This window comes from Cryptomeria japonica, chromosome 4, assembly GCF_030272615.1.
Source record: "Cryptomeria japonica chromosome 4, Sugi_1.0, whole genome shotgun sequence".
NCBI classification, from domain to species: Eukaryota; Viridiplantae; Streptophyta; class Pinopsida; order Cupressales; family Cupressaceae; genus Cryptomeria; species Cryptomeria japonica.
The window spans coordinates 780,747,286-780,819,374 of record NC_081408.1 but is presented as its reverse complement, the minus strand read 5'-3'; the positions used below and the strand labels follow the sequence as shown (position 1 = coordinate 780,819,374).

The window sequence follows — 72,089 nt, the reverse complement described above, 5'->3', positions numbered from 1 at the left end:
AGGAGCAGTGTATGTCTTGAACTACTTGAACCCCAGTGAAGTCTGTTCAAATTGTTCATGCGTGTTCACTTAGGTGGGTCCCATGGGCTAAAGTATATGATGGGGTACTTATTGCCAAATATGAGGAAGGTCAAACCATATCTTGCGTGACATCAATTGTTTGAGTTTCCGAGGGAAGTAATCATTTCGGGAACTGGCGGTTAATTCAAAAATGTCGCCATGCATTCAATGTGTGCATGCGATGTCCAATCCACATGCTCAGCACATTCAAACTGATGATTGGAATTAATGCACTTAATAAGTACGTATCATTGCTTCTTGTTATAAGGTATGAAGGAATTAATCTTCTGAACATTTGTTCTTCATTGCTGCAGAGTCATTTTTCTTGGATAGAACGTTTGTTTGTTGGTAGTCGCCAGATTGCTCTCAACTGTGAAGGTGAGTTTGTTTTTTTCCCCTCCCAGTGATTTTTACCTGCTTTTCCTCTCTCATGGTAGAATTTGCTAAGAAAATAAAGCTGGTCATTTACGAATTATGAAGTCCATGTTGCACCCTTTTGGGAATTTTTTTAGTCTTGCATGTTCAGAGCCTATAGTTAGTGACACGGACTTAAAAGGAGAAAATATTGAAGCTTTAAAAGAAAGGTTGTTCAAGGGAATTGATGGTTCTTTGGTCTGGAAATCCTGAGTAGTGGTCTTATAGAGGCAACAGCCTTTCCCCCAGCTATCCCTTGCCCAGAATTGGTTAGAGAATGCATCACTAGATATGATCCAATTACTGAGACTATCAGGATAGATAATGGCAAAATCCTCCTTGCCATTAACCGTGAAGTAATTTCCTTTGTTTTCAGATTACCCAACTACCAGTTTTTGAACTTTTCTCCCACCCAATCCATCACAGAGTTCAACTCTGATAGGGTCGGGCATCGGAACAGTGTAGCAAAATATTGGTTGAAGGTTCCCCAAAGGGGTGGTTCCAGATTGCCCAAGAATCCCAATAAGAACCATATGCTTCCTCATATTCATGATGTCATGTTGTTGTTGCACCGAGTCAGAGGCTCAGCAGAAGCCTACAGTTTTGACAACTGGGTTTATTGCTATGTGCAACTGGTATTAGAAGGAAAGCAATACCTCAATTGGGCAAAGTTGATTGTTGATTCCATGAGGGATCAGCTGAGTATGGCCAAACAGTTTAAACAAAATTTCTTCATGTCCTCATACCCAATATATTGTTTGGCTTGTGTTAAGGAGATAGTAGGAATACCTAGGCAGCTCTCTGAGGGAGAGGTCTCTATATATGATTTTTATCCAATGTTACAAAAAGATAACACCCTGCAAGACTTCAGAAGGGTACATAATGCCTTTCTGGGAGATTTGTACTTCGAATTAAAGAACATGAAAACAAAGAGGATATCTGAGGATGCACAGGCTTTGGTGAGGAGATTTGGTAGCTTCTTCATTCAGTTCCCTCACTTTTGCTATATAAGAATAGGCGGTTTTGAGGAAGAGCCCTTTAGGCTTCCTCGGTTTTGTTCAGATTGCTTTGTTTTAGTAGAGGTTTGTAGGCAGTTGGCTACTATAATTAAGAAGCCACAGCGCAGGCATAGATGGGAGGATCACTTCCCTATTCAGTTGGGGACTTTATCCTATAGTTCAATGTTAGACGCTTTAAGCATTAGAGCGGATTTGAAAAACTTTAATTTCTCACTGTACCATGAAAGAAAAGGTTTTGATAATAAGGGTTTCTCCTGAAGTCTTGGTCTAATGCCATATCTCCCAATTTAGCAATTAGAGGACTTCTGGGAGGATTGCAATGATGAACTCGAGGTGTTCAAAAGGGAGAAAATGAGAATGGTGTTGGAGCAAGTCATTTCGCTGCAGGTAAAACTTGACATAAATGGGCTTGAGGAGGATTACCTAGAGCTATTTGAATCAAGATACTTAGCTCAGGTTGAAGCCAAAGTATCTTGTATTAACTAGGATGAGGAAGAAGAAGACAATATTCAGCTAAAAATAGAAAGGGTGTTGGAGAGAACTGCAGAGTGGGTCAGAAGGAAAAGAGCAGCAAAATTAGGCACCAAGTCTAAATCCGTGAGAAATAGTGAGGTTACTCTACGTTCACCAAAGTCTCTTTCTAATCTTCCTTCTATGCTTCTTCATGTAGGTAAGGATAAAAATCCATCTCATATTAATCACAAGCCTAACCCATCTCTGGACTTCCTTGCTCCTCGACATACCAGGTCATGAAGTGTCGCGCAGAAAAGAATAGACCAGACCAAAGAGGTGAAAGATAAAATTCTTGATGCTCATATATTTGAAGTTGAGGATCTTGATAGCGATATCGTTAATGCCATGGACTCCCATGCGGTTACTCTAGCCATGACGCCGCCTTCTAAAGCGATCGAGGAGACAGCCAGTGCAAGTGAAACTTCGAGGTGGCTAACCACTTCAGTGAACAAAAAGCAGAGCTTAATTCCTATGACTATTCCAATTCAGGATATGGTAGTTAAATACACAGAGAAGGGCCCCAAGCCAAAAAGGTTCAAAATGACTACTCGACTGGATAATGATGAGGGAACTGGAAAGTGGGTTGCCAAGATTGCCTCATACAAGCCCAAGGATGAAGATAAAGAAGTCAGTACGGAGTATTTTGAGATCACCAAGGTAGAACTTGGGAACATGAGTAGGGATTCAGATAACCATTTATTCCAAGTGTCGGCTAAGAAAATGTTAACTAGGTCAAAAAAAGATGGATGGGAGAAGAAAGAGTTAAAGCGACACATAAACATCCTTGCTCAGTTCATTGACAGTATTGGTTGCTTTGGAGAACTTCCCATATCCCGTGCTATGAAAAACTTCGATCCTACTTCACCAGAAAATAAAAGGCTAATGAGTCAGGTTCAACGAGCTAAAAGTATTGCAAAGGTTGTCGAGGGATGGATCGAAGGAGTAATCAAAGATGGATAAAAATATATCACAAGCTCCCAGAAGTTATGTGATGAGATACAGGTACTTATTGCAGAAATTTAGAACCAAACTTCACCATGGGAGAAAGAGGAACATAAATGGGAGAATGTTTCGCCTATGCTCACCAAGATTGAAGAGTATGGAGTCATCCGGTTTTTGACAGAGCATTCCATCAAGTTGGTAAATGATGAATGCCAACTCTTCATTTTGAAGAAGACCATAATGTGGCGGGTACTCACCTTCAAATTCGTGATCTCCGATGCTAAAACTTTTGTGTATGAACTTCAGGACCTCCAATGCAGTCTAGTTAACGACAACAAAGTGGTTAATCTGGACCATGATTGGCAGTTGGGGATTTGTGGGCTAAACACATAGGATGCGATAAAGACTTTCAAGATATGCATGGAGAAAATCAAAGCCAAAGGAAATTTCACCCCAGAGGATATAACACAAGTTGCCTGGATTGAGTCCATGGTATTTGTTGGTAATGATCAGTTACCGAAGCATACTGAAAAGATGGTGAGGCATAGATGGAATAAGGAGGTTGCCAAGGCAAAACTCAACGCTATGAAGAATCCAAACCAATCCATAATACAAGAACTTGCAACCGCCCACGATGCCCAGAGAAGCGGAGGAGAAAATGGTGATGGAAAGGAAGTGTGACGCATTGATTGGGACTCTGTTTTTATGTATTTTTCATGTTTATGCAAATGACTTCGGGACATCTGTCCCAAACATACTTTGTTGGTTTTCATAACTGATTTGAGGAGGTCAAGTTTTCAGGGAGACCTCCTCTATTCGAAAAACTATAAATTAAATTAAGATAGGCAGAATAGAGTTAGATTTTGATTAGAATTTTGTGGTTTTACTTAGTTTTCTTTCTGGTTTTTAGAAGTTCTATTTTGGTTGAAGGAAGTCATCAGACTTTGGAAATTTGAAATTGAAAAGGATTTATGAATGTATTGTTGTGTCTTTGCTACATGAGATATATTTATATACAAAAGATCGCATTGTTTTTGGCAGAAGGAAAACCTTTCAGTTTTGAATCTATGTAGTGATATATCTTTGCATATGTTGATTTAATCAAACAACAATGATCACCTTTCCGATGCAGAACGTTGTTATCATTCTGAGACTCCTTCCTATGAGATTTCAAAAGATATGTGTTTGAGAAGAAGTTTAATATTCTCATCTGTTTTTATTTATGGATTGTTAAACTGGTGATTCGAACTTTGTTTCAATCATTTTCATTTCTCATGTTGAAGTATTTGTAAAGAATAAATTGTCTCTGAAAAATGTATAAATCTTTGGCCTCTCATCTAAGAATGAAGTAGGTAGCCTTACTTGCTTTCAGGTTAAAAGCATACCAATTGAAATTAATTAGATTATTCCCTGAATAACTAATGGAGGGAGTCATACCTACCAAAAATTTAGAGGGAAGGGGTATATGTTACACTTACCCAATTGTGTAGTGAACTTTGTCTTTTAAAGAAGGTGATAGAGTGTGAAATTTACTAATTTGAAGAAAGGCAAAATTCGTTCACTAACAATGTGGAAAACCCAAATAGGTAAAAACCACGGTGAGATGGGACTCACAAGATAATATCTGAACTCTTCTGAAGTTCGCCCTGTTAGGAGCCAAGCCTGTTAAAGCTTTTAAAAAAGTCCTGTTAAGAATTGATCCTGTTAGGAATCACTCAGTTAAGGGATTGACTACAAATGCCTTGTTAGAAGAAAATACCCTATAAGGAGTGTTAGTGAACGGATTTTGCCTTTCTTAAAAATGATCAATTTCAAACTCTATCACCTTCTTTAAAAGATAAGTGTTCAACTAAACAGTTGGGTAAGTGTTATATAAACCACTTCCCTCTGAATTTTTCATAGGTACAGCTCTCTATCTTAGTTATTCAGGGAATAATTTAATTAATTTTTGATTGGTATGCTTTTAACCTGAAAGCATCTAAGGCTGTCTACTTCATTCTTGGATGAGAGGCCAATATTTCATACATATTTCAGAGAAAAAGAATTAAATTTCCAACTGTTCCAACACAAGAGATGGAAGTAACTGAAAAACAAAGTTCTAGAAAACCATTCTAACAATTCAGATAAGAAAAGAACAGATAAGAGAAACCAAATCTATCTTCAAGCACAAATCTCTTTTTTTAAAACAAAACCCATAGGAAGGAGTCCCAGAAAAATAATAATTTTCTACACTAGAAAGGTGATTACTGTTGTTTGATTAGATCGATATATGCAAAGATATGCGACTACACAGATTCAAAATCTACAGATTTTCCTTCTCCCAAAAATAGTATATATATTGTCACATAATATATATATATATTATGTGACAAAGGCACAACAATACATCTATAAATCCTTTTCTATTCCAGATTTTAAAGTCTGATCCTTCCTTCCACAAAACAAGACTTTTACAAAACAGAGGAAAATAAAACAAAAAACTAACTAAAATTCTTCATAAAATCTAACCCATATTTCATCTATCTTCCTTTAATTTATAGTTTTTAGAACAGGGGAGGTCTCCCTGAAAACTCGACCTCCCCCAAATCAGTTATGAAACTAACAAGATATAATTGGGACAGATGTCCCAAAGTCTTTGCATAAAAATGAAAATCACATAAACAAAAACAGGGTCTGGATCAACACATTATGTCGCTTTCCCGTCATCATCTTCTTCTCCACTTTCCTGGGCGTCGTGGGCAGTTGTGAGTTTCTAGATTATAGATTGGTTCGGAACCTTCATTGCATTGAGCTTTGCCTTCGCCACGCCACTTCCTTGTTCCACCGGTGCTTCACCATCTTTTCGGCATGTTTTGGTAGCTGATCATTACCAATTAAGGTCATGGACTCAATCCGAGCAAGCCGTGTTATATCCTCAGGAGTGAAATTACCCTTGGCTTTGATTTTCTCCATGTATATTCGAAAGACTTTTTTCGCATCCTGCATGTTCAGCCCGCAAATCCCCAACTGCCAATCGTGGTCAAGGTTAACCACCTTGTTGTCATTAACTATACTACATTGGAGGTCTTGGAGTTCATACACAAAAGTCTTAGCATCAGAGATCACAAATTTGAAGGTAAGCACCCGCCACATTATGGTCTTCTTCAGCACGAAGAGCTAACATTCATCTGTTACCAGTTTGATTGAGTGTTCCGTCAGAAACCTGGCAGCCCCATGTTCTTCTATTTTAGCGAACAAAGGCAAGACATTCTCCCATTTGTGTTCCTCTTTTTCCCAAGGCAAAAGCTGATTTTGAACTTTTGCGATGAGACTCTGTATCTCATCACATAACTTCCGAGAGTCAATGATATACTTCTCTCCGTCCTTGACTATTCCTTCAATCCATCTCTCCACGGCCTCTGCAATGCTTTTGGCCCGTTGAACCTGGCTCATTAACTTTTTATTTTCTAGTGAAGTCGGATCAAAGTTTTCCGTAGCATGAGATATAGGGAGTTCCCCAAAACAACCAATGTTGTCGATGAACTAGGCAAGAATATTTATGTGTCGCTTTAGCTCTCTCTTTTCCCGCCCATCTTTCTCCAATCTGGTGAGCATTTTCTTTGTCGATACCTGGAAGAAATGATTGTCTGAGTCCCTACTCATATTTCCTAGCTCTACCTTAGTGATCTCAAAATCATCTATAGTGGCTTCCTTGTTTTCATCCTTGGGCTTGTACGAGGCAATTTCAATGACCCATTTTCTGGTTCCATCATCATTATCTAGGTGAGCAGCTATTTTGAACTTTTTCAGCTTGGGGCCCTTCTCTGTGTACTTCATGACCATCTCCTGAATTGGAATAGTCACGGGAAGGAAATACCACTTTTTGTTTACCGAAGTGGTTAACCACTTGGGAGTTGCACTGGAACTGGTTGTTCCTTCTGCCACTTTGGAAGGTGGTGTCATAGCTACGGTTACCACATGGGAATCCAGGGCATTGGCAACATTGCTATCCAAGTCTTCAACTTCAAATATTTAAGCATCAAGAATCGTAGCCTTCACCTCTGTATCCTTAGCTTGATCCATCCTTCTCTAAGAAGCACTTCATGACCGGGTATGTCAAGGAGTACAAAAATCCAAAGCTGAATTAGACTTGTGTCTAACCTGAGGCGGCTTTTTATCTTTACCTGCATGAACAAGCATAGAAGCATTATTAGAAAAATTCTTTGGTGAACGCAAAGGAACCTCATTACTTCTCACAGAATTAGACTTGACTCCTAATTTCACTGCTTTCTTCCTAGCAACCCACGCCACGGTTCTCTCCAAAACTCCTTTGGTTCTTAGTTGTATATCATCTTCCTCTTCCTCATCCCAATTGATTGAAGGAACCTCAGTTTCTGCACGGGCTAAGTATCCAGGTTCAAACAGTTCTAGATAGTCCTCTTCGAGCCCCTTAATGTCCAGATTTACCTGTAGTGAAATAACTTGCTCTAACACCATCCTCATGTTTCCCCTTTTGAAAACTTTGATTTCATCACTACAATCTTCCCATAAGTCCTCTAATTGTGGCATTGGGAGATATGGCATTAGACCAAGACTTCAGGAAAAACCCTTATTATCAAAACCTTTCCTTTCAGGATACAGGGAAAAATTGAAGTTCTTGAGATCCACTCCAATACTCAAGGCGTCGGACATTGAACTGCAGGACAACACACCTAATTGGATGGGAAAATGATCCTCCCATTTATCCCTGGGTTGCGCCTTTTTAATCACAGAGGTCTGTTGCCTACATATCTCTGCTAAAACAAAGCAATCTGAACAAAAATGAGGGAGCTTGAAGGGTTCCTCTTCAAAGCCACCTATTCTTATATAGCAGAAATGAGGAAACTGGACAAAGAAACTGCCAAACCTCTTTATCAATGTCTATGCATCCTCGGAGATTCTTTTGATTTTCATATTTCTCAATTCATAGCACAAATCACCCAGAAAAGCATTGTGTACCCTTCTAAAATCCTGCAAGGCATTATCCTTTTGTAGCATGGGGTAAAAATCATACACGGAAACATCCTCCTTAGTGAGTTGTCTTGGTATTCCAACTAACTCCTTAACACATGCCAAACAGTATACAAGATACGAAGACATGAAGAAATTATGCTTAAACTGTTTAGCCATACTCAGTTTCTCCCTCATTGAATCGGCAATCAGTTCTACCCAATCAAGGTATTGCTTCCCCTCTAGTACTAGCTGCACATAGCAATAAATCCAGTTGTTGAAACTATAGGCCTCTGCAAAGCCTCAAACTCGGTGCAACAAAAGCATGACATCGTGAATGTGAGGCAGCATGTGATTCTTATTGGGATTCTTGGGCAATCTGGAACCACCTCTTTAAGGAACCTTAAACCAATATTTTGCTACGTTATTTTGGTGTCTGGTTCTGTCTGCATTGAACTCGGTGATTGACTGAGCAAGGGAAAAGTTGGAGAACTAGTAGTCAGGTATCTTGAAGACAGAGGAAATTACTTCGCAATTTATAGCAAGAAGGGTTTCACCATTATCTCTTCTAATGGTCTTAGAGACTGGATCATACCTAGCGATAAATTCCCTAACCAATTCTGGGCAAGGGATAGCTAGGGGAAAGGCTGCCACCTCTATGAGACCGCTACTTAAAATCTCCACACCAAAAGATCTATCAATCCCCTTGAACACTCTTTCTTTTAAAACTTCAAGATTTTCCCCTTTAAGGTCGATATCGCTATGGGTTCTGTACATGCAAGGCTAAAAACATTCCCAAACAAGTGCAGTGTGGACTTCATAATTCAAAGTGATAAGCCTTAATTTGTTGCAGAAACCCTACTATGAGAGAAGAAATACAGGTAAAAATTACTGGAGAGAACAAGAAATGGACTCACCTTCACAGTTGAGCAACCAAACGACTATCGGCGACTTCTATCCAGGAAAAATAACATTGTAGCGGCGAGGAACAAATTTTTAGAGAAATAATCCTTCATACCTTATAGCAAGGGAAATGATACGGAACTATTAAGTGCAATAATTCCAATTGTCAGTTTGAGTGCGTTAAGTTTGTGGATTGGACATCACACGCATGCATCTTCCTTGAGTTAGGGAATCTATCAATGTCTTTGAGTTGTTATTCCGCTTGGAGTTCATCATCTCCTATCATAGCATGCCCTCTCTTTGACAACTTATCCTTGTGTCTATCCATCATAGCACAAGTCAAACCCCACATTGCAAATATTTTTTAGGCCTAGAGTATCCTTAGTCCTTTCATCAAACATCCTCATATCTCATTTAGGGTTTAGTTGCACATCACTTTCTTATCATATAGATCGCATTTTGCATCAATCCTTTAGCACATTCCCATCTCAATCATGTCACATAGATTGCATCTTTGCATTGATCCTTAGTTGCATCCTAATCTCACTCATATCATATAGTTTTCCCTTTACACTTTAGGGTTTGCATCATACCTAGAGTCTCATACATTGTCCTAGGTCAAAGATCAGAACTATCATAAATCTCCATGGCTACGTTGGCCCAACAAATTCAAGATCTTAAGAGAGAAATATATGACATTCAAGTTCAACAAAATGAATCAGTGACCCCTTTTGAGAAACAAATTCATGATATCAATAGTGACAAACTTCAAGGAATGCTAAAACGACTATATAAGGTGGAACAACAAATAATTGAAAATCAAAAGCCAAATCTCAAAAAAGATCACATGAGTCCTTCACCAAGAAAACAAGACGTTTCTTCCAAATATCCCTTAGATAGACAGTTTTCACCTTTGGGACAATCTATTGAGTCAGCTTTGAAAGAGCTTCTTGAGCATAATCTTATCATATTGCCTAACAAGACTACATGGGGATGTGAATTTTTGAGCAATTGCTGTGAATATCATAGAAATAACAAACATAAGACTTCAGATTGCATGGAATTAAAACATAAGATTCAAGACCTCCTTGACAATGGTATCATTGAAATTGAAGATCCTAATGATTCACCTAAGGAGAACCTAGATGTCATTACCAAACATGATCAAAATAATACACCTATGTCTAGCAAGGCTCCATATGTGGCCTCCATCTCTTCCATGATACCTTCATGTCCTAAAACTTCTCAGTAACAATCCATACCATCACCCTCTAACAATGAACCTAATGGTGAAACTTCTCATGTTGACTCTCAAGGGCTATCAATAGTACAAATCCCTGCTAATCCTTTTTTTCATACAAATCCTTTATACGATTTAGATATCTTAGATCCTATGCCATCATACACTTCGATTCCAATCATACCCACTCTAGAAGGCCCCATCCAAAATGCTTCCCCATTATGCAAAAACATGAACACCTTCCAAGAATCGCATATCAAAATTACTACCCCTTCCTTAGAAGTGGCTCCATATCAAGAGGATAATCTGAAAAATGAAGAAAAAAGTTCTATCGTAAATCAAGATCAAGACACCAAAACTCTCCAATCCCATCCAATGGTTGAAAAAGATCCTACCTCCCTAGAATCCCATGATGATCCCCTTGTACCTTTCTATTTCTTCCAAGATGATCCCCTTCCATCTCAAGAGAGAAGCATCCTTCCAAATCCTATTCCTAATCCACTTCCTAAGCAAGATCATGATGCCTCTTCCACCTTTTCAAATGGTCCTACTCAAAATGAAGTGTCAAACACCCTTCCTACTCTATCCAATGGTCCTCTTCCATGTCAAGATCAAAGTATCCCTTTATTCCCTTGTCATAATTCTCCATGTTTGCCTCAATATTCCATCATGCCCATTAAGACCTCTCATGATCTTATCATCCCTTCCAAGCCACCTCCACCTCAAAATGGACTTGCCTCTAGCATCAAAAGTAAGAAGAAACCCTTTGTTAAAAAGATCTTCCAAAGCATGCATTATCAAAGAAAAGGGTTAGACATTCATGAACATGGTATATTAGAACCCCCTGCTATAAAAGAAAATCGTTATTATACTGGCTACAATGCTCACTCTCAAGATGTTAGTAACCCTCATAAATCCTACATTTCTCCAGTTAAATCCAAATACATGCCTTCCCCTTCCCCCCTTCCATCTATTTTAGGTCCCTATATCCCTCCATCCCTTATGCAAGATCAACAAAGGTACACATCTTCAAGCACCTTCCATCCATCCAAAATACCTTCATATCATTCCTATCCATCTACACATTATTTTCCTTCTTCAAGGAATTCGGATGCCAAGCATACAAGTCACAAGTCAAACAATCCACATGCATTTAAGGATCAACATGTCCCATCTAATCGACATGTAAAAACAAATAAAAATGCGATCCAAAAAGAAAAAGAGATACACAAAAGGCCACAAAGGCCCATTAAGAAAAAGAAAGAAATTTCAAAAACCATATGGGTTCCTAAGGTGCTTGTAGAAGCAATGCATTCCAAGGGACTACAAAAGAAAGAAATTTCCAAAAGGCCACAAAGGCCCATAAATAACGAAGAAAAGTCAAAATGTGTATGGCTTCCCAAGTCTTATATCAAGGAAATGCATTCTAAAGTATCACAAAAAAATGAAAAATCAAGAACCATGTGGATTCCCAAGTCGCTCATACAGGACTTGCACACTAAAGAAAAATCAAAATTGGCATTCAAGTTTGCCACCCCAACTTCTCCCACATCCACTATCCTAAAACCTATTTCACCTCCTACATCCATTTTGGCTCCTTGTGTCCTAAAATCCACCTCAACCTTTCCATCAAAATCACAAACTCCAAAATCCACTATTCCTCCCCTAGCCCACCACCCCTCAAGGTGCGTGCCAATGTTGATCTTGCCAGCATTTCCGTTCAGCCATGCACAATTCTTCCAACATCCCATCCATTATCCAACACCTATGTTCTATCCTTCCATCCCTCTTATCCAATCCTTTGCATAAATCCTTATAACCTTTTTGTCTTATCATCCATTTCATCTCCCTTTACCATCACCCTATCGACATCTTTGAGCATACCTTCAATAGCCATGGATCATTATAGAACATCTTTCAGGGATATTATCTAGAGAAAAACTTGATTCCTGAATCATATCTCCTATCAAGTATCCATCATCTTCTAATAGTTCGAAAAAAGTCAAAAAAAAACATGAAAGAAAGAAGTCAAAATGAGAAAAAAAGAAAAAAATGAATAATAAGAGAAAAAGAAAAAAAAAGTCAAAAAAAAAAAAAGAAAAGAAAAGGAAAAAAGTGAAAAATAAAAATAAAAAGTAAAGAGAAAAAAAAATTCGTCAATTGGTGAAAACCTGGCAAATAGGCACCTTGGGCAAGTACCATGATGAAAACCTGGCAAACAGGCGTCATGTGTAATTCATTATTTTCTTGCACTATTCACTGGGGGCAAGTTCCATCTGGGTGCATCCATCTATTATCCCTCATCCTCCATTATCCTTCATTCACTCTATATCCATCCATATCCCTTTTTCCACCTTTGATCTTGACAAGGTTAAGGATCTTTACAGGCTTTTATGTGTCCTATTTATTGCACTTGATCCACAGCCTTAAGCTCCTATCCATTATTTTGTCCATTGCTTGCTTCCATCCATCATTACCCCCTTTTGATCTTTCTTATCATATCTGCCTCCTAGCCAAATCTATCCCTTGATCTTGATGCGAACTAAGGACATAAAATGTAACAAACCTCTTGACATGGTCATTTCTTTGGACTGTATGACATTAGTTACACCATACCCTTGCTTTATATTTCTATATCCGGTCCTTGAGCTTGGATTAACATGCTACCCTATTCTGAGATAGTCCTTAACAACCACATAAGCTTTCTTCATCATTCACTTATCCATTTATATCCCATTTGTTCATTCACTCGCTCAAAATCCCTTTTAGCTTGCTAGACACTAAGGGCAAACATTCGAAAAAATCATAAAAATCATAAAATCTCTTGAAAAAATCTTAAAAATCATAAAATGTCTTGAAAAAATCATAAAAATCATAAAATCTCTTGAAAAAATCTTTAAAATCATAAAATCTCTTGAAAAAATCTTAAAAATCATAAAATGTCTTTAAAAAATCTTAAAAATCATAAAATGTCTTGAAAAAAATCTTAAAAATCATAAAATGTCTTGAAAAAAATCTTAAAAATCATAAAATGTCCTCAAAAAAATCTTAAAAATCATAAAATGTCCTTAAAAAATCTTTAAAATTATAAAATCTCCTGAAAAAAACCCTTTAAAAAACTAAAAACATTCATAAAACCCTAAAAATCATAAAACTCCAAAAACATGCAATAAACATTGTGATGACACAAACACTTCGGACAAGCATGCAACTTTGGAACTTCAACGGACTCATGACAGGACGAGACTTAAATTGAGCAACAGGACAACATCTGATCAACTTATGCACCCGAACCCATCAACTATGAACAAAAAAAAAAAAAAATCATTCGACATGAAACATATTGTTTGCTTATTTTCTCTTGGTTGTTTCTGATTTTCCTTTTTGGTGACATGTCTTTTAGCTTTTCTGGGATGTCTCTAACTAGAGATTTTATCTCCAGGATGTCTTTGACTAGAAAGGCGAGGATGGGGCATGTTCACTTGTTTGCTACTTGCGGGATGTTCCTTAGAAATATGATGACACGTCTTAGGACATGATCACTTAAGATCATTGAGGACATATTGGTCTGATACACACTAAGGCATTCCTTTACTGTCTGATATGTTTTTTTTCATGCAATTGGTGTGACTGATTCATTTGGATCTAATTGATATCCAAATATTTTTTGCCTTTTGCTATAATAAGCTCAATGATGATACAAGCACTTTAAAAAGCACAAGAATTCCCATTTCTTTCATATCCTCTTTCTCATCATTCTTCATAATCATCACTTTTCTCTTCTCATCCTCCTTCTCAACTATCTTTTTCATCATTTCTTTCATCATCTTCTTCCTTCTTCTTATTGCAGCAAGATCAATTAAACACTTTATCCAACTGATGCATGTCTTTGAATCTTTAATGTCTTTATCAACCACCTTGCTTCTTGCAATCTCAATGCCCTGGATCAATAAATCAATCATTGGATCAACTTCTCTTGCGCTAGCATCAATCCCTATCAGCTTAATCAGCTCAATCAGCTTAATCAGCTTATCAATTCGGCTATACTATTCATTTCCATCAATTGTTCAGTTACGCCTCATCAACTGTGCATTTTTATCAAATGTACATCTCAATCTAATCACTTGCACAATATCAATCATCCAATCTTCTCTCTCGTGATCTATCGAGAGATCAATCTCCATCATTATGTTTGATCATTCTCTCGAAGGGGCATAACCAATCAATCATCATCTTTACCAGGACACCTCTGGGGCATATATCAGTTGATCATTTTCTTTGAAACAACGCAACACATTGCATTGTCTCAAAGAGGGGCAAAATGTAGACACATAAAAATTTCTATTAATTTGTCTGCATTTAATTTTAAATTTCTCCGAACATCGAGCGAGTACTTATTATTACATTATTATTTCTCAATAATTCATTATTCATAATTCCCATCTTTTATTATATTATTATTAATATCATACCATTTATCCATTAAATTTATTAAATAAAACATTATATCATATTTATGCATTTACCTTATACACATTTCTCTATTTATTTAATAAAACCCTTAAATATCCCCTCCTACCACTTACCATTTCCCACTTACCATTTCCCATTTACCACTCATCTTCCCTATACCACTCATCTTGCATTATCCCACAATCATCCCACAACATGAACTCACCCAGAGAAATTCTATTTAAACAAGCCCCTCTCTCTTATTTGGGCATCTCATCTTTATGCGTCGAACTTATGTCAGTTTGCATTCCATTATCTTGACATCTTATCCGCTTTATTTGTATTCTCAAATCTTCATTTCCTCATAGCTTTTTGCATAAGTGCTTCTGAGAGCAAATATATCAAATGTGAAATCTTGAGGAATAGGAGTGCAATGGAGTGAATTTTTGTTGCATGCATGTGTGTTTTAGCTTAGATATTTGCATTTGCATGTGTGTGTTTTGTAGGTACTTCATTGTTGGATGTTGGAAGATTGAGTCTTATATTCAATCCATTTCCTCCATCTACACAAATAAATACGCCAAAACAATTGACCTTGTCTTCATACAATGACCTTACGTGTCACCATCATTACCACTCAACATCAGATCATAAACCAACATAACCAATTCAACAACCTTAATCAGTTAGGGTTTAAAAAAACCAACTAGTAGGGTTTACCGGTTACATAACATAGAAAGGGTTTAACCTTTTACTCCGATTACCAGTTCAACTCGCAAATTTACATACCGGTTTACAATATCCTTCACAAAGTTCTTCCTACCGATTACAAGACAATATCAATAATAACAACAATATCAGCAATATCATTACCGGTTCAATTGACATCATTGACAACATAACATATCATTAATGCAATCTTCATGCAAATGCCAACAATCTCCCCCTTTGGCATTGATTGCAATACAAAATATCAACACCATTGCTTTGCTACTATGATTGTGAATAGGAATCTTGGTTTACATTACCAAGTATTTACATGCTCTCTCTATCTTCAGTCTATCACTGGTTTTGCTTCCCATAATCACATAATTCTTCTCCCCCTTTGACAACAATGCCAAACTGAAAGTAAAACATTTAATGTTAAATTTTCACTGTGCATCAACAACATACTGCAACTTGATGCTCCCCTGTGGATACATCCACTTCTACACCAAGCCTTGTAAAATTTTCCAAGTGATTCAAGGACTGATGCAGGAAACATCATGTTCAACTAACTTCATGAAGAGGGACAACCCCTACCTGACTTCTAAGATACTCAAAAGTAGTCTTAGGCAGAGGTTTGGTAAAAATATTTGCAAGCTGCTCCTTGGTAGAAACATGCTCTAAGATAACATCTTTGCTCTGAACTTTTTCCCTCAAGAAATGATACTTCAATTCAATGTTCTTGGTTCGTGTGTGCAAAATAGGATTCTTGGAAATATTTATGGCACTTAAATTATCACATAAAATCTTTATAAGTTCTGAAATTTTCATCTTAAAACCTTCCAAAATGTGTCTCATCCAAATAACATGTGTGCAATTCATATAAGTTGCAAGATACTCAACTTCAACAGTAGATTGTGAAGTACAACTCTCTTTTTTACTACTCCATGAAACAAGCCTTCCTCCAAGAAAAAATGCTCCACCGGTTGTGCTTTTTCGGTCATCAACATTTCCTACCCAATCAGCATCTATGTATGCCTTCAAATAAAAGTTTCCTCCATATGGATACCATAATCCATAGTCAATAGTACCTTTAAGGTATCTAAAGATTCTCTTGGTTGCTATCAGGTGTGTCTCCTTAGGATTCTTCTAGAATCTAGCAACTATGCCAACCACATGGGCTATATTCGGTCTGTTGTGAACAACATAGTGCAATTTTCCAACCATTGACCTGTATTCCTTCTCATCAACAGACTTAGATTCATCTTCCTTGGACAAATTACAATCTGTAACCATTGGTGTCCCAACTGGTATACAGTCACTCATACCAAATGTCATCAAAACATCTTTCACATATTTAGACTATGTAATGAAAATACCATTCTTCATTTGTTGTATCTGCAAGCCTATGAAAAAATTTATTTTCTCTACTAGACACATTTCAAACTACTTATTCATTTCATCTACAAAATTGTTGCTCATGACATCATTACCTCCAAATATAATATCATCAACAAATACTTCACTAGCCAGTATTTCATCTCCTTCAAACTTGAGATACATGTTACTATCATCACTGGTTCTCAGAAAGCCAATCTTCATTAGATGTGTATGAAGCCTTTCATACCATTCTCTAGGTGCCTTCTTTAATCCATATAAAGCCTTATGCAATCTGCATACCATGTCTTTCTCATCAGTCAAAGCATAACCATCTGGCTGCTCTATGTATACCTCTTCTTCCAATATCCCATTAAAAAATCCAGACTTAACATCCATCTGATATACCTTGAACTTTTATGGGCTGCAAATGCAAGTAAAGTTCTGACACCTTCTAGTCTTGCTACAAGTGCAAAATTTTTGTCATAATCTTCTCCTTCTTCTTGTGCATAACCCTTGCAAACTAATCTTGCCTTCTTGTGAACTACAACACCATCTTAATTCAACTTGTTCATGTATACCCATTCAGTACCTATAACATTTTTATTTACTGGTCGAGGTACTAGGGTCCAAGGGTTGTTCTTCTCAATTTGATCCAATTCCTCCTCCATAGCTTTAACCCAATAATCATCACCAAATGCCTCCTTAGTAGTTCTTCGTTCAATGGTGAAGATCATGCAAGAGTTCTCTCTAATTCTTCTTTAGGTTAGCACTCCAGCATCCTTATCTCCAATAATCTGCTCAGGATTGTGATTTGGTCTCACATATCTAGGAATAACATGATCATTATCTTCAAGTTCAGCTTCTTTGTTGTCATCATCTTCTTTTGAATTTATTTGTTCTGGTTGGACAAGTGCATCAGAATTTGCTTTGCCGGTTTCAAATTTCACAGTTGTTGGTTCAAAAAACAAAATGCAAGGATCTTCATCCTTTTTCTCTGAACTAGTTCCTTCTGAGACTTCAGAAAATTCATCTACTCGAACATCAGCACTCTCAACAATTCTCTGTGTCCGGTTGTTAAAACATTTGTAGGTCTTACTCTTGGTGGAAAAGCCAAGAAATATGTCTTCATCTACTCGAACATCAACACTCTCAACAATTCTCTGTGTCTGGTTGTTAAAACATTTGTAGGTCTTACTCTTGGTGGAAAAGCCAAGAAATATGTCTTCATCACTCTTAGCCTCAAATTTGCTAATGTAATCTCCTCTCTTAATAAAACATTTGCTTCCAAATATCTTAAAATAGCTAACATCAAGTGATCTTCCATACCAATATTCATAAGGAGCCTTTTCCTTTCCTCTCTTTACCAGAACCCAATTCATTGTGTAGAAAGTTGTACTGACAGCTTCTTTCAAAAAAAAAATTGCTACACCTCCTTGTATCAACATTGTCCTAACAGTTTCAACAACTGACCGGTTGTTTCTTTCTGTGATACCATTTTGTTGTGGTGTCCTTGGTGCAGAAAGTTGTTGTTTGATACCATTCTCTTCACAGTACCTAATGAATTCCTCAGAATTAAATTCACCACCTTGATCTATCCTCAGACATTTTATCTTTTTATCTTTCTCTTTCTCAGCTAAGGCCCTGAATGGCTTGAACTTACCAAAAGTTTCGGTCTTATCCTTCAAGAAGGTGAATCAATAAATAGAAAAACTAATACAAACTTCCCAAACTCAAACTCAAACATACAAAGTAAACTTATCAATGAAATACCACTGTCAATATCAATACTCATAAGAATACCGGTTGACTGTTACAACAACTTAACAGTAAACAACATTTAACTTGTAAACATCCAAATGCTTTATCATATGCCAAAGCTTCATTTCTCAATGCTTCCAGTTATCATGCCTTATCAAAAATAGTTAAGTAGTTAATCAAATCAACCGTAAGATCGTAACCACAAAAATATTCATCACATGACACAAGTATTTATACGTGGAAAACCAAAATAGGTAAAAACCACGGTGAGATGGGACTCACAAGATAATATCTGAACTCTTCTGAAGTTCACCTATTAGGAGCCAAGCTTGTTAAAGCTTTTACACAAGTCCTTTTAAGAATTGATCTTGTTAGGAATCACCCAATTAAGGGATTAACTACAAATACCTTGTTAGAAGCAAATACCCTATAAGGAGTAACCTTAGTAAAGAATTTGAAAATCCAATCTAATGGACCACCTTGTTAAAGGATTTAATAAGTAACCAAGCTTGTTAGAGCTTGCCTGATTAGGGGATTTCAATTTTGTTGTAACTGTTAGAAAACAACAGGAGTTTCTTGATCTGTCTGAATAGCACTACACTTGCTTGATTAGGGGATTTCAATTTTGTTGTAACTGTTATAGCACTACCAATCTTCTATCTGCCTTTACTCAAACTGCAGACTCATTCTCCAGTTCGAAAACCACACACTCAACTGATTGTTGCCAACTCTTGCCAACACTAAACAAAACAACTACATCAACCTTAAATACAAATCAATTAGGTAGATAACACAACAAAAATCTAATCCTCTCATCAAGATTACAAATAAGTCGGTACAAGCATGATCGTTGGATTTCATAGCAATCTCTACACATCAATCAAGAAAACCTCAACTGCTCCTTGACTATCGCTTGATCGAGCTCAATAACTCATCACACGCTTTGCATTGGATGCAATACACTTTGCTCGCTCATTCTCTACACAAACAAACAAATAAATATGCCAAAACAATTGACCTTATCTTCATACAATGACCTTACGTGTCACCATCATTACCGCTCAACATTAGATCATAAACCAACATAGCCAATTCAACAACCTTAATCAGTTAGGGTTTAACAAAAACAACTGGTAGGGTTTACCGATTACATAACATAGAAAGGGTTTAACCTTTTAATCTGATTAGTGGTTCAACTCACAAATTTACATATCAGTTTATAATATCCTTCACAAAGTTCTTCCTACCAGTTACAAGACAATATCAGCAATATCATTACCGGTTCAATTGACATCAATGACAACATAACATATCATTAATCCAATCTTTATGCAAATGTCAACAATGTGCATAATGTGAATTATAGCTCTATGAGATAAGGAAGAAGAGGTAAGGGCAAGTGTTTGGAGGCTCACACTAGATCTAGCGATGAAACAAATGAATGCCTTGAGTACATGAAATCAAGGTTATGCACTAAACCGACAGAGAAGGCATGTTGGGATGTCGGTACAGATGAAGAGTGATGGGTTTGTCATCTCGACAAACCGGTTGAGATGATATTTAGTCTGATGATGAAGAAGGCAAAGTGGAGCAGCTGAAAATAAAGTTTGAAACTGGCATGCAGATGCCTTAGATGGAAACCACTGAAGGTTGATGACATGATGTCATCAAGATGGCTATCGGTAAGCATGAGAACCGGTAAGGAAGCGAAGAGGCTAAGAGTTGTGACTCTAACTGATAAGAATGATCATGCTATGGATAGAAATGTCTAGTGACTAGTTAAGGAGTTCCACCAGCAGTTCAACAAAGTGCACACATGAGGAGTTAACCGGTAAAGTGTAAGATATCGGCAGGGATTGTAAACCGGCAGAAAATAAGAACCAGTTGAGTGTTTGGTCAGTGATTCTGTCTGAACCGACACCGATCCAAGTTGGTAGTTGGTCGAAAAAGGTGCCACATGGAGTGAAGGTGGCGGACTTGCATACAGCGATAGATGGAGTGTGCACCGACGAGGTAGCTGCAGAGTCGGTCGACATTAATGGTAGATCCTGTAAATCATGGGATGTGTTGCAGAGTCGTTGAAGAGGTTTGAGGCTTGAGGTCTGGAGGACAACAAAGAGCCAAATCAAAGAGATTGAGGAGATCAAAGCAGATGAAGGAAACTGCAAGACCAATCTTGGTGATTGACCAAGAAATCAACTGACGGGGTAAAAAGCATATTGCCAAAGATAGAAGGTGTGATCAAGAAGGCATGACAATGGCGGTGATGAGAAAATAGTTGTCTAGGGGATCAGATCGGATAAGATCTGATTGGATTTGGTTTTCGTCGAGGTTGATGAGGAAACCCTAACCACCCATGTTTTTGAATTGGATTTTGGCAAGAAAACCAGGTTATAAATAAGGAAGCCAACATCATTGAAGGGAACTACTAGAGGAGAGAATAGTGAGCCTCTACGAAGTGATTAAGTGTTGCATGAGAGAGTTAGATTAGTCAAAGTGAAAATAGCAGAAGAGGATAGTGACTAAGGGAGTGAAGGTTAAACCGATAATAGGGTTTAACAGAGGGTTAACAGGTATGATTTGAGCAATCGGTATAGCAGCTAGAGTGCATCAAAGGAGATAATTGGTGGGTGCTTGTACTAGTAGGAAGTTAGTTGAGAGGACTGAAGAGAATAGCAGTGAGGAGGAGATCCACTAGAGCAAAAAAAGGGTAGAGGTGAACCAGTAGAGTTTACCGGCAATGCAACAGTAGATGAGAGTAGTAGAAGAGTGAACCGGTGTACCAGAGAAGGTGTCTCACAGGAAGAATGAGGTATATGAAATGGTTACAAGATTCACTTGTAACAGTATGACTAATTTTTTATTTGAAGCTATCATTGTGATCACTGAGTTGTAGCTCGGTGCAGGGCTTGTAGCTCCTTTGGGTTGTAGACCATAAACAAGTTAGGGGTTGGTGCTCCTTGGATTGGTGCCCTAAAATTAGGGGTTGGTGCTCCTTGGGTTGGTGCCCTAAATCAGGGGTTGATGCTCCTTGGGTTGGTGCCCTAAACATTGTAACAGAGTTTCATTGTAAGGCTGGATTGGAGCAGTAGTCTCCAGCAGCATTGTTCACCAAGGTTTTTCCCATCTTGGGTTTTCCTCATATATACTAGTGTTATGTGATGTCCCTTTGTGTTAATGCATTTGTGTTTAGTCTCCTCACTAACCGGTAAGTCTGCATTCAACTAGATATGTTAATTGGTATACTTTCATAGGGATAGTTAAAGGGACAAGTTTGAGAACCACTCATTCGCCCCCCTCTCAGTGGTGCATTGTGTCTAACATCGACTTTGCAAAATCAGTGGTAAAATATGTGTGTCCTCCATCCAAGGCTCACACTCAATGTATGGTATTCATCGAATCTAGAACCCATCACCAATACTCCATCTTACCCAACTTCGGCTAAGTAAGGATACCTGCGTATAAATATACAAAAGGTTGTCCATCACCGCGAACTCTATGATGAATAGGTCGGGTAACAGCAATGTGCTCCCAGCACCAAACCTGTAATAGTGTGCATCCAGTAGATAGACTAGCATTGTCATCACTAAAAACCTGATGAAGATCATGATATAAATAGGTGAGCATATAAACACTCCAAGCATAGTGAGTTTGATGTTGCATCATGCTCTATAGGATCCCACCCCAATCAATAGAAAAATCATGTTATCTTCTATCTAGACAGATAAATCCACTAATCAACCCTGCAAGAATCATTGGAAGAGTCTTGTAATACATAATCATATCCTCCCATCGATTCTCTCCTCTATCAATGCTCTCATCACCAAACACGGCTCTATAGGCCTCTGTCCCTCCAAGATCCTGATAGTCATACTAGACTAGCTCACAAGTAACAGGGATGTGCAAGATCATGTAGACATCTTCGAGCGTCACACTAATCTCACCAGTGGGAAGGTGAGAAGTGTTGTGCTTGCTATTCCATCTCTCAGCTAATGCAGTCAAGAGACACCTGTTATGTGTGATATCAGACATATACATGAGATGGTGTAATCCACATGCATCTATGTGTCTAATCTCAGCCTTTGTCAACTCTGGAACTAGCACATGACCGGGAATTTCTCCTGACACTGGAGAACATCGAGTTTCTCATGTTTAACAAGAGAATTTGATCTCTATCAATCATCTATCTATCAAATCTAAAAGATCATTAAGCTATTAATCAATCAATCAAGCGATCAATCACATGAACAATTGATCAAATCTTTTCTACCAAGCAAATTAGCTATCAAAACAAACCTAAAACCATCAATCATGGTTTACTATCAATCAATGAGTTCAATCAACTCTATCATACTCTTCATTAGAAACTGAATCGGCCTCTTAGAGCTATCAAATCATTCCATCAATCTATCAATCAATCAAGTATCATATCGATCAAATTTATCAAATTCTCTATCAAACAGACATCAAATGAATACCTATCTATCAAATTCACACATCAAAATGTCTAAATTAAATCATCTGACTGAATTTTAACATAGTCAAATTCAAACAAGATCATCTTAACCAAATGCACTATTCTATTAAGCACAGGTGCTAAAACACACAAATGCGTGAACCCACATAAAGAAGGTGCTAACAAATGAAGCAAAAGTGTGAAAACAGTCATTTGCGCTAGCATACAGCATGAATGCGAAAGTTAAGGAGCAGATGCGCTAAACATGCATATGCGCAGACATACTAAACAAAAGCGAGAACCAACAAAACACATGCACTAAACTTTTAAAAGCGAGAGCATTCCTAACATAAGCGCTAACCTATGATGCATATGCGCTAAACCAAAGAGCCGAAAATCAAAAAAAAATGTAAACTAGCCCTAACACATGCCGAAAAATCATGAAAATTCGTACAGAAAGTTACATACAAGCTCAGGGTAAGTTTCTCACCAGTGGGTCGTACTCAGGAGGTCTCTGAAAACATTGAACATGCTCAAAACGATGATTCTAGAACGGAATAACCATTTCACCAGTTCAGCACATCAATTTCTTTTCACTCCAAAGGCTAACAAGAATGCAAATGAGGATAAAATTAACCTAAGTTAATTTTATGTTTACCTTTTGAAGGGGTAATTAATGTTTTTCAGTGGGGCAATTTTATTTATTTTTTCCAAAAAATGAATTTAATTGAGGGATCTTTTCAATCAATTATCATGAGATTAATCTCTTATCCAAAAAAAATTTACAATTTCACGATCAATCTCCCGATGGAGCACACAATTGGGATTTTTATCTCCATCAAGCGCATTATCAAGACTTGATTTAATCTTTGAAACAATGTTGTCTCAACATCATTTCAAAGAGGGGCAAAATGTATACACATAAAATTGGCTATGAGCAATTAAATAAATATTTTATATTTATTTAATAATTTTTCAGCTATTATATAGTTAATTTGAAAAGATTAATTTATTTAATTCATTTCATGTGCTATTAATTAATTCAATTGAAATATTTTATTAATTAATTCATTATATCGTTTTCTTCTAATCAATTAATTAAATATCTAAATATTTAATTATTCCTCTATCTACTATCCTATAGTCTTATTAATTAATTAATTTCTTAATTATTTAATCCCTTTGCGAACTCATCCATCATGTGGCTAAAATAATTCAACAAAATTAAATTAAATTAAATCATTTATTAGCCATTTATCTCCAACTTCCAAAATAAATGAAATATTGTGTACGTACACATATTTCCTAACCTTCTTCTATATTCTCTCCAACATCCCTATATTTTAGGAGCACTTGAGTCCACTTATCCTCTCATTCCTACATTTGTCGGCAATTGACGCTATTGGTTGGTTTTACTATGTTGTCATTGATGGCAACGTGATTTTGGGTTCCGGCTTCATAAAAGCTTTGAGGGACTCCCTCTTCCTTCCAATGAAGTTGATCAACTCTTGCACTCTATCAAAAATAGGCAATTGTTCTTTAGAAACAACCATGATTCCCTAATTTGGACCCCATCTAAATCAGGTCAATACATGGCCAAGGAAGGCTATAAACTCCTAGCGAATCAGTTTGAGAAAAATGACCTTGGAATTCATCATAAACTTTTCTGGAGTAGCGGACTCATCCCAAAAGCAGGAGTCTTTGCTTGGTTAGCCACAAGAAAGAAAATTCTCACTGCGGAAAGATTCAAGAAAATGGGCTTTGAAGGCCCTTCAAGATGCGTTTTGTGTAAGACACAAGAGGAATCAGTTGGCCAACTTCTTCTAAATTGTCCTTTCTCAGTCAAATGTTAGAGGTGGCTTTGTGCTACGCTGGGGTGGATCACTGCCCTACCTAATGATATTGTTTCCCTTTTCCAAGGATGGCCAATTAGACCTAAAGATGGTATTCTTAGCCCCTTATGGGAAATTAGTCCCTCAAGCCTCATATGGGAGTTATGGAAAGAGTGAAATATGATAATTTTTGACAATAAAGCCAAGAAGGTAGAGACAGTTATCAATTCTATTGAAAGCTCCATGGTTGAAAATATTTATTGCAAATTGGTTTTTAATCCCAATTCCAATAGGCAGTTTACAGACTAGGATGGCAAGATCATATTTAGATGGAATGGCATTAAAATTCCTCCTTTCACTCATAAGAAGGCCGAAGAAAGAAGCACTATTGTTTGGTATCCACAAAAAAACGAGCTGGTTAAAACTCAATTTTGATGGTGCATCAAAAGGCAATCCAGGTCCATCTAGCATAGGCTGCATTATTAGGGATCACATTGGATCTTTTATAGGCAAATTAGCTATTCCTATTTCCCCAAATACTAATAATGTGGTAGAATTCAAAGCCCTTCTCATGGGCCTTATTGAGTGCTCCAAAAGAGGCATTAGGGACATTGAAATTGAAGGTGATTCAGCCATAGTGATTGATGCAATCAGATCTGAGAGCACTCCTAATTGGCGTCTAAAGGATTTATTGGAAAAATTCTATCGACACTAGTTGAGTTTGATAACTATTTAGTTAAGCATATTTATAGAGAAGCCAATTCGGAGGCAGATTTGCTTTCCAACTTAGCAACTGAAGGGTTTGAATTAAGATGGTGGGTAAATGAATCCAATCTAATATCGTAATTAAAATTACTAATTGGAGTCAAAACAGCAAGTAGAATCAATCATTGCCTACTATAACCTACTCTTGTTTGTAGCTTATATTTGGAATTTGAAATATGCACGGTAATCCATGCCATTTAAGAGAAGTAAAGTGGCCAATTGGTTAAAATTGGCTTTGAGATATATGACAAGAAGACACTCTTATATATGGATGTCTCGGTTGGTCAAAGAATTGATGTCTCGATTAGTCCAAGAATTGACAATTGAGGTTTGCCCCCTCCCCATTAGGAATCAACTTCAAGGATTGTGTAGTCCTTTCCACTCAAGAGTACTTGGCGGAGTTTTCTCTTCCTTCTTTAAATTTAAAAAAGAGAGAAAACATGAGTCAAATAAATTTGTTGGCGGTCCTATTCTTCATATCCACTTCAAGATGGTAATTTCTATCTTTGGCAGACCCTTTGTGGGCTATTTCCTTCCAATTCAACTAGCTCTCTTACACTAAATTGGCATGATGACCTATCTTCATCCTCGAGATTTTCTGAGACCCGCGAGTATGTTTCTTGGATTTCCATCTCTCAACGGCACTTGCATTTAAGGCCTCTGACTATTCCACTTGCTTTGGAAGGCAAAAAGCGAAGAAGTATGAGTTAATGCTCCCTCTACAGCAGTCTTGATTGATGTTTAAGCTAATCCCACATAAAGTTGGCCAACCCAAATTGAGGATGACGAGGCTTATCTAAGGGTTAAGAAAATTAATATTCATGTGCTCACAGGATGGGAATGTCTTATCAAACAACTCATCACTAAAGGCAACAGACATTTCCTAAGCAAGATGATTGCTTTCTTTAATGAAGGCATTTCATTCTTTTCAATATACCCTCTACTCCCTGCCCTGATTTTTGCCTAATTTATTCTTCTTTAAGTTGTTTGGCCTTCTTGTGTTGATAGCAAGGTTTCTCCTTTTTAGACTCGACAATGGCGAAATCTTCCATGATTATCGTCAAGCTATTCCCATACCCCATTTCATGCTTCAAGGTGGATATTTTGATTTCCTTATCCAGCCCTCTTCGTCAATGTTGCTTTAAGAAAATCACGAACTTGAAAATCGAGCGACTTCTCTACATGGTTAACCCCCTAGTTATTTTGGCAACAAAAATGGTTTTGGGACAGGGCCATCTAGTCAAGGAATACTATAGGGATAATACGTAAATTTCTTCACAATTTGTTGCTTCAATCCTTGATGCAGGGTTCTCAAAAGCTCTCACCTCCGCCCTTGCTACTGAATTGTTTGAGCCCGAATAGCTAGGAGGGCTTGATAAGGTCCTATTTTACGCCCTGCCTGGCTCTAGTGTCTCGAGGCTGACTGACATAGTGTTCCGAGGCCTACTGACATTGAAGCTGCTCACGAATCTGGAGACACTGTTATTTTTTATCCCCTCCTATTGGATCTCAAAGGGGCCTGCTAGAAGAAAGCATAGACAAAATGTAGCCACAACAGTAGAATTCTTGAAGTGAAGAGTTCTATCGGACCAGTCTGGAGACCTAAATAAGGAGTAAGATTTCATGGAGTATGTCACTGTTAATGGCTTCCTCCCAACTGAAAAAACAAATGTTCCTCCCCTCCCAAGTGGAGAATATCCCCTCCTATTGGATCTCAAAGGGGCCTGCTAGAAGAAAGCATAGACAAAATGTAGCCACAACAGTAGAATTCTTGAAGTGAAGAGTTCTATCGGACCAGTCTGGAGACCTAAATAAGGAGTAAGATTTCATGGAGTATGTCACTGTTAATGGCTTCCTCCCAACTGAAAAAACAAATGTTCCTCCCCTCCCAAGTGGAGAATCTCAGATTGACATGCCAAGTGCTAGTGACAACAGTGATAGCAGTGGTCCGAGCTGTGGTAGGGATCGTGCAAGTGGTCGTGGCTGCAGAAGGGGTTGAGGTCATGCTTCAAGGGTCTAAATCATGCTGCTGATTCTTTCCAAAAACGGAGAGATATGCATCCCTTTGCTTTTTTTGTCATTAAACTTCGTAAAGACAAAAACTTGCGTCTGAAGAGATCGATAGAAGTTTTTTTTAGTTTGCTCATGGTTGTTCAAACTGTTTCAATTTTTTGTGGTTGAGCCACCATCCCGATCAGCAAGGATCTTTTTTTATTTAATTTTGTTAAAAATAATAACTTTTATTAATATAAAAATTTTGGCTCTGCCTTTATCGATCAAAAAAAATGCAGCACCAGAGTTATTGTCTACATTACTAGGTTGTTTCACTTCATTGGAAAAACTATTCTTCTCATTACAATGCTTGCTGAAAACCTTAAAGAATACCCAACTGGAGAGACTGGCAAAAGTCATGAACGAACCAACTCTTTAATAAACATTATAAACTTAAGCACGTCATTCTCTCGTCTAAAAACAACATTTATGAAAACTTCAATTGGTAGTAGCATTTATATAATCTCAAAACAATTATGCAAACAATCACATGGTACAGCCAAGCTACCAGTCCGCAGCAACGAGCTGGGCACAGTACAAAAATTGAAATGATACTAAGAAATATCAATTGATCAGGGGGCATGTCTTGCAACATCAAAGAGTACAACCAGACTACCAGATCGCATCAATTAGCTGGGCACACCACAAACGTTGAAAAAATACCAAGAAATATTGACCAGGGGCATGTCTTGCAACATCCACTGAAACTACCTTTGAATAAATCTTACAACTCTGAAGTTGAGCAATCTTCTTTATCGCTTATTGTTAACCAATAATACTTGGAACATTCACATTCTTTGTCTTTGCTTGCAACCAATCACTTCGAACATTTCCTTTAAGGAAAAATAAACTCATTTGAAGGTGGTCAATGACACTGAACAATGCTACCAACCTAATAGTTAAACTCAAGCAATGGAAGCCTAATGGGTACAAATAAAAGAACAATTAAAAAAGGCACAAATGGTCTTGCGTCCCTAACAAAAAATCTGATCATCCAGCATGACCACGTGCTGTAATGATAGGCAACGACGTAAAGCTTAACTCAAGCAATGGAAAAATACCGGGTACAATTAAAGCACAATTAAAATAAGGCACAAATCATCTTGCGTCAACTAACAAAAAATCTGCTCATCCAGCCCCAACCATATTCTGTAATCATAGACAACATTTTTATTGCTGATTAAAATCTTTTATCATAGCTGACCACATACCACTATTGACGTCAATAATTTATTGTCAAACTATAGCACCAAAAGCGCACTTTCTCTGTGCAATGTTCAAACAATGCATCAGAATCTTCTCGTTGCAAAAGACTGCACTCCAAGGAACCATTCGACTTTCAGAACAAAATAAACTGCCATTTGTTCTTAAAAAAATGTTAGGATGTTTCCATATTCACCTACAAATTTTAGGATCATTACGAGAGGTTTGAGTTGTTTTCTTAAACTATTTTAACAATAATTGTATGCAAAAATAGATTTTTATTTAGACTTTCAATCCAGTGTGTTTGGGCATAAAGAAAATTTGGATTTTTTTTGGCTATGCTTAAATCGATTTCAAAGAAATCTATGAACTGATTACTTTGAAGCCATTCAACAACTAGATTTAATAAGAATCACATCCATTGCATTACAAATTTAAACTATATTTACTTCTAGAGATCTAATAATTTTTCTGCAGTGTATTTCTACTTACAATGCATTTAGGCATTTGAGGTATAACAGGTAGCAGTCCAGCACAGAATAAAACAAGTGCACAGTCTTAACAGATACAAAATTGGAGGCAAATTTTGATGGTTTAACTTGGAAAGTATGACCATATCGGTGAACAAAAAATATATCTTAAAAATAATATTAGCCTTGTTCCTTCCTCATAATGAGAAAAACTGCTCTTCAAATGACATTTGGTTCAATGTCTGATTACTTCCTAAACCTAAATACAAGAAAATGAAATTTAGAAAAAAAATTGAGGATCAGCCCTCTATCTGCTCCCTCAACCTCCTTATAGTGCTGCGCACTGTAACAGCACTCGGTGTGCTGCAAGAACATAATCAACAAAGAGAACATTGAGGTAGATCGCATAAATTATATAATTATAATTTCAAATCTCAAGAAGAATGAAAATCTTGAAGCATTCAGATCAGCCTCTTATATTAAAAAAAAGGCTGACTTGGAGGTTAACCTACTTTAATGTGTAAGCACCACCTGCCTTTACTTTCCCACAGTCCTTGCATCCCCAGATCCCAACTGCTTTCCTCTTCACTGCAAACTGTACAGTGTATTCATGTTAAAGAAATAAATCTCATTATCAAAGCTTAATCTCAGTCCACCTAACAAACTCTGGGAAAAGTTACTACATTTAACGACCTCTAGAAAGCAACAAAATCGAACAATAATTCCTCAGTTCACCCTTCTCGACCATATTTGAAAACAGCTTTGCAAAGTTAATATTATAAGATTGGGCATAATCGCACCTTGCCACAGAATTCACAGAAGTATTTGGAATGCTGACTCACTTCCATTTTCTTGATCTGCTTTCTTAAGCTGGCACCATACCTGGTGCCTGAAGTTAAACATCAAATAGAGAAATCCTCTTATAGTTATCATCCATTATGCAAGACAATCCACAAAATTAGTTGATATAGTTGTCATGAACATGCATACTCACCATACTTGCCAACAATGCCAACCTTCTTTGTTCGTTTTGCCTGCACAAATCCAGAAAATGATTAAAAAAAATGCAGAACAAATGGTACAAATGCTGCCAAATCATATGGCTATATTTACACTCAGCAATTAGCAACAGCAAAACATGCTGCTTGGCACTAAGTACTAATCTTATTTTATTAACTTAAATCCTAATATCATGTACACCTCAGTTATCACCCAATAGAATCTGCATTTAATTGCTGCAACAAATCATTTTGAATGAGATCTGCACTAAATATCATATTCTACTGCCACTTGACAAGACAATAATGCTTTCCTAAACAATGCTTCGTCAAAATAACAAAATTTTAGAAAATTGCATCCCATACAAACTCATCCACCATAAATTGCAACCAAGTCCTATAACTAAAACATGTTTATAATCTGTTATTAAAAGTACAGGAATAAAATTATAAATTCCAAATAACCCTTGATAATACGGAAGCTGTCTTGCCAGTTCCAAAATAGTCATCGATTAGATGGAAGCCATCTCACTGAATTGGAACAGAGTCCTATAACAACAACATGTTTATACTTCACTAGTAAAAGTCTAGAAATAAAATTATATATTCCAAATACTCCTTGAGAAGATGGAGTGTCTCACTAGTTCCAAATAGTCATTGATTAGATGGAAGCCATCTCCAAATAGTTAAAGAAAGACAAAACCACTGCCTCCCTTATTAATCAAAGAAACCACTAGATGTCTACTGAAGAGATTAATCAAAGAACCTCTAGATGTTTACAAACAAGATATGAAGCCAGTGCCCATGCCTTTACGGAGAAGAGATGAAATCTGGGTCATTGATTATTAATAAAAAAGCCACCAAGCATTTATGGAAAAAAGATGAAACCTCAACCCTTTCTTATTATCAAAAAACTAGATGTTTCTTTGAAATTTGACTTGTCTAAAGTTTTTGAAATCCACAGAGCAAAAATTGAAATATGGCAGTTGATTCCAGAAACCTTAACGAATCCAACTAGATGTTCACAAAAAATCGGTGAGAGCAGGACCCTACATCAACCTAGGCATAAGTCTGAAATAAAATATAGAGAATTTCGAAGCAAAATGAAATAGCCCCGCAAAGGAGAAAAATACAAAGAAAAACTTATGCCCAAGAATAATTACTGCTGACAATAGAATATAAAAAAAGAAGCCCAAATAATCTTTTCCCACAGCTACCATAATTCAAGAAAGGGAAAGTTTGATGCTATAACAAAACAATATACAAATTAGCAACAATATGTCAATATCCTTCTCCAGCTTCTCCAGCCGTGACCATTAAAGACGTTTGATTGATGCAAACTAGTATTAGCTTAATTTATCAAGCTATTTCACAATATAAAACTTCTAAAAGAAGAACACGGAAACTACATACAAAAACAAAAACAAAAACACTACATAAAATTGAGCTATATGTACATAGATTTTACATTTGAACCTTGACCAACAATTTTGAACGTTAGGTTGACCTGTAACGAACACAATGCTTAACAAATTGGTTGACCAAATCTATACAATCTAAACAATTCAATCTCTGCTTTACTTCCTAGATCAATAAATTATATAGATACCTAAACAAGTGTAGTTGTGCGATGTTTCAAAAAGAAAAAATCAGCAAGGATTTCTTAGGAGAAAAATTAATCAAATAACAACACTACAAGACCAAATGCATTATGCTCTCGTGAGACTCCATGAATCCAGCAAGCCATGAAACTCTAGACTCAGCCTGTAACCAGCAACACACCAATGATTGAAAAAATATTCTTTTCTGATTCCCCATAGAGGGTAGCTTAAGGTTTCTCTATCATATATAATGCTTCACAAGCCTTAGATGCATTTAGAAGAAGATAACAGCAGAGGACTTACCTAGAAGAAATACATGCAACCACATTTTAATTTTACAGTTGACAGTTGGGAAGGGAAAAGCTTAAAAGGTCATCCTAAGACTTATGAGAAAACTTGTGTCGGTAGCATATGAAGGTGTGGGTCTGATGTTATTTTTCTCTACGCACCCCCTAAGGGCTGTAGCACTCTGCATGCACACACAGCCAGTGGATAAGTTTGATAAGATCAGATTATTAGCTCATTGTGGATTAGAGCACAAAACTAAAACCCAAATGAACACCATGATACCCTAGTGCTAGAAAATGGAAAATTGGAAATACAAATAACTTATGATTTTCTTGGATCGTTACAATCTCAGGATACCAATCAAACAGTCATAGCTAAATGAAGCCGAATGAAGGGAAAAAACAGATTCTGTCCGATTGTCCATAATTCCTGCCAGACATTAATTATATGCACCAAGAAGCTAGAGTATCTGAAAGTACACAATGGCCTAGTAAATTCTAAAAACATCAGCACCTCAAATGAAATCCAATTGAGCTATATTGAGCCCTGGAGGCTCTATGAAGTATAATCCACAAAATATTTAAAAGATCATTCTACTGAACTAATCTGTAAATTATGTTAGAAATACCAAGGATGAAAAAATCGGCCAAAAGTTGTCCAAATCGCAATTTATCAGGAATCATTTGTCCCACTGATTTAATCTGCCAAAAAATTGAGGACGATTTTTGGTAAAAAATCACGATTTTGCAGGGAAAAAATCGCGAGTAAAATTTTAAAAATAATCGTGGGCCGTGTGGGGAATGACTGAATTTATGTGGATGCAACTGGCATGTTAGGGTTTTAATATATGTTTGATGAGATGGAAGGTGGGACCCGCCCATGTGTGCATAATCAGGTTTCGCCCTATTCAATGCTGCCAAAGCGGTCGGGAAGGTGATAACTTCGCATTCAGTGCCTTTTGATGTGAGGTGTTAGCTTTTAGGTAAGCACTATAAGTAAATTAATAATTTAATCTTGGTTTTTACTATTTCAAACTTACATAATATCAGATGTCAAGTATAAAAATTAATTATAACATATTTTGGGAAATGAAAAAATTATTATAATTTTTATTATTTAAAAATTATATCAGGTGTCAGGTATAAATTTAATTATAATATATTTTGGGAAATGGGAAATTATTATATATTTTGTCTATCTATATTATTAGGGGTGTTGTGTTAAAAAAATATTTTAAGTTGATTCTTAGGGTTAGTTCAGTCGGTCTCAATTATTGCTTTAGATAGCCTAAGTTGTTTCTCTTAAATGTGCTTAACTTTTCCTACTCCCGAACATTCTCTTGTTGTTTGACGTAATCATTGAAATATGTGTTATTCTTGATTGAATACTTTTATATTTTCTAGTTCTTTCACTGTTCTGAAGAACTTGCTATGAAGTATGAACCCTGTTAACTTTAGAAAAAAAGGATAAAACATTAAAGGAAGAGCTCTAGTCCCTTCCTTTCCAATTGCATACCTTCAATCAGTATTGCCCTAAGAGCACCAAAAATGCAGCAGACGCAACAGCTGACAAATGCAAAAGAGCAAAATGGGCTACCCACGTTATGCAGAACATAGAAATCTTGAAAGAGCATATTAAAAATCAATAGGGAAGCTATGGGACTCAATCTAGGTCCTCCTTTAGGCCACAAATCTGCTCTATTAACAAGCTACAAATTTGTGTGGTGGAAAATGCAGATAATTTCCAACACCCCCATCCCACCTCTAAGTCACACTTCTGTTCATGAGGATCTTAATCTGGCTGATCTGGCTCTAGAACAATTTTTAAGTTAACAAAGACCAGCTAACTTGAATTGCCAATAATTCATCAGTTACTGTAATAGAAAGTTGTATTTAGTAACACAGTTTAACTAGAAATGTATTTTAGAGTTAATAAGCAGATATGATGTTTAGAATTAGCTCACACTAAAAACAACGTGTCCCTGGATTGCAACATAGCTTCTGCTGTATTGAAATCTCAAGAAAGATTTTTTGTGAATCAGTGAAAGAAACCACTTAATACTACCAAAAGAGGAAGATTTGATAAAAACTATATCAGATATCCCACAATAGCAGAAGATTTGACAATTTCTGTAAGCAGATAATGCAATGCTCCAACACCAAAACAATTTGACAGAGTGAATATAAAGAAAACTTACTGCCAACCCATTTAGCAAACCAATTGTTTTATGAAATATGTCCTATAATTTGATCCGCTAGCATCAATCATGCCCTTAAATCAACTATGTTAGTGGATACACCTGCAGACTGGCTAAATCTGAGATCAGTTCAAACCAAAATCTCCATGATCCAGTCCAATCCACTTGCAGATCAGGCAAGATGAAGAAGAGTTAGGATTGGGGAGGATTCAGAGAAACCCAGGCAAACCCAGGACAAATCCGTCAATTTTTCTGGCTTTTTCTTCATTTAAAAAAAAAAATCTACCTTTGACATTGCCTTTTAAAAAATTATGAAAATGGAATGCACCATAAAGGGCTATGTAGTTTTGAATGTCTTCATTTGGACTTTGTGAGGGCTCTGCCCCTCGAACCCACCCTGTATCATGACAAGGAACATGCTGCCCCCAGACCCCACGAGGGGCACTACCCTTCAACCCTGCTGGGGAACTTCCCCCAAACTCCCTGTTGGGGGCACTGCCCCGAGACCTCCACAAATCTGCAGGATATGTAACCAGAGCAAACTGGATTGAATGATTACGTTTTCCAATATGTGACACTTGATTCCAAAAGTGAGTACACATTTAGTGTGAGTGGCAGTGGCACTGCTTGTGGTTCTTCAAATGGTCTGTAATGTGTGCGGGACAAAACAATGTCCCCAATTTTAAGTTACAATAATTGAACTGATTATTAAGTTGTCAAAATATATATATATATATATATATCTATATTCAAATGATGACTTAATATTGATTATAACTTAATCAAATAATAATAAAATATAATTATAATGTCACTTTATTAAATATATTTCTCCAGCAAGTCGGCCTAATGTTCTACATGCTTATTGGAGTTATAAGGAGGCTGGATGGAGGAATGAAGTCATGCTTTGGATTTGATAAACATTCTATCCTTTCTGGAGACAAAAACCTTCAAGAGTTGTAACCAGAGTAAATTGGCTCGAATGATTACATTTTCCAATATGTGACACTCAATTCCAAAAGTGAGTACACATTTAGTGCAAGTAGCAGTGGCACTGCTTGCTGTTCTTGAAATGTCCTGTAATGTCCCCAATTTTAAGTGACATTAATTAAACTGATTATTAAGTTATAAAATATATATATATATATTCAAATGATGACTTAATATTGATTAATTTAATTAAATAATAATAAAATATAATTATAATGTCACTTTATTAAATATATTTCTCCAGCAAGTTGGCCTAATGTTCTAGATGCTTCTTGGAGTTATTTATAAGGAGGCTAGATGGAGGAATGAAGACTTGCTTTGGATTTGATAAACATTCTATGCTTTCTGGAGACAAAAAGCTTCAGGAGTTGCGATGGAGTTCACAGCTGAACCAAATTTGTAAGGTCTCTTGTAGAGACAAATTTGCAAAAGAAAAAAGATATTTGCAGTTGTGAGGTAATTTGTATCTATGTGGAAAACATTATCATGGTTATTATAATTTATGTTTGGATATATATGGTGTGAGTTATTTGGGCTTATGACATCTGCATAATAAATAAATGAAATCGATACAATAAAAAGGGTTGAATAATTATATCTGGCAATAGTTTATGATTAGCAGCAATATTGGCGCAGAGTCAATATTAATAAGACCTGTGGGCGATTGAAGTGGGTTGAAATAATTATCACACGTATTGAGGGCCAAGGGATAATATTTTTGTGGGGCAAATTTATATTCAGCCTTCCTAAAGAATGGAATCGCCATATTAGTTATCTAGCCGAAGCTATTTCATATATTGTGGAATTTATCCATCATTCAAAGGTCGTAAGCAGTGGATTGATTAATATTTGCCCGTGTTATAAAGCTAAGCCTACCCAACAAAGAAGCTGCATATAAGTTCGATACATTAAATTAACAATATACAGTAGTGCGATTAGAAGTTCATCAGGGATAATGATGATAAAATAAATATTTGCTATGTTTCAAATTGTGGAAGCACATCATCTTCACACTGAGGTTAAGCAGCATGGGCTTCATTCATCCACAGGGACTATATGGTGTCTTGACACAGGCCCACTTCCACTCCAAGCTCAGAAACCTATTCTTAAAAGTGCTGTGATTAATACAGCATACTTCTGTTATATTCAAAGGCAGAGGATTAATGCCAGCAACTCCCAACACTGGGTATTAATCGATCGATTATACCTGAAGGAGCTTAATGCAAAGTTTGTGCAATCCTTATACTGGAGCTTAAGGTCAGGTTGCATTCTGATTTCATTTGATACAGATTCTGAACTTATATGTCTTCTGTTTTAAAGAGGTCATATGACACATTTCTGAATGAATGAATGGTAATGCTTATAACAGGGTCTGCATTGAATTCCAGTATTGTAGTCATCGTCAAAGCACAGTAGCCAAGACAACAATTGCTATTCAGAATTGAATGCTACAATAATTAAACTATTTCCTTGAATCTGTTGTCACTATATCTGGTATATTTCATTGTTATCTTCACCATTACATGTCTGCAAGAAATACTTTGAAATTTGTTAATGCTGGTCTACTTGTCAGAATTATTGAATTTTAAAGACAGGGATATTTCAGTTCCTACATCATCTAATGTCAAAAGATGATGCCAATGTTGTTGATTTAGAAAATCCTTACGATGATAAAAATTGATTATTGAGCACGATATCATCATGGTATCATTATGTAATGTCCCCTATTTGGGAATTGTTGGTATTAAGGTGACTCAACCTTAAGAGTCCCAGACAGATTTAATTTAAATAATTTGAATGGTCCTTTGTTGCTGTTCAGTTTTTTTAATAAATTAATCCTATATTTAATATTCCCAATGTGCACAGCTAAATTGTGGGGCCCAATGGAAATTGGATGCAATTAATATTGAGGAGAAAGAGAGAGGTGCACCATGTGTCACAAGGAGGGAAGTTTTGAGAAAAATTTTGAGAGGAAGCTCTCAAAAGTTCCCTTCTTGCAACAAGTGGCTGCATAGTTTGTTTTCCTTTCTTGTGCATGATTTTGGGAAGGCAATTTCGTGGGACCAAATCTCTCACGGAGGAAGAATTGGAGAAAATGTTAGAAAGTTCTGGAAAAAAGGCTTGGACATTTTGTATATGAAGATAAATAATATTTGTATTAAAATATTATTTATGCAAAGGTTGTGTATATAGGAAGTTTCTGGAAATATGTAGAAGATACATTGAATGTGAACAGTTCTTGAGTAACCGCTTTTCTTGTACATTATAAACTCCATATATACTAAGTGTTGTAGAAAGAAAAATGTGAAGTATTGTTGAGAGAAGCCGTTATGCTGCCAGAATTATTCGGGAATTAGATATCACAGTTGAAGAAACCTGCATGAGCATAGACTCCGCATATTGTTTGTAAAAGTTTTTGAATGTAATACAAATGATGTGTGCTTTGGGGTGATGGGTTTTTTCCCCGGAAGGGATTTCCCACATTAAATCTTCTGTATCATGTGTGTATGTTAAATCTGAAATTTATGCACAAGTTTTTCTTTTATCTGTAACATTGTTCAAGGGTTTGCAAAGAAATTTGCATTCACTCTCCTTGGGGGTTTGCATTAAAAAGGTTGTTTTCACTCCTCTACTTTCCTTTCAGGAATGACCTAATTTAGCCCTAAATCTAAATTTCCAAATGAACAATAGCTGAGTTAGAGATATCTTTCACTTGATTTAGACCCTGCAAAACAGGTTAGAAACCCTTTACAACAATAACTCATAAAGCAGATCTCCTTAATTAGGAATCATTAAAGCATACAGCAGAAATATGATAAGGTATCTCAAATATGTTTGGGGAAGCTCAACCATAGGAGAGCTAGGATAAGGTGACTGAATAAGGCGCCTTAGAGATCCTCTACCCTAGGTCCAAGAGCTGATATAACATCCCTCTTGGCCTCATGTGGCCCATGCCATCCATATGAGGTAGTGTAACTAGTGACACATCCTATGACCATTCCCCTTCATCTTGCCATCCATTTCCCTACTTCCTATGATTGGATTTCTTGGTATATTAATTCACCATGATAGAGAGATGAGGCATATTCACAATAGGTACCCCAGAAGTCCATCCCTTCTAAAGCCCAAAGGCAGTACCCCTTGGCCTCATGAGAACATTCAGTCATCACCATGAGGTGGCAGACCTAGAATAGTACCCCATCGCCATTCCCCTCCTTATAATCCCTCATTACCCCTATCATGGCTGAATTTAATAATCAATCAGAACACATAAAGAAGAATACAATATTAAGCATGTATTCTATATAAAAATCAGTCATAAACAACAGCATATCCTTGATCAGTAATGAACAGATACAAATAATATTCATTATGATATGTTAAAACAGTCATAAACAGCGACAAATCATTAATCAACAGTGTGCAGATATTACGTCATGTATAGGGAACTCATACCAAAACCTCAGTATAGAACCGAACTGCTGCATATTCAATTTCTTATTAATGCCAAATCTGATCTTCCTTATATCAGATTCAGGCCTTGGTTGATAAGCTTGATGTACTTGGAATGATGGAAGCGATGTGCTTATATATCCCTTGGATTGATTGGAATATTATGTCCCTTTCCAATGGTTACCTTTCTTGCAAGGCTAGCAACCTGTTGTGATGTATTCACACATCGCCCCATGGCAAATGGGGACCCCCACTTTTCGCTTTCTAGGATTAGTTCTTTTTGCTTAGTCCTAGGTTGTGTTAAAGTCTTTGCTATTAATCTTAGCATTGAAGGGATAGAGTTTCTCGAGTAGCTTTTGGAATGAATGACTTGTCTCTTGTTTGCAGGGTTATGATTGAAATGAGGAACTAAGAAAGTCAAGTGAGTTGAGCGTAATAGTTAGATAGAAGGACTCCTTTGTATCATGCCTAGGTTTCTTGTGTTATCTGATCATATTTCTAGTTGCAAGAACAAGCCTTGGTTGTTTGAATGGTGTCCTCCTTGAATTTCATTTAGGCCCTATACCATGCTGGAGCAAACTTGCCTTAGACCCAGTCCTTTTCCTCAAGATTGGAGCGAATTTTTCCTTGAGCCTTCTTGAAGGTTAAAAGTTAACATGCTTTATGTGAGAAAACTTAAAGATTTGTTGTATGATCCAATAGAGTAAAAGAAAGTTGGGAGAATTGAGTTAAAAACATTTGTTTGAGACCCCGTACCTTGCTAAGGACATGAGACCCTATACCTCTCTAAAGACTTGGGATGAATTTTTTGCATTTAGCTCCCATACCTTGCCAAGGGTCAAGAGTGAATTTGGAGAGATCACGTACCTTGCTCCCTCACTAGAGCGAGATTTGCCTCACTCAAGCTTGAGAGCAAACTTTTCAAATTGTGTACCTTACAAAGGCTTGAGAACGAAATTTTGAAATCATGTACCTAGCTCAGGAGTCCAAGCGAATTTCCTCCATAGGTACTCTCAAAGGTCAAATTGATGATACTTTCATGTGGAAAGATTGGAAAACTTAACACTCAAATCAATGAGGTAGAAGAAAGAGGAAGAAATTGAACTAAGGGTCAACTCAAATTTATGTACCTCCCAAAGGTCCTAGAGTGAATTTTATCATGTGTACCTTGCTGAGGCCCTAGAGCAAATTTCGCTTCAAGTCAGGTACCTTGCTAAGGTCCTAGAACGAATTTCAACACAAAGTTATGTACCTTGCAAGGGATCAAGAGCGCATTTCTCCAAGTGAAGACCTAGAATGAATTTTGAAGTAATGTACCTTGGAGAGGTTATAGAGCGAATTTTATTCAATTGATGTACCTTGGAGAGGTCTTAGAGCGGATTTTGTCCAAAATCAAGTATGTACCTTGCTAAGAGTCCAAAGCAAATCCTTCAACAAATGATGTACCTTGCTGAGGTCATATAGAGCGAATTTTATCATGTGTACCTTGCAAACGTCATAGAGCAATTTTATCATGTGTACCTCATGAAGGTCTTGGAACGAATTCACCAAATTGTGTACCTTACTAAGGTCCAAGAGCAAATGTTTTTATCAATTCATGTACCTTCCCAAGGTCCTAGAGTGAATTCCCCAAAAACAAGTATTTTGGCGCCAACTTGATTTAAAATTCGAATTCCAAAGGGGAGAGCTTGAATGTGATAGGTCAGCCAGCATTAAGGAAACTATTTATTATTTTGTTTTATTAGACTACGTCGGCCTTATATCCAAGAGACACATCCTTGACCCTAAAGCGCATTAAAAAGAGAGGTTGAATTAATCTTTTAGCATCAATTCATAACATAATCCCTCTCTAGCAGCAAATTTCACCAGCAGGACAGCGAACTTCATCAAGCATCAGCGATTTTCAGTCAACATAAAGGCAAATTTCAATCATTAAAGGAGCAGGTCTGATGTTTTGAGAAGGTGAATTTATCATTGGAGCATCAGGTTGGAGCGAATTTGCCCAATTAAGAGACCTATCAACCAGCAGATTTCATCGTTACACAACCTAGACTTGTCCTAGGACATTCAAATTACCTTCTACGTAGTGAATTCATTGGTTGCATTTAGATAGAAATCACACAAAATCAGAGATTATGTCAAATTAAGAGATTATATAAGCTATATATGATATGTGTTTGATGCTATACTTGATTTGTTTTGCAGATATGAAAGGAGAGATCATACATTCGCCATAAGGCAAGATATACAAGCAAGGATGGAGGAATAACTCGGCCATGACAAATACTTCCTATCACCACTATGCAAGATCAAGAGGAAGCTTAATCAAACGTGAAGGTATTTAGAAAGGAAGGATCTCAAGTACTCACACCACATCACAACGACATGAAGGGATCCTCTAGCTACCTCAAGGCACTAGAGCATGAAGAAAAGATAACCCACATGATGGAAGAATGTTTGACAATCTTTAATTCCCTTCAAGAATCCAAGAATCGAAGTCAATACATTGAAAAATTAGATTCAACTAGGTGCACCATTCATCAAATGTATCAAGAACAAGGGAGGAACAATCAAGGTCATCACACAATATACATAATTAAAGAAGCAAATAGTTTCAGAAGAGTTAATCAAAGTTCGCTTCTCATCATCATTACATTGAGCAAATTGGATAATGTTGAGTATCAAGAGATATTGCTCAATATTCATTCATAATGATAAATCAAGTCTACAAGTGCAAGTTGAAGTGGCATCCTAGGTGGCGTACCAGTCACTATTCCTCCAATCAAAAAGTTCCACATCAGCACGTCTTGATTCAATGTACGTAACTCACCAATGATGGCACAAAAGGCACCTACCCTTGATATCTATTGATCAACGCTCATGGAATGTAATTTTGTCATTGGCTAAGGATAGTTTGTTGTAACACACCCTAATTAGGGTTTCATTGTAAAATCTTGGCCATTGATGGAGAATCAATCCTGGCCATTCATTGTAAATGAGCTCTCTATATAAAGTTCAAACTCTTCATTTGTAAAGGTTAATAGCTAATAGTGATTAGAATAGAATAGCAATTAGAGTAGAAGTTAGATTAGGAGAAGGCAAGGATTGTTGCCAAATCCTTGTTGTTAAGAACAATTGATTTCATTGAAGTTATGATGAATTTGATTTGTTATTTCAACAACTCGCATGGTCTTTGCTTCTCAATTTATTTTCATGTTGATTAGATTGAATGGAAGAAATTGTTGAATGCATTTGTGTGGAATTCATTTTGTCCATACCACTAGCCTCTTGTTGATTGTAAGCGTGCCTTGCGTGGTAAACTGGAGTGATATGAGTTTAACTTCGAATCATTATACATCCATTGCTTATGCATTAACTTGAATGGTGATCAATGTTAATGGTAATGATTTGAACATCTTTGAAATGTTCTTAGAAGGTTGGACTAAGCTTGTGTCAAATTGTTCAGTTTGATGATGAGACATTGCCCGGAAGGATTCCACCTAATTACTCATCCATCTTCCTACATTCTAGGCCTTAGAATAGACTCTCTAAGCCCTTTCCTTTTGCTATTTTTTCAAAATCAAGCTAATCTAGAATCAAAAAGCATCACCATATTGCAACGATCAGATGGTCTGAGTTACAACAAATCAAGCCTTCAGGCATTCACACGTAAGTCCCCTTGTGATTCCAACATAATCACATCAAACCAACAAGCTTATCCACACGTAGTGACCCTACATTCATGAACCTTGAAGTCTTCTCAAGTGATCCTTATGCTAATCTTCAGCATTTGAGAGATTTTGTTCAAGAGAGGATAAGATACTTTTGGGTATTTTATTCTATGTTCGCATGTGCATAAAAAACACATCAACACGACCCTTCACACAAAACCCTTTGCCCTATTGATAGTAGGCCATTCCCTAGCAGAATCAATAGTTTTGTCACAATGGGATGTGAGAGTGGTTGTTTGAGTTCGGAGGGACATCTTTTCCTTGGTGGGCAAGTAGAAAGGGATAGGAGGGACTCCCCATTTATGTCACTCACTCATACTATGTGTGACATGAGATGTCATGCACATCACATTACATATGTAAAATGATCAAGAAAGAAATCATGTTCAGAACAATTCTTTAAAAGTGTCCACAATTGTTGTGAAAGATACCTAGTCCTCCGAAACGATAAAACCAACACACAAATTTAAAATATTTAAACAGCTTTTAGAGAAAAGTTTTATTCCAATCATAATGCCACAATTTACAAAGTCTTTTGCACACGAAAAATGATTTTTTGTTTACATCTAGCACCAGAATATGGATTCACTAGGGTGGCCTGATGGAGCATCTCGAGTCCTTTCCTTCCTCCACTCCCTCCCTAACTTATGAATACAATGAGGTGCCCGTCTTCTATTTGTTTGTTGGTTGTATTTTATGTGATCTTCTGGCCATCATCGCTCATCACCCAAATACCTTGGTCGAGTTGTTCTCCTTTTGCGATGCACACCCAATTACACTGGTCTTATGGCAGTCATGTGCAGAATCCAAATCAAACTATATTGGTCTCTTATCCCCTAGCGCCACCTCCTTAAAATCTGATTATGGTGTTGACTCTAATCACAACAGGCTTGTGTCTTTGCTTGTCGAAGAGAAAGCAAAGGCAGGTGACCGCTTTCCTTGCTGGGCTCCTTTCCTCCTTACGACTGCTTCTGGTTCTATATCCTCCTTACCTCGATCTGTACTCTAATCCTCCCACTTATGGAAATCCTCTAGATTTTATGAATTGGCCTGACAATGATTAACGGTGATCAAAATTAAGATTTGCCAACTGAATTGAAGATGCTTAGGGAACTGGCAAACAAGCATAGAGGTTGCATCATACTTTGTTTTGGCTATGAGGTGATCATCTCAACAACCCTTCATGCACAAAGGCATATCCAAATTATCCAAGCGTGTCTACTCTTCACACCCAGCACGCTTTAAAGGCCTTTGTATGCCGAGGTAGGGAGAGTTGACCTCAAGTCGATTGACAAAACACCCCAAAAGCGATATAGGAGAATTATTTACTTAATAAATTATTTAATAGATTCTCCTAATTATTTATTTATTTAATAAAACCAAAGTCAAAAATAAAATAATCGAGTATCATAGAACACTATGTGGGAGGCTAACTGGGCCCTTGGAATCGGGATCATGGCATTCTAATCTTCACAGAAGAATTCCTCACCCCACCTCCCAAAAAGGTATCCCCTCCTTAAGTTAGCAAATGAGATACATAACTTCTGAGTATTACAAAATGCAGATAGTTTCCAAGTCGCACTTCTGTTCTTAGAGATCCTAATCTAAATCTAACATGTAGTTAAGTTACCAAAACCCAGCTAGGAGTTAACGGGACTACTGAACGCCTTCTAATTTACAGTGTGAGACCTTAACAAGGGGCCGATTGAAGGCATGAGCTACGAAGCTTAAATTTTAAATTTTATAATAGGCTTTTCAGCCCATGATTGACCAAAGGTATGAGCCGAAACTTGCAGAAATATCCTTTAGAATTAATAAACATTGTGGAAGCCTTAAATTTATTTCATAGTTTTATTTAGAATCTTTACAGGGCAAGCAGTATTGCAACAGTATGCTCAAACGCAATTAAATTACCAAAACCCAGCTAGGATTTAACGTGACTGCTGGGCACCTTGGAACGTGCAGTGCGATACATTAACGAGGGGCTGTTTCAATGCATGAGATAGGGAGCTTAAAATTTACAATTTAGAATTTTAGAATGGCATTTTCATCACATGATTGACCAGTGAGAGAGATCACAAACTTGCAGAAATATCCTTTAGAATTAATAAACACTATGGAAGCCTTAAATTTATAGTACATGGTTTTATTTGCAATCTTTACAAGGTAAGCAGTATTGCTGCAGTAGCTTGGATTTCGCCATTTACTTAGCCCATTACAAGGCAAGCAGTATTGCTGCTATAGCTTGGATTTTGTCATTTACTTAATCCAACTTGCAAGAAATGTGACTCTTTCCAAACATCTGCAGCATTACATTCCATCCCCAATATTTCGTGATAAAATCACTCCGGACCCATTATAATCTTATCATGGAACTGAAGATTTTTATAGCATTAACATAACTTTTCACCGTATTAAATCCGAATACTAAGTTTCTATAAATCTGCGAGCAAAACCATTGAAGACTCCCCAACAGCGGTAGATCTGATAATCCTACGTCAGACATTCCGCAACGCCAGCCGTTTAAATATTTACATGAAAATAAATTTCAAAACTCAAACAGCAGAAGATTTGCTTAATTCTGTAAGCGCACATTGAGATACCCAGACACGACAACAATCAACAGAGTCAATATTAAAAAACCTGCTGCCGAAGCATTCAGCAGGCGCGAATTGCTCGACCAGGACATACGTTAACTTCTCATATTTTGTTCTGCTCAGGTCAATCGTACCCTTAAAAGCAATATATGACAAAGAAAGAAAAGAAGAATCCAACCGTTTTTCACAGCCATAAATTATTAAAACCCTAATAATAAAAAAATACATAGAAGACCAACAACTGGAGAGCAAAAGACTAAATTTTTATATGCCCTGCTGAACACAGAGAATAAACAAACGGAAGGGATTATGAGAATACCATTGCTCCTGTCTGTATTGATGACAAACTGCAATTCGTCGCCGCTCTCCTTTACTCCAAAATAACTCGATTTTTAAAACGCTGATGCTTGACATATATGTGTGTTTCTAGGGTTTTGACGAGATTGTTTTGCTATTGAAATTAATTTCAACTTAAATATGGCTATTATAGGTGTAAGAGGTCCGTACTACAATGGTAAATGAGGGTGTCGAAGATATATATTTAGTAATTGCATTGGTGTCTATAGGTAGGGGAGAGGAGCTCGTACTCTAATTGCAGATATATATTGTTTATAAAAAAATATATTTTATTCAAATAATTAATTTATATCTTTTGATTAATATTTAATTTAAATATATAGATAATAATAAAATGTATATGAGTACCAACTAATTCTGCAATGTTCATTATTAAGTCATATAATTATACTATTTGCATCCATGTATAAGAAAAACAACCCAAAAAGAGGATTCACATAAGACTCGCCACCCCATACAAACACCTGCACACCAAAATAGCATTGCCCAATCAAAATCCATCCAAACCCATATGTCCCATCAAATATATTTGTGTAATTTCCTTATATCTCAATTCCCCATTGAAACAAGACTTGTTTAACACATATTGGCACCCATTGTCCCGTCTGTCTAAGAACATTGCACATCTACTAGTCAAATCACCTGCACCCACTGCAAACAAGCTATAAGGCCACCATTTTTCCTGTAAAAACAATTGAAATTAAAGGGAAGCAGCCCTACAATTCAATTTTCAAATTGCAAACAATAGGACAAGAATTTAAGAGGCCATACCAAATAGGCAACAATCCAATCATAATTTTTGCCATTTCAAATAGAAGAAGAAAACACCTTGGCGTAAGATGGGGAGGAAGAAAGCACACCAGCATAAGAAGAGGAGGAAGAAGATGCAACATTGTTCTAGGTATTTCTCTTGTTTCATTTTCTCTATTTTTTATGAAAGGTAAATGTTGTTTCTAGTTTGGTGTGCATGTATATATGTCTATGTATGTGAATGCATACACATTTGCAAACATTTTTGTTATTGTTACTACAATGTAAATGTTTATAGTTTATTGTCCTTATTTCTTCAAAATGCTCTCAGATTTTGTGTGCACAAAGGAAAAATTGAAAGCTTGAACGATGCGATAATGACAAGAATAAACTTGAAGATGTGGTTATCGAAAATGAGGATTTGATTTGAAATTTATAGAGGATTTGGGTTGGATAGACGACTAAGGTTGATTTGGATTTTGAGTGATGGACAGATGAGATTGAAGGAGAGGGTGAGTTAAGTGGAGAGAGAGGTGGAGGAAACTAGGCAAGTGAGAGTTAAAGGTGGAAGAGGAGAGGAGTTAGATTGGAAAGGTGTAAGAGTTGAGTGAAGAATGAAATTTGGTATTCGGAGTTAGAAAAATGGCATTTTAGAATTAGATTTGGTGTGAAAATAAATATCACCCACATTTAGGAGATAATTAAATAAATATTGATTTATTTGATTAAGAGGGTTATGGGAAAAGGATCAAACAACTAAAATAATTATTTGACTTCGAACGAATAGTTAGTTTAGAGCAAAGGGATTAAATAATTAAAGATACTTATTTAATATAAGAAGAATAGTTGAGTTAATTAAATGATGAAGGAGAAATCAATTAGAGAAGTGATGAACTAAAGGAAATGAGCTAGAAGAACGACACAAACAATAATTGAAAAATAAAGATCATTCAATTATTGAAGATGCAAAATTAATGAAAAGCATTCACATGCAATAGACGATTTTTAGTGTCTACATTTTGCCCCTCTTTGAGACAATGCAAATTTGAGCATTCAAACCCTAAAATAATTGAAAAATTTGTTTCAGATTAATGCCCCAGTGATGACATGATATTATGATTTTTCCCAACAAAATTGAGTGAAAACATTGGAACTTGAGACCAATTTGTTGACAGTGTAATTTGGAGCCCAAAAACATGTTCAAGTAAAAAACAAGGTTTGTAGGGTCAACTTATTAGGTCTGAAAGGTAAAAAGATCACAACTAGTACAAAATGGTAAACAAACAATCTCCTCTATGGCAAGTTTAGGCTATAAATTGGAGCTTGGGAGAATCATTTGAGACATTTCACTTGCCCATTTGAGAAATTTGAGGAGAGGGGAGCTAGTGCTTAGTGAGGTGTAATGAATCCATAGCGGACATTCGTGAGCACAAGCATCAAGGAGTGCAATTCAATACCTTTAAACGACCAAAGGAAGCACTCATGACGATTAGCACCTCATCGTTGCATGTGATTTTGGTCGATTTTGCCTATTTTGCTAGATTTTTGAAAAAAAATTAATTCCAACGAATGTGTCATGATGCATTTACATGTGTGAATGATGCAATGAGTTTGGCTCTACAATCATGGATTGTGTGTAAAATTGTCTATGTCCACTGCATTTGACTAGTATTTAAGAATTTATAAGTGCACCACATGTGTATGTTTTGTGCAACGTATTTATCCATTTAAATGCACTGCATTTGTTTGTAAACCTAATACATATGCCTAAATGTGTTGCATGTGTTGTAAGTGTATCACATATGAGTATTTGCTTTATGAATGGTCGAAAAGTGACTCTACAAAGGAAAGAGTTTTATATGTTCTCTTGAGAGCCAATTTCACAACATACATTAAGATATATCCAACTAGTGAAACTAGTGAGGATATCTAATTGTACAGAAATGGAAAGAGTAGACAATAGAAAGTCTTCGGTCTAAATTTGAGCATCTTGGCCAAGGACGCCAGCGTGACATGCAAACATCTATGTGGTGCATTGTAGTCTCATATGATCCGCAGACATAAAAGACTTAGAAACACAAAAACTGAACTTTGTGTTTTGATTAACCTGCAAAACCCATAAGTTAGAAATGTAGCAACAAATACTAGAAGATAAATACAAATAGAAATGAATATAAATGAAATAAATAAAGCATAATAAAACCCTCATGTGTTCAAATGCCTTCAAGAAACCTACTCACATATAGAAGAGGAAAAATGTTGGGGCTATATAGGAGTTCGCCTCAGTCAAACTCCCACTTTGGTGTTTCCACCTCCATAGACAACTACATAGATAGATAGATCAAAAAATAAATGATCAAATAGATAGGGGATGTGATAAATTCTATGATGCTCAAAGTTGAGATAAATAGATAGATATTACCAGCAAGGCTTGAGAAAGCCAAGAGAGATACAAAGACTATTGTGACAAGCTAGAAATTGTTGTAGCAAATGAGAGAGCAAGAGAAGGTCGTAAGAGCCAAGAGAACCAGATATTTCAAGAGAGAGTTTAGAGAGATTGCATGAAGTGAAAAGATAGATTCAAAAGAGAGAACACAAGAGAAAGAAGAGGCTAGCAAGTCATCAAAGAAGATTTCGAGTCGTTTCCACCAACCTAGTGTAGCGTCCTAAAATTGCGACACTTGCAATTTCGACTGCATTTCGGTCTTCACGATGGCGACGCAACACGCAACCTGAATGGAGACCCTGAAACTTGCTCACGACACTGAAAACTGCATTTTTCAAGTACCCTGGCCTGAACCTCCTTGCACCCTGATGTCCCGGGAGGTGGGACCAGAGCGCCCAGCGCCCTGGTCCCTGGGTCCTATTTTGGGCCGGTCTCCTAAGGGGCTCGGGTCTTTTTGTTTGCAATTTGGAAATTAACTTTCCCTGGTCGGCCTAAGGTCGGGAAAATCGGTCTATCAGCCCTAAATGACAAGTATATAAACTACATTTTTCTCTCTCATTTGGTATGAGGAGAAGAGGATAGGTGTACAAAGCGTGGAAATTATACTCAAGCATTCAAGAATTCAAGCATTCTTTCAAGCAATTGATCATTTCAAGTCTCCATTCAAGGCTAAGTGTTGCATTCAAGACAAGGATTCAACCATTGAAGAGGAGATCACATACAACATATTACTACAACATACAACATACAACATCTAAACCTTCGCACATAAGGATACCAACATCCTTAGAACAAGGTTGCAGGTACGCGGCTGAAATTGAAGATCTGGAATCCTTGTGCAGAGACGAACAGATCCCCCTTCGTTTCGCGGATTTTTCGGAGGACCGTGGCGCCGGGCGCCATCGTCCCGACAACTTTTGCTCAAATTTGCAGGACAGCGTCGTATCGACATTTTACTGCTAATTCCAGGTCCGCAGCTTCATCCTATAACCCGAACTCAGTTTATAAGCGAATCTTTATGACTTTCTATGCATGTTTAGCTTAATTTCCTTAACAACATTCTTTACAAAAGAGGGTAGCCTTGCTTTCCTAACCCTTGAAATTCATTTAGCATCCAATCTTGCATTGTGTGGGATTGGATCTTGTGGATTTCAACCCCTCTTTTGAATGTAAAGTCTCTCCCCTAAGTGAAAACCATCGAATCCTAGCAAACCTCCCTTCTCTCTCCTTGGAGTTGGAAGAGGGGAGAGCAACTAGGGTTCGATCGCGATTTTTCCGCTTTACACCTAGGTAGGTGAGAAGTTCCAAAACACTTAGAACCAACATTTAAGCATTGAGATGTTGTGGTATGAATACACGACACGTGGGTGTTAGCACAACGCACTAGTGTCCATACAAATCATACCAAAGAACAATGAGTGGCAGGAGAAACACATGGATGATGCAAAATTTAAGTTGAAATATAGTTGTTGAAAAGGTGTCTTGAGCATCTAGAGAGGGAAAAGGCTAATGCAAGGGTTGTAATGAGCCTACTCAAATGCTAGGGGAATGAAAAATAAAGGAGTTACAAAAGTGTAGATGGAATTGCAAAGGGGTATGCAAATTTTGATGCTACATTTTGCCCCCACTTTAGCGAACTTATGAATTAACATGAATATGCACACTAAAGGAAATCTACTAAACATAAAATAACATTATGACGCCTAAAGGATATTGTAGAGGAAGTAGATAACTCTTCTAGCCAAGGAAGCATGCCCCCGAGCTAAAGACCTACAAAAAAAATACATTAGATAGAAAAATTTACACAAGTGAAAAAAGTTAGAATATGAGAGCAACAAAGCCATGAGGTTACAATATTATAAATGTAGTGTCACAAATTGTCATCAAGCCAATTTACACCTCATGTTTGTGCCCCTACTTTATTGTGCCTCCCCCTCATCTCCTATCTGGTTTCATTCAATTGATTATCTGGGGGTGTGTCCTTCTCTCTAGGACTAAATCATGGTCCCTAATTAAGGAGGACCAGGGCGCTAGCATGCCCATCACCCTAGTCCCGCTTAGTTGGGACCCATTTTTGAAGTGGAGGATGGGACCTATCTCTCTGACATGAAATGAAATTGGTGGCTCAACATGACCATTGGAGGTCGTCTTAATCAGTAATTGACCTAGATACCCATATATAAAGACATTTGATCAACATAATTTCATCTATCAATCATATCTACAAGCAATCAAGTATCCTTGCATATATGTGAAGCATTCATCATCAAGCATTTTCAAAGGTCTTCAAGGGTGCATATTCTTCATTCAACCATTGTGGAGCAAAATTACATCATTCATATGCAAGCATGCGTTTGTGATTAGGGTTTTGTCATGTTCATGCCATTTCATACAACATATGTGATTACATTCAAGAAGCAAAGCATCATTATCAACAATTGCAAATCCGAGGTATATCCTTCCATTGTTTATTTCAATATTTGCAATATTTCATTCAAGGTTAATTCATAAACCAAGTTTTGAATTAGGCAAACCCCTATTCCCAACCATTTCCCCCTTCTTTCTATGTGTAGGAAACATGTGTGAAGTAACGATTCTTGGGATTGGCTTTATTCACATAGATGAACAAGTTCCCCTTTGGATGACAAAAAGTGTGGAGGAGTGGTGCAATGGGCACGTCAGTCCCGACATTTTAGGAGCTCCTTCTAGGAATAGATCTAAATACTCTTATATTACTCATATCTAGGTTTGTGGCTTAATTTGACGACTATAGCTCATTGTTTGTGCATAATTCTTCAATTTTGGCACATTTACCCTAATTTTAACATTTCAACAATTCAACTTAAAAGAGGGTATCAAATTCAAACCTAGTGAATCTAATAAGAATTCTCAACCCTATCATTGTTGATTTGTGGCTAGATCTATTTGATTCACCCCTCTTTAATGTAATAGTCTCTAAGCCCCAAAATTAGAGGTTTTCATACATCTAAGTGTAGAAACCCTAATTTTACACCATTATAATAAATATAAGATTGACAAGAACGTGGATAATGCACACATGAAATCATATAACAAACTAAAATATTTGAGTCAACAAAGTGAAAGAGACCTCAATGTAAAAGGTTGTCTCAATAGTATGTGTCGTTCTCAAAACAACACTTAGAGGAATTCTAAAAAGGAGAGAAGAATGAAAGGATTGATTGCTTCAAAGAAGAATGCACCCAAAACTCCAATGTCAAAAAGATAGTACATAACCCACACACTGGCTTGATTTGTATCTAGTAGTCATGTAGATGATAATTATTAAAAAAATAGATCACAATCTAGCAAGTCATGTTATACCCAGTGATCAAGGATTTGTAGCACCAACCTTGCAATGAAGGAAAGCCACCACAAAAAGATAACAAGAACCAACCTTTTTACGAAGGAAAGCCACTACCAAAAGATAAGTAAAACCAACCTTGCTACAAAGGAAAGCCACTACCAAAAGATAAGTAGAACTAACCTTGCTATGAAGGAAATCCATTGCCAAAAGATAAGTAGAACCAACCTTGCTATGAAGGAGAGCCACTTCCAAAAGGTAAGATGCCTAGTTGAACCAACTTCGCTTGTGGAAGAGAGCCACTACTAATAGAGATAAATAGATTCTAAATAGGACCAACCTTAATGTCATAGAGGAAAGTCGCAACACAAGATTGATTTTGATAAGCACTGCAAAAAGGTGAAATAGATAATCACCAAAGTAAGAAATAAATAGATGGTGTGAATCAAAATCCTAAAAGCATATTGAGAAATTGATTGTCTTCTTCTTGAAATATGCATTTCAAATCAGCTCCTATTCTTCTTTCAAAATTTGCCAAAACTTGCACCTACAACCAGCTGGAAATTTAAAAAATAAAAAAAATTATTGCCCTCCCAGGGACTTGTCAAATCACCTTCTGCACTTTGATCAAAAATTGTCATATTCAACTCACTGTCCACTTCTGAGTGTTTTTCCCTCTCTGCTCTCAAAACTAAAAAAAATTCCCTTTGGTGAAAGTCATTTTTGACTTCTAGCTGCACTTTTTCATCTGTCCCCCCTTTGCTGAAAGTGAACTTTTTATTTTCTGCACACTTTTCCCTTTGATGAAAAATACACTTCACAAGGAATCACAACATCTCCTTTTCGTCAAAAACAAATACAGCCACACATCACATCAGTGATAAAAAAAATACCATCCCCCTTTGATTAGAAAATGTGCTTTGTGAAAAATTTCTCCTTGCCGCGTTTATCCTCTTTGTTGCATTTAGCTGAGTGAAAATAATCCCTTTTTGTGAGGTGTAGAATTACAAATATGCAACGCCTTTTTGCCATACTGGTAGCAGAATGGATTCTTCTAGTTACCTGTAGTTTTCACTTGTAAATGCAATGTGCCATTTCATGAAATAGTCCTTCCCATAAAATTTATCTCACTTATGAAAGTGTTTAAGTGCACCCTCCAAAAGTGAAAAGATTTACACCTTATGGAAATAATGTGACAGCATTACTTTCCCTGGTAAATATATTTCACCTCTGTGAAACTTACTTCAGCCTTCACGGAAAGCATAAAAGTAGTTTTATTTTATTTTGGATATAAAAGGATTTATTTAACTGGCTTTATTATTTCCTTAATTTCCTTTGTGAAATATTTCATTCTTATTGAAGATATTATCCCTATTTTTTGCTTTCACCTTGCAACAGGCACATATTCTCCAATGCTGCCCTTGCTAAAAATCGAGCCCACAGACCTATTTATCTTTTTCATAATACAATTCACTGCAACATGTTACAAATATAGGGCCTACATAACCTGAATCTTTACTCGTGTTTCAAATGACTCATTTAATGTATCTTCCTTAGCCATGATTGTTGATGGAGCTAGCTCATGAAAAGATGAAGTCTCGATTGTGCGTAAGTTGCAAGCAGCTCGATGGTAGAATTTACGATCTCCTCATGATTGCCAGCAACACCAAGAAGGCCAACCAACAATCCATAGAGTTCCAATCCAAGGGGTGGTAGGCACCCAATAACCTGAAGCTATTACAACCACCATTGATCAGACTGGAATGATTATATGCAAAATAAAAACACTTGATCCTTGCTTCATTAGTTAAGACTTTAAGGATGAACATGGCCGAGGTGTCTCGTTGAGATGATTTTTCTGGGGGCACTTTCAACAACTCCCACCCTTTGCATATGTCTCACTACCGAATTTGCCTTTAATCATGTTATTTTCACATCATGTCAAATTTCAGTTCTAACATTTTTTTCTCAGCGATATATTTCTTCATCTCATCGCTCAGAACATAGATACAACCCCCTTATCGTTGCATATATATTATGACTCTTGACAAGAATTAGGGCATATTCAGTAACACATGAAACCTTAACGGCTTCGAGCCCCTTCTGTAAACAAAACATCTGTCAAACTGGGTCTGATGCAATGCCCACCACTCGCACTTCGAATGCCGCCTCAATTGGAGATTAATCCATCATGGGTTCTTTCCATTTTACACAACTGCTGCTATTGGCATTGGAGATCCATCGAAATGTCTGGATCAACATCAAGTCTCCCGAGCCCCTTGAGTATGTTACCTTATGCATCTATTTACGTTGCAATTCCAAGATCAATCTTACCATTCTGACCAACATTCAAACCTCACTAAGGAGCAACCATCTTGCACCTTATCGCACCAGCCATTAAAACCGTATCAATAATGGTTTATACTGAGCCGAGAAGTAGGGAAGTGGATTTTTCAATCAACATTCCCACTCATTCAACCAAACTGTCGCTCTCAAATGGTGCAGCCATTTCACTTCTTTGCTCTACAAACCCTAAAATGCATCTGCCCGTATGCATAAAACTCATCTCCCACTGTTGCTTTTGCTCTGCAACCCTAATTTCCCTTCCTATTGCATCTCTTTGTGCCTTTCTTTCCTCGCACGGGGTGGCGAGGTGCTTGCACTTCCCTTCCATCCTCCTGCCCTGCAAGCCTCTGGTCGTGCACAAAATTTATGTGCGGGATGGCGGGGGAATAGACCTCTTTCCATCCCTGCCAACCTGCAGCCTCTCTGACCTCTTCGTGAAAGTCCCGCGGGGTGGAAAGAGAGTTGATCTTCTCCCATCCCCGCCATCCCGCACAAGGATTGGATTTTGATTTTATATCTTGCGGGAAAAAGATAGAAGCCCGTGAAAAAACATTACTTTGTAATTCTTGTGGGTCCCTAAATTTCTAGAGTTTCACGCACTTACTCTTTATAGGAATATCATTTGTTTATGCAAATATTCTATATTTGCACATTAAACCCCCTTTTAGCACCACACCTCACGGGGCCCACCCTTGCAACTTAACTGTGAAGAAATATTATAATTACAAATTACTCTTAGATTATATGATATGCGTTATCAATTTAAATTTACATCTTTATTTTGCCAATTTAAATTTACATCTTTATTTTGCTCAACCCTTATGCTTTTGTGAGGATTGTTGAATCGGCATATTAGTCAGGTCTTTGGTGTTGTAGTAAATGGATCACCATGTTCAAATCATTTAAATATGTTTAGGATCCAAGAACTAAAAGTGCAACCATTAAACTTGACAATTTTGTAACTTTGAATTATGGTCAAAATAGCCTAAGTAGCGCCTGAAATCGGCTTCAAAACTTGATCCAGACACTTGATCAAGGTCTAAAACCTGGCACACTGATAGATTGTAATACTAAGAATCCAAGGTATCAGACAGATAGTCATTACGACATCTGAGGAGAAATTTATTAACCTCCAAAGTTGCTTACTCAGAAAATCTGCAAAGTGCACTTGTTAAACCCTGCAAAAGTGCGTTTGGAATGGGTCTCAGAAACTGATCAAATGATGAGTTGGGGGGCTGCAATCTGGGAATATGGTAGATAATTTTACTGAGAAACATGGGGTACATTCATCTTGAAGTGTAGGTCAACTCATTGCAAAATAAAAATTCACAAAGTGGGCCTCTGACAGTTGTTTGACACTGTACAGTTTGCAAAACTAAACCTTTTGCAAACATAATTGGCTTTGAAAACTTGTCAAATGGATTGATGGGGCTTTTCCACTTGGCATGGGGCTTCAAAAAATTGTAGAGAATCACGGATAACTCTCCGTTTGGTTTGACAATCTCCTGGCACAAAGATGCAACTAGTCAAAGCGGACTACTCAGAAAAGGTGCAAAACTGCAAATTAGCAACCCGACTTCTAGACCTCCAAAGGAGACTTCACAAACTCATCAAAACTGATCATAGAAGGCTAAAAAAAGGTATATAGCATCTCAATAGGTTCTTAACACTTCCCCAAGAGGATTTCTCATGACATTTCTTCGATGCAAAAATATGAGCTCACCAAATGAGCTACAAAGGGCTGCTCTGAAAGGTGATTTTGAATGCAATCTAAAAAATTTCGAGCCCGGGTCTTCAAAATTAGATAAAATTTTAGAAGTCCCAACATAGCCTATTTGAGGCATTTGTATTTTGAAATCAGAAGACCACTTTGCCCTAGTTTGTAAGTGGCCCATTGTACGTGTACTAAGTATAAAGTGTCAAATCGTCATTTCGGGGGGGAGGGGGGCTTCTTTGTTTGAGTTATTTTGGGGGGGTTTCTTGTGTGATTGTGCCTCTCTATCTTGTGCTCTTTCATTTTTTTGCCATGGGTTCTCCTGAATTTTCACTTTTAACTCCACATAACTATGCATCATTGAAAATTAAATCATGGAGAAAGATAATGGAAAAAGGACTCATTCATTACATAAATGGAACAATAACAACACCAATAGATCCTAAAGTTGATCCTAATGCTCAATTGGAAAGGCTCACTAAAAATTGTATGGCTCTTGGAACTTTGAGAAAGTATTTATCATATGACCTCATTTTTCACATTGAAAAATGTACCATGTAGTCGAGGATGCTTGGGATATCTATGAAAAAATGTGTTGGGACCTCAAAATTTTGCCAAATTTGGAGGGCCCAAGTTGAAAATTTTGCATACACCACTCAGAAAGTACCACTACAGAATCAATCCAAATAGCTCGCTTTGAGAGCCTATATTTTTTGCACCCATCAATTGTCATGAAAAAACATTTTGGGGAAGTATTGAGCACTTATCAGGGATGTCATATGATCACTTGTGGCCTCCTATGATCGGTTTTGATGAGTTTTGGAAGACCTTTTTTTGGGGTCCTGAGGTTGGTTTATTGTTTGCAATTGTTAAACCTTTTTGAGTAAGTCCTCTTTGAGATGTTGTATTTTGCGACCAATTAAATACAATGCCAACTAATATTTTTCCATGGTTATATGCATATTTATGAAGCCCCATGCTAGTTAGCATAGCTCCATGAGTCCATTTAATGAGTTTTCCAACTTGGATCCATTTGTAAATTGTTCAGATTTGCAAACTAGACAGTGTAAATGCAAAATTAGCCTTGCATTTGATTTTTTATTTTGCAACCTATTAACCTACATACAAAGTTGAATATTCCCAATGATTCTCTATATAATTATCTACAACTTGATCAATTTGTAGCCCCCCAACACCTCATCTAATATTTTTTCAAGGTTTGAAAATCAAGTGTTACTAGAATTTTTAGAGAGGGAAAGTTTGGGCATTAATATTTTGTACGCATTATCAAATCAGGCCAAAATCTATTGCACACATACCCACCATATCTAGATGTACCAATTTTCCAAGTGGTGGCTCCTGAAATTGAGATTTGATATTTTTTCAATACAATGATTGAGTGGGTTCTGGAACAGTTTGAAAAGTGCATTTTTAGAAAGGTTTGAGTAAGCAACTTCAGGTATTAAAATATTTTTCCTTGGGTATCATCGTGAGCTATGATTTGGCATTCTAGATTACTCGTATAACTTTGTACAAGTGTGCCAATTTTTAGGACTTAAAGAGGTGATTTGATCAGTTTTCAAAGCTAGTTTAGGAGGCTACTTTAGTTGTTTTGATCAGGGTTCAGAGGTGTCAAGTGTCAAAATTAAATCATCACTCGCTCAATTTCTCAGGTCCAGAACATATCCAGTTGACACTTTAGAGCATCTTCGTAGGTCAGTTGTCCAGAAATGAAAAAAAAATAGTCGGGCCCACCAGGAGCCCAACTAAAGTTGCGACCCATGAAGACAAACAAGGTTTATTTAAAAATATATTTATTATTTAAATCAGTATTGATTTAAATAATAAAATAAAATCATTTGAATAGTTTGGGTGTAGAAGGTCATATGCCCAGGTGCCACAGTCAAATATATGAATTAAATCATCTCATTGATTTAGTGTCATTTGCTCACAAGGGTAAAAGAAAAATTTTATAGCCCAAATCTAGAAAAACTCAAACAATGTGAAGAGAATGAGAAAGGGTAAAAAGTGGGATTGTGATGTAAATGAATGTTGAACTTAGAAGGTTTTGAAGGTCGTGAAAGCATAGTGAGAGATCAAAGAATTAAAAACTTTCTAAAAGTCTCTACCCCGCATCATGTGAAAGGCACATTATAGGGGGGCACGGGATAGCGAGGTGGGAGAAAGCTCTCCCCGCCACTCCGTGCGATGAATTTGGGCCTAAGAAATTTGTTGCGGGGAGAATAAGATGAAATGAAGCCCAAGGGGAATTCAATCCTCGCCACCCCACAACCCAAAAAATGAGCACATAAAAGGCCCCACAAGGTAAGTTTGTGTGCAATGAAGAAGGGGTGAGGACATTTCCCACCACCCTGCAATCTCTTTGAGGCGATCATGAGAGATCCATGAGATAATAAAAGTTATGGAAAAGTAAGTGCCCAGAACAAAGAGGATTTAGGGTTTGTCACAGTAATGGCTTCTCTTCCTTGTGGCTTCTATCTTTGCATCAAAAGGTGCAGATTTGTATGTGGGATTTTGAAAACAGATTTAGACGTATAAAATATTAAGAATTTCTTATCAAATGCTACAGTTGCAACTTCCCTAGTGGGCATATATGCAAAACATTGATTAGAGATATGAATTGTCCATGATGCCTTAAAGATGTGTCATCTCATGAAGCACAATGTCTATAGGAAATAAATAAAATAAATTTGATGAAAAGGTTTGATAACTTTTAGATGCCTAGAGGAATATGGATCCAAAGCTACAGATTTAGCACTGTGTGAGTAGTTTTATGGTTGAGATTAATGATGGGTTCATTTTTTATCATGAATAAAAAAATATGGCCATAAGTGTCTTAAGCTGAAAATTTGTAGAAATGGATGCGGGAAGAATGGTGATGAAAGCTCCAGGTATCAAATGGTGCATATTGATAAGCTTCTACATACCTTGAAACAAAGCAAGGGATATTATATCTTGTCATAATTATTTGATATCACAGTGAAGGTGCAAATGTTTGTTACCATAATGAATATTGTTGGATATGCTTGGTGAGGGTAAAATATTGGTTGCAAATAAGAGATATATAGAAGTGTTTTCACAAACTTTATTATTTTAACAATAATTTGTTGTTTGCATTAAGGTGGAAGTATTTTTATAGAGCCGATCAACATTAGGGTATAATATTTAGTAAAATGATTTGCACCAAATCATCATTTTGCTCATATGAATTATTTTTACCAAAAAATATTTCTGTGCAAAGTAAAATTACTATAGAAGGGGGTATTTTTATCAAATCTGAAAATTACTCATGCACGAAGGGGTAAATGTAGCAGATGAAATGTTTATTTATCAAGGAAAAAAAATTGGAAAAGGGGAGAGTATGCAGAGAAAGAGACGGGGCATTTCTAACTAACTCTAAGGGATTTCTATTTTCAGTCAGAGATAAAATGCGTGCTATAGCCAGGCGCCCAGAAGAGGAAATTTTCAAACAGAACCAAAGGCATGATACAAAATATGACAAAATTGGTTTGTTATAAAAAAATGTGTGAACCGAGGAAGTCAATTTTTGTGTGCAAACATGGGAGAGCAAAAGTGTGTGAGGCTACTAGGATTTTTTTGAGGCAGTCAGGTGTCACTAGCAAATTCAAAGATGCAAATAAAAGGAAAAATTGGAGAGGAGAAAATGCATATACAAATTTGAAATTCAAAAGAGAGTCATGTGTCACTCTTGGGTCTCTTTTAGGATTTTCTCTGTCTACTTAGTTGTCTCTTCTCCTCATTTTTGAGGATTCTAATGTAATTTTTGAAAATTTTCTAGAAGCATGGCTTCCATGTACAGTCCACAATTAAAAGCAAATTAGAGTTATATCTTCAGCTTGTAGTTGTTTTGTTGTTTTGAATAGTTTATAACTAGAATGCAAGCAATGTTTTGGTGTTTACTTGTAGTTTTCTCCAGCATGCAAGAGCATTGTTTTATGAAATGTGTTGGAGCTCAAAATTGCAGGTTGCCAAACCCTAAGAGGATGCCAAACTCTATGATCAAGTTAGGCAGTCAATTTTGGCCAACTAACGGAATGAACCTTCAAGGTTATCAATTCCCTACTTCTTTTGGTTCTACTAAACCAAGGTGGGTATACCTTATCACCAAGTATCTTTATCTTATGATACTTAAGCAGATTGTACCTACAAAGTTTTCCTAAGGTTGGTATCAAATTGGCATGAAGATTTGATATAACCTTAAACCTTTACTCCTACTTTCTACTTCTACGAAACTGAAAATGAAATCTTATTAGCTAAAATTATGCGATTGTAGATATATGATTTGGACTAGTGCCTTCTTTTCCTATTGGGTTCGGAGTCTTATGAATTTATTTTCTTATATTCTCCTCGTTAGACAGTTTGAAAAATACCATCCACTATTAATCCTTCCACACCTAGTGATTAAATTTCACCATGACAATTACTATATATGCAATTTTAATCTTTCTTAGAAAGAGGCTTACATAGTAATCGATCCAAGAATACAATTTATCTTGTTCATTCCACACAACAATGTAGCAGTCTAAAATTAATGAAACTGTAGACACCTAAAAATGTCTCATTGATCATGTGCTAATTATTCTTCTAATTGATTAAATAATTATTTAATTAAGTTAATTAAGCTTATTTTTCTAATTTCATATTTCCTCATCATCTTACTAATTATTATATTTCTTATTCTTTCATCATTTAATCATTTTAACCATTTTCCAATATTAATTAAATATTTATTATTTAATTAATTCTTATTAATTCCCTAATTTAAATAATCTTTATTATTTAAATAAATTACTTAATTTTCAATTTCTATCTCTAATCATCTAATTATTCAACCCTTTTCTAATTTTATTTTTTTAATAAGCAAATAGTTGCAAAGGGACAACACCCTTGTATTAATCAAAATAGGAGAATACAAGGCCTGGTTCAATGAGAGCGGTAGGGGGAAAGAACCAGGAAGAAAACCCCTTACCCTAGCTCTATTCCACATATAAGAAGAAACCAACAATGGAGGCTGGACAAGTACAAAACACCAATCGACAAATGCTGGAAGTAGATAACAGAACCGGCCAGAGGCCTTCAAACAAACAACAATAAACAAAAAACAGAGAATCATGAGAAAGGTGACGCAACTGAAATCATTCAGAGTCTTTAGATTCATCATCCATAGGAGCACGAGCCGCATCCAAGATTATTGGGCATTCAGTGCCACAGGTTGAGTGATCTATCGATTCAACCTTCTCCCGAGGGAGTCGGTAGTCATTTGGGAACGACTCCTTGCCAAGCCCAAACCCCCAGACATTGCCGTCAACCAAATCTCCATTCTCCAGAATGCCAAATCCTTCTGCACCTGCTAACACTTCATCTCAAAGATATTTTTCTCCCCATTCCGACGTGAAGCCATTTTGAATGCCTATCGCCTTAAACAAAAATTCAATATTCGTAATGATGGCAGGCCAAGTTTCTTGAAGAGCATCATAGTCCAGAGAGTTCACAATCACAAACTTTCTCACCTCTACCCCATTGCCCAAGGACATATAGTAATTTTGGGGAAGCAGTACTCTCAAGTTGCCATCAATGTTGTCCAACGTGGCATCAGTTTCCCCAGCAGGAGGTGTTTAAACACCATTTGAGTTAAAAGCTTCGCTCTCTGCTTGCTAGTCTCCATGTGTATCACCATTGCAAGGAAAAAGGTTAGGATATCGACATTGGTTTTGTACCTATGATAAGCCATGAGGAATTTCTTCCCTAGTATCATTTTAAGGTTGTGAAGTATAAGAGGATGTTGAGAGTATAGGACCTCCTGCAAACGTTTGACTGTGATTTCACCCAGGAAGGCCATCTATCGACAAGTAGCTTCAAGGAGAATTGGGGTTTCCATTGCAAGTCACCGAGTGAAGAATGCAATTGTTTGATGGGGAAATGAGGGCATTCCTTTGTTAAGTAGCAAGACATCAAACCAGGGGATACGAGTGCCTAGAAAGTAGTTCATGCCTATTGAATACACATACACTTGAAGTGACAGTGTCTAATCATCTTCTAAGACAAATTTCATCAACTTAATGTTGACTGTCTTTATCCATCAAGTAATTATATGCATATCCTGACAGGATCTAGTCATAATTAGATATCAATTAAAGGTTTGCACATGTCCAATTGCCATGACGCGCATATCATCACAGACCAATATTGACAGCAAAGAGCCACGTCTTGGTGCTAAGAAGAACCCTTAACTAGTAAACCAAATCAATCGGTCAATCAATCCACCAGGAACCACGACCATTAGGTTAAGTAAAAAATATAGAGGCCCCATCGGGGAGGCAATACAACCAGTTTGCGCCACAACCAATAGGTCAATCGGAGAAAATATCAACCAGAAGGAGAAATGGACACCACAACCGAAAAGTAACTCAACCGGTAAGCACCACCACTAGTAAGATAATCGGGAGTCCATATCAATCGGTGGAGGCAATATAACCAGTTAGTGCCATCACCAGTAGGTCATTCGAAGAAACATATCAGCTAGAAGGAGAAGACAATCAGTTGAGACCACAACCAACAAACTCAACCGGAAAGCACCATCACTGGCAAGATAATCGGACCATATAATCGGTGGAAGCCATCTGGAATAAAAAACCAGTCAGAAAGACCCAATCAGAGTGCCTAGGGGGGGTCACCATCGACAATCATCATTTTAGAGAGTTTGTCAGCCTCTCCATTGCCTTCCCTATAGATATGGCTAATCTGAAATTCATCAAAGGTGGCTAGCAGCACCAGAACCGGTTGAAGCCACTAGTTAAGGCACCAACTAGGGGTGTTGTTACAGCAGACAACATTAGCCACATTTTGTGAGTCTTCCTCCATATGAATTCTCTTCACCCCAAGCTCCATCCCTAGTTGCAGGCCTCTTAAAGTAGCTCTGAATTCAGCTTCATTATTAGTAGCAACTCCAATCTTTTCAGAGATTTCTTTTATACAAATACCATTGGAATTCCTCGATATACACTCAATACCACTTTGACCTAGGTTACCAGCAGAAGCACCATCGAAGCTTACCTTGAACCACCTAGGTTCTGGTGCTTCCCATTTAACACCCAATCTTGGATTGACTTAATCCACCGGGGATCCCTTGCCAAAAAGTGGTGGAATGAGCATATTTGGAAGTGCAGCTTAATCTTCCAATCCTAGTCCGTATATATATTTTTCTTTAATGATTTGGATTAAGTGGCCTCATTTAGGAGCTCAGACAGATGGTTCTCAACTTTCCCACATAGAGTCATTAAGCTCATTTCTTTATGTTAGAAAATTCCGCAATTCCTTTCTTTCCAAATTTCCTAAATCAGAAGAGATGGTAAAATATAAAGTAAATCAGCAAATATAGCCTTTCCTTCTGGTTTAGGCCATTGCAGAAACCACTCATCTAGCCCTGACGGGAAGGGGCCAAAGATTCTCAATTTTCCCATGAAATGCCACCAATAGTGACTGGAGAACGTGCAGTGGAGAAGTAGATGATTTGAAGTCTCTTCTTGCTATTGACATAAAATGCATCTACTAGGTCCGTTGATGCCCATTGAATGGAGTCTTTCTTTAGTTAGAATCTTTCTTTGGCAAGATAGCCAGACAAATGAACCTGCTTTGGGTAGGAGATGTTGATGCCAAAAAAGATTAACAAGCCAATCTTTTTTCTCTATAGCCGCTTCTTTCAATTTGTAGCCAAAACATACCTTGTATTTACCATCAAAGGAACCACACCACCTAATAATGCCCTTATCAGGGGAAGGGAAAATAACCCTTTTGTTGAGAATGGCGGCAAACAAGTCTTTCTGGTGTTGATCCAAGTCCAAGGGATCCAAGGAGTTCCATTTCCACTTAGGAATGCCATTTCTTGAATAGGGTAACCATAATCACAGATATTGTGACCCCAGAGGTGGCAAGTTTCTACCATAATAGGTTGCAAAGAAGGGTTGAGACATAAGGCAACTTCACCAGCCCAAGAATCAATCCAAAAGGAGGCATCCCTTCCATAACTGACAACCTAGGTAACCTGATCACTTATGATTTCCCTACTTTCCACAATAAAATTCTAGATGGTCGAACCTCTGGGGGGGTTGTTTATAGTGAGAATCCTTTTTGGCTCCAGGGAGTCCAAATATTTATGTTTTAAAATCCTTGCTCATTTTTGTTTACCACCACTGCAAATTTCCCAAACCAGTTTAGCACCCATAGCTAAATTCATAATCAAAATTTGTTGAATGCCAGCACCCCCTGCCTTTTTTGGTTGGCAGATCTTTTTCCAAGCTATTAGAGGAAATTTCCCTTTGTCATCTGAGCCACTCCATAGGAAATTTCTCATTATAGAGATCAATTTGTCTTCAATTGTCATTAGTAATCTCAAACGCGCATTCCAATTTGCAAGCTTGGATTTACACTTATCAATAAGATGCTTCCAATAGAAAGTTCTATTGCTGCCAATGAAGAGGGGGGTTCCAAGAAATTTCCCTTGTAAGTTTGCAACTCGGAGATTAAGGATCCTTGATAAGACACCTTGCAAGTTAATCAGAGTGTTGACAAAAAACACTTTAGATTTGTTCCAATTGATTTTCTGCCCGGAAGCCTTATAGTAATCATCGAGGCATGATTTTATTGTCCTTGCCTCTCTCCTACAGGTCGAGCCAAACAGAATGGTATCATCGGCAAACTGTAAGTGAGTCATTTTTTCAACCGTTGTTGCCACATTGACTCCAAGCCATAGATCATCTTGTTGAAGAGCTCTTCTTGATCGACCTAAGGCTTCAACCATTATGATAAACAAAAATGGTGACATTGGATCACCTTGTCGTATTCCTCTTGACGTGGAAAAGAAGCCATGAGATGAGCCATTAACCAAAATGGACAATTTGGGGGATGATAAACAACTCGTGACCCGTGTGAACCATTCCTTGCAAAAACCAAATTTATTTAATACTTCAATTAAGAAACCCCTATCCACCATATCATAAGCTTTCAGAATATCCAGTTTTAAAATCATGCAGGAATCCTTGGTTTTCCTAGCCGTGTGAAGTGTTTCATGGGCAATGATAATCCCTTCCACAATGGATCTTCCAGGGGAAAATCCACTTTGCTCATTTGATATGATGTTTTTAAGGAGGGGCTTCAATCTGTTGGCAATGATCTTTGTTACAATCTTATAGACCGTGTTGCACAAAGAAATGGGCCTAAAACCACTCAAATGTTGAGGGTTTTTCTTTTTCGGGATTAAAGCCAAAAAGATGTGATTAATAGCACCCAACATAGTCATTTTCTTTCTTGATTCTTCTACTGCTCGGTGTAGATCTTGAGCAATGATATCCTAGAATTGTTGGAAGAAAGTCGCAGGGAAGCCATCAGGGCCAGGAGTCTTATCAGGATTCAACTGGAAGGTAATTTTCCTTACTTCATCAATTGTAATAGGAATAAAGAGAGTTGCATTTTGACTATTAGATATTATGGATGGGATTCAGTTAAGAATTTTGACTCTTGCTTCATGATCATTCTGGCAGCCACCATTCATTAAATATTCAAAGTATCTTACAGCTTCCTATGCAATGTCCTCATAGTTTCTGATAATGTTTCCATCTGGTCTCTTAATCTCCGATATTTTGTTCCTATTGCGAATGGCAATGGCCAATATATGGAAGAATTTGGTATTTTTGTCACCTTCCTTAAGCCATAACTCCCTTGATTTTTTTCACCAATGGATTTCCTCACACCGAAGGATTTCATTTAGATCAGATTTGAGGGATTTTTCTTTGTTAAACAAATCCTCATTCATTCCTAAAGTAATAACAGAATTGGTTATTTCTTCCAACTCAACCTTAATTCTTAATTTCTCCATATGAATATTCTTGAAATGGCTCATATTCCATTCTTTGATCTTAACCTTAATATACTTGAGCTTCTTATTGAGTTTGAATAATCTCAAATTATTCCCTAGAACCGGTTCATTCAACCAAACAAATATAAGATCATATAGCTCAAGCACTCTGAGCCATATTTTCTCAAACCATAAAGGGATACCTCCCTCTGATTGTCCCTTGGTGACCTCCAGACAGATCGGGTAGTGATCTAATCCAATAAGTGGAAGAATCATTAACTCTAATACAAGATTTTATCCTAGCAAATCACCAGTAACAAGAAATCGGTCTAGCCATTCAACAATATTAGTAAAACCTGATCTCTTGTTCATCCATGTGAAAATTCCATTTTTAGGAACAATGTCTATTAGGTGATTCTTCTCAACAAAATCCAAAAAATCCTTCTGGGACATACCAGTCCTCTGAATGCCCCCAATTATTTCATTGCCAGAATGGATCGCATTGTAAAGTCCCCAACAACAATGCAACTGCCCTCGATAATACTGCAAAGTCTAATAGCTAAAAGATCCCAGAGAGCACATTTATCACCAGCAGAAGATGGTCCGTAGACATTAAAAAGATTGAAATTCTCATTATGTCCTAGGATAGTTACCAAACAATGTTGCCAATATTTCTCTTCCCCAACAAGAGAGACCCTAACATACATGGGATTCCAGATGATTCCCAAGCCACCAGAGACTCCATCCGATTGCCTAAACTGACCATTCCAATGTTTCCAAACTCTCATTTTTGCATCAATCTCAGACTTACTCCATTTAGTCTCTTCTAGTAGCCAAATATCTCCTTTGGTGTCATCAATCTGGTGCTTAATCAAGTGCCATTTGTCAGGGGCATTGATGCCCCTGACATTCCAAGATAAGAGATTCATTGCTCATGGGGAAGGGTGTTTCCCTTCCCTAAATTAAGTTCGGTTTGATCACTAGCTACACCAACAATTGCTAGCATTGTTTTTTTTTACTTGTACCCCCGCATTCCTTTTGGCTTGAAGTTTAGTTTGTCAATGGTTGAATGCGACTTCCCAAAACATTTTGTGGAATCCTCCAATATAAGATCAAAGTCAGGCTCAAAGTCTTCTTCCCACTCCGAAGAGGAAGACTCAATTTCTCCATCTTCCAATTCAATACCCAACAAAGATCAATTCTTATCTTCCATCTCCCCTAGATTTATAGTAGCATCCTTTTCCTGAGTGATAATTTTGCAATCTTCAATTACTAGCTGACTCCCAGTCTCAAGAGGAGAGGATGGTAACGAAACCACTAGTTTAGTTTCAATATCCGCTTGTAAGGCTTTAGTCTTTTCCAGTAGCATGAGTAGATCTTGGTGGCTCTCACTTTGATCAGAGGAGGGAGGAATTATGTTTAAAGGTGTTGCCTCAGTCAAGGGAATATTCTTATTTTCATGAATTTTGTTTCTAAAATCCTCCCCAGTATCAGTGGAGATAGGAGGTTCTGATTGCAGATTTTCTTCAATAGGAAATTGCATATAGGAATATCTTTTATGTATCGTAGCCGAAAAATCACAACCTAAGCTAGTATGATCCAAGGAGAAGCATTTAGGGAAAATATGCAACTGATCTTCTCTATCAATCTTTTGGATCCAAAACTTCCCTGCACTAATAATTTTAACTTCTTTGAGGATCTTGGTGATTTGATCTGTGAAAATGCATATTCTGAGGAAGTTTCCCCATATTTTGTCTTCCAAAATATCATCAACTGATACAAATGTGCCAAGATCTTTGCATATTTCCTTAATGACATCAATATGCCAGTAATCTGAGGAACAGTTATAGAGTCTTATCCATACCTTGTTGTCTGGTAATACATGAGTCCGGGGATTGAAATTGGGCTGTCATTCAATGATGTGAACTTCAATATCATCCAAGATATATGGACCTTTGTTTTTTGCTTTCCATTTATCCTCATTACTCATAAATTCAATCATATAGAAGTCATTTGGGAGAATATTGATGTTAATATCCTTTCCCCATTGTGCTCTACACTAGGATTCAAAGTTACCCTTAACATGTTTTCCACCTCCTCACTTGATGAAAAAACAAAACTCAAGCAAATTTGACCTAGCAGAGTAAATTTTATTTTCATCCAAAAAGATAGTAGGTCTTGAAGTTTTTCTTACCAGTTTAGGATGACGAGGACGAGGAGGGGGAAAGGTTCGTCATCAAAAATTAGTATTTCCCACTCGATCCGAACAAGGGTTCCGATTTTTAGGATAAAAATTGGATCTCCAAAACTTGGCACGGTCTGCCCTAGAGTTGTCTTGCCTGAAACACCCATTTCACTTTCAGAAATTACCTTGAGATTTCAGAGGGACTAGATTGGTTTCAGAATATGGATTGACTCCCTTGATTGCCACTCCACGGATGCTAGATTCAGGCAGTGGTTGCTAGTTTCGGGGAAACTCGGAAGCAAGATATTTTGCCTTGCAAAACCAGCCTTTGTTATTCCAGATGAAACCATTTTCCTTCCATTTTAGCGGGTCGATAAGGCACCGGTTGCCATTTGAATATGGATTTCCATAATTCATCTGTGGTTTGGAATATCCGTCTCCATGGAAAATGTCTTTTCTCCTAGAATTAGACGATTTCTGAGAGGGTTGAATTCTACCTGCTTCAATGGGAAAGGCAATATCTGCTTCATCGCTCCATGAACCGATCTTTGGAGTGACTTTGTTTTGATTTGGAATCTTCACAGCCTTGACGCCCAAACCTCGCATATCGGTATCCCTGCTCCTGCTACCGCTGTCCCTCCTGTTGCCTTCAAACGTCGCCATTCACAACCCTTTTCTAAATATTAATTAAATATTTAATTAATTATAATTTAAATCCTTTAATTTAAATAATCTTTATTATTTAATTAAATTCCATTTCTAAAATAATTCAATATTTTCTTTAAATTATTTAATTAGCTAATTAATTCTTCAATTCTAAATTCCCAAATTCTAATTTCATTTAATTTCAAATTCTTTTAATTTCTTCCAAATTCAATTACATGTGCATGATTTCAAAAATTAAATTGAAAATCAAAGTCAAGTTCTAAATATATTTAAATACTAAATTGAATTTAAAATAAATTCAATTATTTGAATTAAATTTCATGCAAAGATTAAATTGAAAATCTAAGTCAAAGTGCAAGCACATACTAAATTAATTAATTCAATAATTAATTAAATCAATTATCTCTCCAATCTCTATTTTCATCTTCTAGTTAGCTTTGTCATCTTCTTAATTTCCTCCAATCATTCTTTTTCTTCCTTCAATTAGTTTTTTCTCAATCAATTGACTCAATTAATCTATTCAACCTATTCAGTTTCACCTCTAAATCAGTAGTTCAACTATCAATTTTCATGTGAGCTCACCCAAGTTCCACCTCTTGATCAATTTGTTCCACCTTTCAATCAATCTTCTCCAAAAATCTATAAATTGAGCATTCAATCTCCATTTTCAACAATCACGAACTTTGAATCTTTGTGTCAATTGTAGGTTTCCAACACAATATCTGAGAGCCACCAAAGGAGAAGAGCAATGAAAGTTATACACAGTCACCGAATAGGGAGTTTTGGTTGAATTACTTTATAATTCCTATTTTGATTTGATTGTGTTATTTCATTGTCTGTTTGTTTGAATTCTTTGATTGGATAGGGATTCGTGATTTCCCTTTGAATTCTAATTGATGCTTTAAAGATGAATTCTTTTACATGCAAAATTTTGGTGAACCCGATGTGAACAACAACTAATTAACCTTCTTTGTTTTCTATGTTATTTTTGTAGATCGTACGATTTTTTTCCCTTTTTTGCAGGTTTGCACAGATTTCAAAAAAAGATCTCTTTGTCACGCATTCACGGTTGCATCATCATGCAATCACATAGACAGGGTTACACAATCGACCAGACAATGTTACACATTCATGTGGAACCCATCACATAATCGCCCTTACATCATTACGCAATCGACCTTTCAGAATCATGTATTCGCTCAGAGATTATTATGCATTCGTTAGGAAAATTGTTGTTATGTTTTTTTAATTCTTATTTCCTTTCTTTTCTCTCATCTATGTAATTCTGCATGAAATTGAGTAAATCTGGAAACATATTATTTTTATTACATGTTTTTACTATAATAGTTTATGGCACATAAGGTACAATTCAGGATTTCAGGTGCCAGAAGGACAAAGGAGCAAAGAAGACAGGCTAGACGTTATCAGAGAATTCTCAAAGCATAAAAGCAGATACAAGATTGGGAAGACCAACCAACCATCGATAGATACAACAACTTAGTTCTCTCATATCGGGTGAAATATGATTTGGTTAACATTGAATGGATGATGAGAGATCTAGCTAGAGTTGCGCAATCTATTTTGCAGGTTTCTAATCAAATTTAGCTTCAATTTTTATTTTTTGTGTTATCTACCTACGTATCATGCAATCACCTTATTATCATCACGTAATTGACCTGTTGAATCACGCATTCGCTATGTTAGGATCACACAATTGATCTGATAGAACTATGCAATCGCCTATTTAGGGTCACACAATCGCGCAAGTATCATCACGCATTCATTTCTGTTAATTTTGGGTTCTCTATTTTATGTTGATTTAATTTTACTACTAATCATTTGTTTGCAGCCTATGGCGAATTTACAGAAAGGATCATATTAGTGTTAGATTAATTGCACTCATGCTCTCACACTTCATTTTTGGTGCTTAAAATCAACATTGGTTAAAATTGACATGCATGTATAACACTTCAATTTGGGCTTAAAATCAACAATGGTTAAAATTTACATGCATGTATAACACTTCAATTTGGGCTTAAAATCAACAATGGTTAAAATTGACATGCATGCCTTCATATTTCAGTTTGGTGTTTAAAATTGACATGCACATGCGTATTCAACACCTCAATTTGGGTTTTAAAATGAATGTGAATCAGGCTGCACATAGTTAAATAACATTTGATTTTCTTAAGGGAAAGAACTTTTATCGTGTTTGGGGTGGACCTACTATTGCATTAACTAACTTTCCACGTGCCTTTGGGGTCTTGGGAGAAAGGGAGGTGATAACGACACTCAATTTTATTTTATTTCACGTAGAGAGGGGTATCTTTGACTAGGGATTTCATCACCCCACAGAGGTACTTCGAATTGGGATGCATTGGGGATATCATCTCTCCCAACGTACTCTCGAGTGGGTTTTTGAGCCGCTATATAAATATACTGGTTAGGTGGCTAGAGTGTTGAGTGAATTAGATGTATGTGGGGGCCTTCCCTGCACCGATAAGCTCAACTAAAGTCTTAAGTGGCTTTCTCTGAGAATCCGTCGTTGGATTAGGACCCCTCAAAATTTTACAATAAGAACCAACTTAGTAGCCCAAAATCCTACATTCAGTGATCCCAGGAGTGTGGATCGTACCCCATAGATACCCCTCATGTACCTTGCATTATGAGACAAAAATCCCTCGGTGATAAGATCTTTAGATCTTCGGGGTAAGAGAGACTGGCATGCCTGAGAAGTGTGTGTCATGGAGTGGAGCCAGTGCTGCCAAACTCTCTATCTATCTGTCTTGTTTCGGTATTTTGCTGCGGGGGCCTCATTGAATGGTGTCCAATTTCCAACCTAAGATTGTCTTCTATGTCTTTTTATGTATCATTGTATCAGACCAGTATTGAGTCAGTTATTTGGGCTATTTCAGGCCCCATCCTGCATATCTCTGAATTTTCTGAGATTGTTTGAAAACTAGTTCAATCAGCTATATTTACCTCTAAACAATTATTCTTAGACTTGGCAAAACACAAAACTCGTCCTACACACGGAACTACTGAAAATAAAGTCCATTTTTTGAAACATCAAAACTCAAAAGTTTATATCCTTGTGACCATAGGTAGTCCTTGCATAGTCCTCATTTGTGTCCTTACTATCGTCTTTAGTCCTTGCATAGTCATCATTTATGTCTTTACTATCATACTTAGTCCTCGCATAGTCCTCATTTATGTCCTTATTATCGTCCTTAGTGATGGACTTGAAAAGCATTGAGAGGGGAGTGAATCAATGACACCAAATCAAACACTACTTCAAACACTAACCGGTAGATGAACTTAACCAAGCATTTAAACAAAATACATGCTATCCAAAATGATACAACAACATCCACAAAAAGTAAAGCATCTACCGTAACACAAGTGTTTTATACATGGAAACCCC

At 36.9% G+C, this 72,089-nt stretch overlaps 1 protein-coding gene across 1 annotated transcript; it reads right to left on the bottom strand.

Annotated features, from left to right (window-relative positions):
• Positions 1–29,235: 29,235 nt before the first annotated feature.
• Positions 29,236–45,462, bottom strand: LOC131031991 (large ribosomal subunit protein eL43). The gene is made up of 5 exons (XM_057962869.2): positions 45,307–45,462; positions 30,127–30,166; positions 29,933–30,021; positions 29,645–29,727; positions 29,236–29,495 (listed from the first exon to the last, which is right to left on the bottom strand). The coding sequence occupies exons 1-5, from the start codon at positions 45,307–45,309 to the stop codon at positions 29,432–29,434; spliced, it is 279 nt and encodes a 92-aa protein (XP_057818852.1). The 5' UTR covers positions 45,310–45,462; the 3' UTR covers positions 29,236–29,431.
• Between the last annotated feature and the right edge of the window lie 26,627 nt (positions 45,463–72,089).

Excerpts from the sequence above, each read along its gene's own strand:
- LOC131031991 (XM_057962869.2), bottom strand. Across the intron at positions 30,022-30,126 it reads TGGCATTGTTGGCAAGTATG|GCACCAGGTATGGTGCCAGC; the intron begins GTGAGTATGCAT and ends GTTTAACTTCAG. Across the intron at positions 29,496-29,644 it reads GGTGGTGCTTACACATTAAA|CACACCGAGTGCTGTTACAG; the intron begins GTAGGTTAACCT and ends ATGTTCTTGCAG.